Below are 72,089 nucleotides of genomic sequence, written 5' to 3'. Positions count from 1 at the left end.
CACCGCCACGTCAGGCGACGTGCAACACTCGTTGGACCGGCAAGAAACAGAAGAATACCCATAACCATGGAGGTAGGTGGGTCTGGTTCCTACCAGTATATAGAGTAATACTAACACATGGGCGTCTATCACGAGTGATCAGTATATACTCAATGGCATTAGTGAATACAAATACAGTTCATACTAGAAAAATTGCCACCAGGTCAACATTCACCCCAGAGGGTATTTTCCCCTCTCTGTTAAAGAAACAAGAGGGACAAGCTGAACCGGTGAGAAAAATTACAAAGGGTATCATGAGAAAACCTGAACCTTTGCAATTCGTATCAAATATATTCACTAAACCCAAAAAAGATGGTGGATGTCGCATCATCATTGACTTAACTTCACTAAATATGTTTGTTAAGTATATACATTTCAAAATGGAACCGGTTGTTACTGCCAAACAATTAAATTCCAAAGGATACTTCATGGCAAGCATTCATCTTAAATAAGTTTACTATTTAGTACCATTCACAAGGATAATCGCAGACACATGAAATTTACCTGCATGGGGTAGCTATAGCAGTTTAAAGCGTTACCCAATGGGTTCACATCAGCCCAAGAGTGTCACCAAGGTACTAAAACCAGCTCTGGCAATATTCGGAAGACAAAAACATATTGCCATGGCATATCTTGATGATATCCTAAATGGTATGCTTGACCATGAATTTGACTATGTTATCTGTTCAGCTACCAAACAGTTATTCGAATCCCTGGGATTTTCTTACAAACAGATACATCTAAGTTGAAGCCATCCACTATCATGGACTACTTGGGCTTCACAATTAATTCCGTCTACGTGACTGTAACATTGCCAAGAGACAACATAGTTAAATTGGCACCATCTTGCAACAATTTAATGGCCATCAAACTACCAACTTCTCGACAAGTAACAGAGTAATTGGGAAAATGGTAGTTTAATTTCCGGCTACATAATTCGGACGTTTTTACCAAAAACGACATACAGATCATTATGATCGTTTCATGAAGTTACCCACTGAAGTTATATCAGAACTACAGTGATGGGCAAAACACGTTTGACATAGTTTCAGCCTATTAACAGTACTAACCCTACGTCAGTTATCCAAACAGATGCCAGTGCTCAAGGCTGGGGAGCAACTAACTCTATATCCAGCACAAGTAGTAGATGGACTAACCCAGAAGCATCGTTACCACTTACACTGGGCATTAATTATCTAGAGATGTTGGGTCACTTTTATGGTTTAAAAGCATATGCATAAATATGCATCACTTGCATGTACGTTTATACATAAATAATACTACGGTGGTGGCCTACATTAACCATATGGGTGGCATAAAATCGGTATCATGCGACAAGTTGGTCAACACAATTTGGCAATGGTGTGTCCAAAGACATATTGGCTATCTGGCCTGCCAGGTAACCTAAATACAGTGGCAGACACCAGGTCACATAAATTTAATGACAACATCGAATGGATGTTAAAACCCCAATTTTCCCCCCGCAAAATTATCAAGCAACATGGCACGCCAGATATCGATTTATTTGCACCAAGGCTAAATCACCAGGTACCTATGTATGTCGCTTGGGAACCAAACCCTGAGGCAGCAGCGGTAGATGCGTTCGCACTGGATTGGGCAAATTATTCTTCTATGAATTTCCTCCCTTCTGCCTCATCAGTCGGGGACTACGCACGGTACAAATGGAGTCTGCTTCAGGTATTTTGATAGTACCCGACTGGCCTACACAGCCATGGTTCCCAATACTCCATGACATGGCTGTTGAAACTCCGATGGTATTCCCCAGTGATCCAGAGTTATTAACACCCAGTGTCCGGCACAAGCCACCCGTGCCATGAAAAACAATCAAACTCCTGGGTTGCAGATTCTGCACAAACCACTTCTGGGACTGGGATTATCATAACAAACCGTCGACACCATGTCAGCATCCCTCCGAACATCCACTGAAAAACAGCACTTGTCCAGCATCAACAAATGGAAGAAGTACTGCTTGGATACGGGGACCACCTACTCAACCGCTACAGTTACCAACGTACTGGAATTCCCGGCGAACCTTCACCTCGATGAAGGACTCAGCTACAGAGCCATCAACACAGCTAGGATGGCCCTGCCTGTTTATTTAAAACCAGCTCCAGGACAACATGCCATGGGGTCCCACCAGCTGGTGGTCAAACTAATGAAGGGTATTTACAACTCTAGCCCCCTAGACCAAGGTACACGCATATATGGGATGTCAGCGTGGTCCTGACATACTCAGGGGATGGCCACCAGCCAGATCCCTCAACCTGGAACCATCTATGCTCAAAACACTCATGTTGATGACACTTGTAGCTGCACAGAGGGTCCAGTCACTACACCTATTGCGACTGGACACCATGCTCACAGCTCCAGACCAGATCTCTGTCGTTATCCAGGGAATGATCAAACTGAGCAGACCAGGAACACCTAATCCAGTCGTGGAATTTCGTGCTTACCCGCCAGAAACACGGTTATGTGCCATGACCCTTTTATCCTACACAGACACAACCAAAATATTCTAAAGATATGAGAAAAGCCTTGTGGGTCAGTCATAAAAAAACGTATGTTCGGGTGACGAGCCATTTCGAAATGGCTCAAGCAGGTGCTATAAGCTGCTGGGATAAAAACTAACATGTACACATTTCATTCCTCCAGGGGAGCATCCACGTCGACGGATAAAATAATGGACGTGCCTATAAACCACATCCTAGCTACAGCAGGATGGTGGGGGGGCAAGACCGTTCAGAAATTTTATAATAAGCCGTTGGCAAAACCTGTTTTATTTGCAGGAAAGATTTTACAGACTGCAAATATTTAATTTAAGCCCAGGGGAGCAATGTAATTTTTTGTTGTTATTGTTAAAGAACACCATTGTGTTTTTCTACAAACAGATTCATTGGCTGGTTACGATAACACACTTCCTCCCTCAAAGACCTCGGCAGTTATGTAGTAATAACTGTTACACGGTTTGAAATCACAGAGCTTTGAAATCTTCACGGAATCACTCACGTGACTCCGAAGTACAATAGTAAGATTATACGAGAACTTACCAGTTTGAAGTTTGATCTGTATTTTATGAGGAGTTACGATGAGGGATTACGTGCCCTCCGCTCCCACCCTCAATAATATGGGTCAAATTCATAAACTGATGTCTCCTTATCTTTACTATGTTTACTTCAATAACTGCGTCTATCTGTGATTCCACACCGCTGCTTTGAAGTATACGCGCATGCGTGCTAAGCGGGTTCTTCACGTATTCCCTCATCGTGTATCCTCATAAAATACAGATCAAACTTCAAACTGGTAAGTTCTCGTTTAATCTTACTATCAAAGTTCAGAGTTTTGTCCGAGCCAGGTTTAATAGCCTGATGGCTGTGGGGAAGTAGCTATTCCTGAACCTGGTCGTTGCAAGCTTCAGGCTCCTGTACCTTCTACCTGGAGGTAGCAGGAAGATGAGTGTGTGGCCAGGATGGTGTGGGTCTTTGATCATACTGCCAGCCTTTTTGAGGCAGCGACTTCGATAAATCCCCTCGATGGAAAAAAGGTCAGAGCCGATGATGGACTGGGCAGTGTTTACTACTTTTTGAAGTCTCTTCCTCTCCAGGGCACTCAAGCTGCCGAACCAAGCCACCATGCAACCGGTCAGCATGCTCTCTACTGTGCACCTGTAGAAGTTAGAGATAGTCCTCCTTGACAAACCGACTCTCCGTAATCTTCTCAGGAAGTAGAGGAGCTGATGTGGTTTCTTGATAATTGCATCAGTGATCTCGGACCAGGAAATATCTTCAGAGATTTGCACGCCCAGGAATGTGAAACTCATGACCCTTTCAACCATTGACCCGTTGATATAAACGGGACTGTGGGTCCCCATCCTACTCCTTCCAAAGTCCACAATCAGTTCCTTGGTTTTGCTAGTGTTGAGGGCCAGGTTATTGTGTTGGCACCATATGGACAGTTGCTCAATCTCTCTTCTATTCTCGGACTCATCCCCATCAGTGATATGTCCCACGACAGTGGTGTCGTCCGCGAACTTGATGATAGAATTCGCACTATGACCGGCTACGCAGCATGAGTATAGAGGGAGTACAGCAGGGAGCTGAGCACGCAGCCTTGAGGTGCTCCCTTGCTGATTGTTATCCAGTCTGACACATTCCACCAATACGAACAGACTGTGGTCTGTGGATGAGGAAATCGAGGATCCAATTGCAGAGCGATGCGCAGAGACACAGTTCTGCGAGTTTGGTAACCAGCTTGGAAGGGATGATAGTATTAAATGCCGAGCTGTAATCAATGAATAACAGCCTGTCAAATGAGTTGTTGTTGTCCATGTGGTCCGGAGTGGAGGGCCAGCGAGAACGCATCCACCGTTGATCTGTTGTGGCGGTAAGCAAACTGCAGTGGGTCCAGTTTTTGTTGAGGTCGGAGTTGATTTTCGCCATGATCAACATCTCGAAGCACTTCATCACCACAGGCATTAGTGCCACGGGTTAGTAGTAATTGAGGCACGTCACCTTACTCTGCTTGGGCACTGGAATAATTGATGCCCTTTTGAAGCAGGTGGGAAACTCAGACCACAGTAGGGACACGTTGAAAATGTCCGTAAAAACTCCAGCCACTTGGTCCGCATCGATTTTTAGAGCACCACCGGGTATACCATCAGGCCCAGATGCTTTTCGGGGGTTCACTCCTCTGAAGGATTTCCTGACGTCGGCCTCTGTGACTGAGACTGATATACCATCACATCGAATGGGAGTTCGGGAAGGCACATCAGTATTCTCCCTATCAAAGCGTGCGTAAAACGCAGTGAGCTCGTCAGGGAGTGATGTTTCGCCGACATTCGATCTGCCTCCTGGTTTCGCCTAGTAGAAGATGATTGCATTCAGGCCCGCCACAGCTGCCGAACATATATATCATCCTCCAGCTTGGAGCATGAGTCCCTTTTAGCCTTTTTGATGGCCTTAGCAAGGTCGTATCTGGACTTCTTGTAGGCCACTCTATCATCTGACATGAATGCCCGGTGTCTGGTCTTCAGAAGAGTGCGGATGTGAAAGTTCATCCAAGGTTTCTGATTGGGAAACACTTCGCCCCCCTCTCCTTACTATCATACTGGCCAGAGTACAGACACTTGAAAAGAAAGTGGAGGAATAAGGGCAAGGCTGCTTTATCAAATAGATCTGAGGGAATGATCTGTGTTCTTTTTCACTGAAACTTGGCTCACCCCCAACTACCCAGCCTCAGCGGTCCAGCCTGAAGTGTTCTCCATCCACCGTATGGACCGTAGACTGGCATCTGGGAAAGGGAGAGGAGGGTGGCGTCTGCCTCATGGTCAACTCTGCCTGGTGCTCAGACGTGGCAGTCCTGTCCAACTCCTGCTCTCCACACCTCGAACATCTGGCGGTGAAGTGCCGTCCCTTCTACCTTCCAAGGGAATTCAACTCCATCATCCTGACCGCGATCTACATCCCACCCCAGGCAGATGTCCGTCTGGCACAGGAGGAGCTGCACGCCGTGGTCAACAAACACCAGACGTCTTACCCCGAGGCATTTGTCACCATTACAGGGGACTTCAATAAGGCAGACCTAAAGAAATCACTCCCCAACACCACCAACATGTCTCCTGCTGCACCAGAGGACCTAACACACTCGACCACTGTCACACCACCATCAAGAATGCCTATCGCTCTACCCTACGCCCTCATTTCGGTAAATCAGACCATACCGCGGAGCTGCTTCATCCTGTCTACAGGCAGTAATTAAAGAGCGCACCCCCAGAGGTGAGGACAGTACAGAGCGGGTCGGGGGGGGGGGGGGCAGAGGAACAACTCCAGGACTGTTTGGATTCTGTATACTGGGAAATGTTCAAGAACTCGGCAACGGGCTTGAACAAATACGCCACTGTCGTTACAGATTTCATTAAGAAATGTGTGGAGGAGTTTAGAGGTGTTAAGAGGGAACTAGAGAGGTGAGAGATGTGCAGGTGGGTTTAGAGGGTTTAAAGGCGTTCAGAGAAATTCTGAGGGGTTTCAACGGGTTTCGAGGGGTTTCGAGCGGTTTGAGGGGTTCAGATGGGTTATGATGGGTTCGGAGGGGTTTAGAGGGGTTTAGAGGGGTTCGGTGGGGTTTAGAGGGGTTTAGAGTGGTTCAGAGGTTCGGTGAGGTTTAGAGAGGTTCAGGGTGGTTTAGAGCGTTTTAGAGGGGTTGAGAGCGGTTTAGGTGGGATTGGAGCAGTTTAGATGTCTTTAGACAGGTTTCGAGGGATTTTGATTGGTTCAGGAGTGTTCAGATATTTTAGAGGTTTTTAGAGGGGGTCGGAGTGGTTTGGGCGGGTCTCTGTCTGACGGGTGGTTGGAGGGGGTTTAAAAGGTCTTAGATGCATTTACATGGGTTTACAGGAGTTTACAGGTGTGTACATGGATTTACAGGAGGTTAGAGGGTTTTAGAGGGGTTTAGAGGGGTTTAGAGGGGTTTAGATGGGTTTACAGTGGTTTAGAGAGGTTAAGAGGGGTTTAGAGGGATTTATATTTGGTTGCGGGGATTTAGATGTGTTTAGAGCGGTTTGGAGGTGTTTATATGTGTTTAGAGGTGTTTAGAGATGTGTAGAGGGGTTTTGAGGGGTTTTGAGATGTTTGGAGGGGTTTGGAGTGGTTTATTTGCGTTTCCTGGTATTTGCATGGGGTTTTCAGAGGTTTAGAAGGGTTTACAGCGGTTCACAGGGGTTTAGAGTGGTTTGGAGGAGTTTACAGGGGGTTTAGAGGTGTTCAGAGCGGTTTACATTAAATTTAGCCGGATTTGGAGGGAGATTAGAGGGGTTTAGATGGACTTACATGGGCTTACATGGGTTGACAGGTTTTTATAGGGACAGAGCGGTGTTGAGTAGTTTAGAGGGGTTTAATGGTTTCGACACATTTAGATGAGTTTAGAGGGGTTTAGAGCTGTGCACAAGCGGTTTACATCGGTGTTTAGGGGTTTAGAGCAGTGTATATGAGTTTAGAGGTGTTTGGAGCGGTTTAGCGGGGTTTGGAGGGGTTTAGAGGTGTTTGGAAGTGTTTGAATTCGGTTGTTGGGATTTCGAGGTGTTTAGAGGGGTTTACAAGCGTTTAGAGGTGTTTATAGGGGGTTTTCAGGAGTTTACAGGGGGTTTCGACGGGTTTAGAGGGGTATAGAGGTGTTTCGAGTGGTTTCGATCCGGTATCGGGGGGATTGATGGGAATAGACGGATTTCGATGGGTTACAGGGGTTGGGAGGGGTTTAGAGGCATTTGGAGGTGTTTAAAGTAGTGTATGAGGGTTCAGAGGTGTTTAGAGGGCTTTAGAGGGTTAGGGGGGGGGGTTTAGAGGTGCTTAGAAGGGTATAGATGGGTTTTACAAGGGTTGTCAGGGGTTTACAGGGGTTTGGATAGGTTTATAGATATTTAAAGTTGTTTACATATATTTAGAGGTGTTTACAGGGGTGTATATATATTTAAATGGGTTAGCAACCGGTTTACCGGGGTTTAATAGGGTTTACATGCGTTTAGAGGGGTTCACAGTGGTTCACAGGCGTTTAGAGGGGTTTAGAATGTTTTTAGTGGTTTAGAGAGGCTCAGACGTGTTTACAGGTGTTTAGAGGCTTTTGCGGGGTATGGATGGAGTTACATGGGTTTAAAGCTGGGGTATGTGCGGGGGTTTAAGGAGGTTTGGAGGGGGTTTCAGGAGTTTTCAGGTGTTTTCAGGTGTTTACATGGGTCTACAGAGTTTTACAGGTATTTACACGGGTCTACAGAGGTTTACAGGTGTTAACAATGGTTCACCGGGGGTTACAGAGGTTTAGAGGCGTTTGCGGGTTGTTTAGAGGGGTTTACAGGGGTTTAGAGGGGTTGGCGAGGTTTAGATCGGTTTGGAGTGGTTTACAGGGGTTAAAAGATGTTTGGGGGGGTTTACAGGGGGTTTATATGAGTTTTCAGTGGTCCACAGAAATGATCAGTAGTCTACAGAGGTTTACAATGGTTTACACGAGGTTTACAGGGGTTTACAGAGGTTGAAAGTTATTTAGTTGTTTAGAGGGGTTTGGAGTGGTTTCTGGGGATTTGCAATAGTTTAGAGGGGTTTACAATGGTTTTGAGTGGTTCAGTATGGATTAGAGAGGTTAAAGTAGTTTAGTGGGGTTTCTAGAGATTTAGAGGTGTTCTGAATTATTTAGAGGCGTGTAGAGGGGTTTACAGGAGTTTACATGGGCTTAGAGGGATTTACAGGTGGCTGCAGGTGATTAGAGGGGTTTAGGCGTGTTTAAATGGGTTTAAAGGGGTTTCGATTTGGTTAGAGGGTTTTGGAGGTGTATAGAGGGGGTTTGAGAGGGGTTTGAGTTGTTTAGAGGGGTTAGAGTGGTTTAGATGCGTTTATCTGGGTTTCCATGAGTTTACAAAGGTTTATAGGGGTGTAAAGGGATTTACAGGGGGTTTAGAGTGGTTTCGAATGGTTTACAGGGGATGTAGGTGTGTAGAGGGGTTTACAGCAGTCCGCATGGGTCTAGAGTGGTCTAGAAAGGTTTAGATTCAGATTCAGATTCAATTTTAATTGTCAATGTCAGTGTAGAGTACAGAGACAACGAAATGCATTTAGCATCTCCCTGGAAGAGCGACATAGCAAATGATTTGAATAAATAATAATAAGTGTCCGGGGGGGGGGGGGGGGGTGGGGGGATTGGCCGTCACCGAGGTACGGTGTTGAGTAGAGTGACAGCCGTCGGGAAGAAGATGTTCCTGGACCTGCTGGTTCGGCAACGGAGAGACCTGTAGCGCCTCCCGGATGGAGGGTAAACAGTCCATGGTTGGGGTGAGAGCAGTCCTTGGCGAAGCTGAGCGCCCTCCGCAGACAACGCTTGCTTTGGACAGACTCAATGGAGGGGAGCGAGGAACCGGTGATGCGTTGGGCAATTTTCACCACCCTCTGCAATGCCTTCCGGTCGGAGACAGAGCAGTTGCCATGCCATGCTGTGATGCAGTTGGTAAGGATGCTCTCGATGGTGCAGCGGTAGAAGTTCACCAGGATCTGAGGAGATAGATGGACCTTCTTCAGTCTCATCAGGAAGAAGAGACGCTGGTGAGCCTTCATGATCAGAGTTGAGGTATTGTGGGTCCAAGAGAGTTCATCGGAGATGTTGACTCCCAGGAACCTGAAGCTAGAAACACGTTCCACCTCGGTCCCGTTAATGTGGATGGGGGTGTGCGTGCCGCCCCTGGACGTCCTGAAGTCTACAATGTGATCCGTGGTCTTCTTGGAGTTAAGGGGCCAGGTTGTTGTCAGCGCACCATGCTGCTAAGTGCTGGACCTCCTCACTGTAGGCCGGCTCATCGTTGTTGCCGATGAGGCCAATCACCGTTGTATCATCTGCATACTTGATGATGGTGTCAGTACCATGTACAGGTGTGCAGTCATAGATGAAGATGGAGTAGAGGAGGGGGCTCAGCACACAGCCCTGTGGAACGCCGGTGTTCAGGGTGAGGGTTGAAGAGGTGTGCTTTTCTAACCTAACAGACTGGGGTCTGTTGGTTAGAAAGTCCAGTATCCAGTTGCAGAGGGAGGGGTCGATGCCCAGGTTACCGAGTTTGGTGATCAGTTTTGATGGTATAATGGTGTTGAATGCTGAGCTGTAATCGATGAACAGCATTCTTACGTAAGTGTCTCTGTTGTCGAGGTGGGAGAGGGCGGAGTGAAGTGCCGTTGAGATGGCAACCTCCGTACTCCTGATCTTAACATAGAAACATAGAAACATAGAAATTAGGTGCAGGAGTAGGCCATTCGGCCCTTCGAGCCTGCACCGCCATTCAATATGATCATGGCTGATCATCCAACTCAGTATCCCGTACCTGCCTTCTCTCCATACCCTCTGATCCCCTTAGCCACAAGGGCCACATCTAACTCCCTCTTAAATATAGCCAATGAACTGGCCTCGGCTACCCTCTGTGGCAGGGAGTTCCAGAGATTCACCACTCTCTGTGTGAAAAAAGTTCTTCTCATCTCGGTTTTAAAGGATCTCCCCCTTATCCTTAAGCTGTGACCCCTTGTCCTGGACTTCCCCAACATCGGGAGCAATCTTCCTGCATCTAGCCTGTCCAACCCCTTAAGAATTTTGTAAGTTTCTATAAGATCCCCTCTCAATCTCCTAAATTCTAGGGAGTATAAACCAAGTCTATCCAGTCTTTCTTCATAAGACAGTCCTGACATCCCAGGAATCAGTCTGGTGAACCTTCTCTGCACTCCCTCTATGGCAATAATGTCCTTCCTCAGATTTGGAGACCAAAACTGTACGCAATACTCCAGGTGTGGTCTCACCAAGACCCTGTACAACTGCAGTAGAACCTCCCTGCTCCTATACTCAAATCCTTTTGCTATGAAAGCTAACATACCATTCGCTTTCTTCACTGCCTGCTGCACCTGCATGCCCACTTTCAATGACTGGTGTACCATGACACCCAGGTCTCGCTGCATCTCCCCTTTTCCTAGTCGGCCACCATTTAGATAATAGTCTGCTTTCCTGTTTTTGCCACCAAAATGGATAACCTCACATTTATCCACATTATACTGCATCTGCCAAACATTTGCCCACTCACCCAGCCTATCCAAGTCACCTTGCAGTCTCCTAGCATCCTCCTCACAGCTAACACTGCCCCCCAGCTTAGTGTCATCCGCAAACTTGGAGATATTGCCTTCAATTCCCTCATCCAGATCATTAATATATATTGTAAATAGCTGGGGTCCCAGCACTGAGCCTTGCGGTACCCCACTAGTCACTGCCTGCCATTGTGAAAAGGACCCGTTTACTCCTACTCTTTGCTTCCTGTTTGCCAGCCAGTTCTCTATCCACATCAATACTGAACCCCCAATGCCGTGTGCTTTAAGTTTGTAAACTAATCTCTTATGTGGGACCTTGTCGAAAGCCTTCTGGAAGTCCAGATACACCACATCCACTGGTTCTCCCCTATCCACGCTACTAGTTACATCCTCGAAAAATTCTATAAGATTCGTCAGACATGATTTACCTTTTGTAAATCCATGCTGACTTTGTCCAATGATTTCACCACTTTCCAAATGTGCTGCTATCCCATCTTTAATAACTGACTCTAGCAGTTTCCCCACTACCGATGTTAGACTAACTGGTCTGTAATTCCCCGTTTTCTCTCTCCCTCCCTTCTTGAAAAGTGGGGTTACGTTTGCTACCCGCCAATCCTCAGGAACTACTCCAGAATCTAAAGAGTTTTGAAAGATTATTACTAATGCATCCACTATTTCAGGAGCTACTTCCTTAAGTATTCTGGGATGCAACCTATCTGGCCCTGGGGATTTATCGGCCTTTAATCCATTTAATTTACCCAACACCACTTCCCGGCTAACCTGGATTTCACTCAATTCCTCCAACTCCTTTGACCCGCGGTCCCCTGCTATTTCCGGCAGATTATTTATGTCTTCCTTAGTGAAGACGGAACCAAAGTAGTTATTCAATTGGTCCGCCATATCCTTGTTCCCCATGATCAACTCACCCGTTTCTGACTGCAAGGGGCCTACATTTGTTTTAACTAATCTCTTTCTTTTCACATATCTATAAAAACTTTTGCAGTCAGTTTTTATGTTCCCTGCCAGTTTTCTTTCATAATCTATTTTTCCTTTCCTAATTAAGCCCTTTGTCCTCCTCTGCTGGTCTCTGAATTTCTCCCAGTCCTCTGGTATGCTGCTTTTTCTGGCTAATTTGTACGCATCATCCTTCGCTTTGATACTATCCCTAATCTCCCTTGTTATCCACGGATGCACTACCTTCCCTGATTTATTCTTTTGCCAAACTGGGATGAACAATTTTTGTAGTTCATCCATGCAGTCTTTAAATGTCTTCCATTGCATATCCACCGTCAACCCTTTTAGAATTAATTGCCAGTCAATCTTGGCCAATTCACGTCTCATACCCTCAAAGTTACCTTTCTTTAAGTTCAGAACCATTGTTTCTGAATTAACAATGTCACTCTCCATCCTAATGAAGAACTCAACCATACTATGGTCACTCTTGCCCAAGGGGGCACGTACAACAAGACTGCTAACTAACCCTTCCTCATTACTCAATACCCAGTCTAAAATAGCCTGCTCTCTCGTTGGTTCCTCTACATGTTGATTTAGATAACTATCCCGCATACATTCCAAAAAATCCTCTTCCTCAGCACCCCTGCCAATTGGATTCACCCAATCTATATGTAGATTGAAGTCACCCATTATAACGGTTTTGCCTTTGTCGCACGCATTTCTAATTTCCTGTTTGATACCATCTCCAACTTCACTACTACTGTTAGGTGGCCTGTACACAACACCCACCAGCGTTTTCTGCCCCTTAGTGTTTCGCATCTCTACCCATACCGATTCCACATCCTGCAAACTAATGTCCTTCCTTTCCATTGCGTTAATCTCCTCTCTAATCAGCAACGCTACCCCACCTCCTTTTCCTTTCTCTCTATCCCTCCTGAATATTGAATATACCTGGATGTTCAGCTCCCAGCCTTGGTCACCCTGGAGCCATGTCTCCGTGATCCCAACTATATCATAGTCATTAATAGCTATCTGCACATTCAACTCATCCACCTTATTACGAATGCTCCTTGCATTGAGACACAAAGCCTTCAGGCTTGTTTTTACAACACTCTTACCCCTTATACAATTTTGTTGAAAAGTGGCCCTTTTTGATTTTTGCCCTAGATTTTCCGGCCTGCCACTTTTAATTTTCACCTTGCTACCTATTGCTTCTACCCTCATTTTACACCCCTCTGTCTCTACGCTCACACATTTAAGAAACCCTTTCCCTTTAACTCCATCCTCCACTAGCCCATTCGACACCCCACCCCCCTTATTCAGTTTAAAACCACCCGTGTAGCAATGGCAAACCTGCCTGCCAGAATGCTGGTCCCACACCTGTTAAGATGCAATCCGTCCCTTTTGTACAGTTCCCCCTTACCCCAAAACAGATCCCAGTGATCTAAGAATCTAATCCCTGCCCCGTGCACCAGTTCCTCAGCCACACGTTCAGGTCCCGTATCTCCCTGTTCCTGCTCTCGCCAGCACGAGGAACTGGAAGCAAACCGGAGATAACAACCCTGGAGGTCCTGCTTTTCAGCATTTTTCCGAGCTCTCTAAAGTCACGCTGCAGAATATTCATCCCCTTCTTTCCGACATCGTTTGTGCCGACATGCACTACCACTTCCGGATGTTCACCTTCGCCCTTGAGGATTTTCTGCACTCTGTCCGTGACATCCTGGATCCTGGCACCAGGAAGGCAGCACACCATCCTCGCATCCCGTCTGTTGCCGCAGACAACACTACACAACACAACAAAGACTATCTTGCGGTAGACAAACTGATAGGGATCCAGTGTGGGGGGTAGGCATATTTTGAGGTGTGCCAGGACCAGCCTCTCGAAGCACTTGGTGATGATCGGGGTAAGTGCAACTGGGCGGAAGTCGTTGAGGCTTGCCGCAGTGGAGTGTTTTAGCACTGGCACGATGGAGGTGGTTTTAAGGCACGTGGGGACAACTGCTTGGGCAAGTGACAGGTTGAAGATGTCAGTCCAGACGTCTGTCAGCTGCGCAGCACAGGCCCTGACCACGCGCCCGGGGATGCCGTCAGGGCCAGCAGCTTTACGTGCATTAGTCCTACCCAGTGCCACGTATACGTCGAAGGGGGTGAGTGTGAGGGGTTGGTGATCGGCAGGTAGCACAGCCTTGATGGCTGTCTCTAGATTGGCCCTGTCGAAGCGGCCATAGAAGTAATTAAGCTCCTCAAGGAAGGAGGCGTCGCTGGATGTGGGGGTGGTGTTGCAGTGTCTGTAGTCCGTGATGGCCGGGATGCTTTGCCACATGCGTCGGGGGTCGGAGTGGTTTACAGGGGTTTAGAGGGGTTTACGGGGGCTTAGTAAGTAAGTATGTTATATGTATATAACACTTCATGTTGAACGTTGAACTCAAAGTGCTTTACAGAGAAGAAATTAGAAAACCATTCATCCATATAAAAGATAAAAGAAAAAAGAAAAAAACATTCAATACACTATATGATTCAACATGAACGTCTGCGCTCAGCAGAATCAACACTTTCCACTGTGAGGGAAGGCACCGAAAAAGTCCAGTAAACCTCCCTGAAACCCACCTCTTTTTATTCCACGCGAGGTCGGGTCCTATTTGAGGTCTCCGGAGCCCGTCGCCGCAACGGCGGCCCGATGTTATAGGCCCTCTTGCCGGGAAGATGGGACTCCGGCGTCGGGTGAACACTCCTCGGCGTTTTGGAATGTCTGGAACGACCGCTTCCTCCCCGGAGACTGCGGGTCCCGAAGTCTTCAGGCCGCGCTGGTCGCAGCTCCGACTCTGGAGCTCTCGGATCCCAGGCTCAACGGTGTTTTAAATCCAGCGCCCCCACCGGCTGGACGCCCTTATTCACAGCTCGTCGCATGTTGGAGTCGGCGGTCACAGCACTCCGGAGATTACCGCACGGCGACCCGGGTAGGGCATCGCCCTCTCCTTGATGGTGACCCAGCGATGTTCCGCCACCGAATCTGTAGTCCCGGCCGATCCCGGAAGGAAACGCCGCTCCAGTCCCGAAGGTAGGCCGCACGGAGAGGGCGAAGATGCGATTCGGAGGGAAACCGTATCTCCGAAATGTAGGACTGAGAAAATACAATTTCCCCCTCCACCCCAACCCACATAAAAAGATTAGACCTCCAAAATAAAACGTTTCTAGACACTAACAATGGCGAAAAGCCGGACTAAAGGCGGAGCAGACATAATCATTCACATCCGCCATTTTGTTTTCATGTGTTGAGAGGGGTTTAGAGGTGTTGAGTACGGTTTACAGGGGTTGTAGATGGATTAGAGCGGTTTAGACCGGTTTACAGACGGATTGAGAGGGATTAGAGCGGTTTAGCGCAGTTTGCAGGGGTTTACAGGGGTTTAGAAGAATTGGGAGCTGTTTAGAGCGGTTTGGTGGGATTTACAGGTGTGTGTGTGGGGGGGGGTGGGTTTAGAGGTAGTTTCGAGTGGTTTACAGGAGGTTTACAAGGATGCAGTGTTTTACAGGGGTGTTGATAAGTTTAGAGGGGTTTGGAGGTGTTTAGAGGGACAGAGGGATTTAGATAGGTTTCGAGGGGTCCGGAGTGGTTTGGAGGTCTTTAGGGGTATTTAGATGAGTTTGGAGTGGTTTAGAGGGGTTTTTAGATGTTTCGATGGGGTTGGTGTGGTTTAGAGGGGTTTAGAGAGCTTCGAGGGTTTTACAGTGGGTTAGAGGGGTTTAGAGGGGTTTAGAAGGGTTTAGACAGATTTAGAGTGGTTTAGAGGGGTTTGGAGGTGTTTAGAGGAGTTTAGATGGGGTTCGATGTGTGGGTTAGAGCTTTACATGGGTTTATAGGGTTTTACAGTGGGTTTCGACGGATTTAGAGGGGTTTCGAGGTGTTTAGAGTGGTTTCGAGGGGTTATCGAGAGGATTGCTGTGTTTTAGAGGGGTTATCGAGAGGATTGTTGTGTTTTAGAGGGGTTTCGAGGAGTTAGAGGGGATTGCTTATGTGAGGGTTGGAGGGGTTCAGAGGTGGTTAGACGGGTTTATCGATGATTAGAGGGATTTCGGGGGGTTTCGATGGGTTTAGAGGTGTTTAGAAGTGTTTAGATGTGTTTAGACGGGTTCAGAGTTATACTGAGGGATTTAGCGGTGATGAAAGTGGATCTGAGGGATTTAGAGTCGTTCAGAGGGGTTTAGAGGAATTCAAACAGGTTTAGATGGGTTTAGATGGGATTTAGAGACGTTTAGAGTGGTTCAGAGGGGTTAGAGGGGTTTAGCGGGTTTTACAGGGGTTTCGACGTGTTTAGATGGGTTTCGAGTCGTTTAGGTTGGTTTCGAGGGGTTAGCGAGGCGATTGGTGGGATTCGTGGGGTTTCGAGGGATTAGAGGGGGTTAGAGTGGTTTAGACGGGTTTGATCGGGTTTAGATAGGTTTGTAGGTGTTCAGAGGGGTTCAGGACAGGAGTGGATTACGGGGGTTTCCAGTAGTTTAGAGGGGTATGTGGGTTTCAGGGAGGTTTACAGGGGGTGTATAGGTGTTTAGAGTGGTTTGGTGTGCGTTGAGAGAGGTTCAGAGAGGTTCCGAACAGTTCAGAGGGTTTCAGATGTGTTTAGAAGGGTTGAGAGTGGTTCAGGGATGTTTAGAGAGGTTTCGAGAGGTTTACTGTGGTTTACTGTGGTTCCGAGGGTTTTAGAGGGGTTTTCAGGGGGTTCAGGTGGGTTTAGAGGGGTTTAGAGGGGTTTGCACGGATCTACAGTGGGTCTGAGGGGTTCAGAATTGTTCAGATGAATTTTGTGAGGTTCAGAGGGGTTTAGCGGAATTAATTTCCGTTTAGAGGGTTTCAGAAGCGTTTGGAGGGGTTTAGATGGGGTTAGAGGGGTTTAAATGGGGTTAGAGATTGTTAGAGTGGTTCAGAGGGGTTTATATGTGTTTAGAGCCGTCCAGAGGAGTTCAGAGGATTTTAATGGGTATTGGAGGGGTGTAGTGTTCAGATGAGTTTAGGCGGATGTAGAGTGGTTAAAAGGGGCTTGGAGGGGTTTAGAGGTGATTAGAGGTGGACAGAGGGGGTTCAGAATGGTTCAGAGATGTTTAGAGGGGCGCCTGCGATAATTGCGAGACTGGAGAGAAAAGTACGAGCCTGTTACGAAAACTGCGAAAATTTAAGCGTTGCGCAAAAATGTGCGAGCCTGGTGCGAAAAGTACGAGCCTGCTGCGAAAGCTGCGAAACTCGTCAGCAAACCACGAGCCGGGCGCACAAACTGCCTGGCGCAAAAAGAGCAAGCCTCAGTAAATGGCGAATTAATGGGGAATTAGGGGAGGGCACTCATAAATGGGGGAATTAGGGAGCGCAGCATTAAATGGTGAATTTGGGGAGGAAGCACAACGGTAGAGTTGCTGCCTTACAGCGCCAGAGTCGCGGGTTCAATCCCGTCCAAGGGTGCAGTATGTATGGAGTTTGTACGTCCTCCCCCTGACCGCGTGGATTTTCTCCGACATCTTCTGTTTCCTCCCAATCATCAAAGTAGCATAGATTTGTAGATATACAGGTTGAAATGTAATTTGTACCCAGCGCGTGTAGGACATCGATAATGTGTGGGGATCGCTTGTCAGTGCGGACGCGCACTGTTCCTTTTCGATACACTTTTCTCCAGAGAAGCTGTCTGTCACGCTGGGTTACTCCAGCATTGTGTGTCTATCTTCGGTTGAAACCAGCATTTGAAGCTCCATCCTGTGCGAAGCTGTTCTTAAGTCTGGACATTTGTGAGGTGTAGAGGGGTATAGACGGGGTTATATGAGTTTTGAGGGGGTTTAGCGGGGTTTACAGGGGTGTAGGTTTAGATGGTATATAGGAGTTTAGAGGGGTTTAGAGCGGTGTCGAAGGGTTTAGAGGGGTTTCAAGGGGTTCAGAGTGTTTTAGAGAGTATAGGGGGGCTTAGTGAGGTTCAGAGCGGTTTAGATGGGATTAGATATGTTTAGAGGGTTGAGAGTGGCTCAGAGGCGCTTAGAAGGGCTTAGAATGTCTTTAGTAGGGCTTCGAATGATTTAGACGGGTTTAGAGTGGTTTCGAAGGGTTCGAAGCGTTTCGAGTGGTTTCGAGCGGGTTAGATAGGTCGAGGGGTATAGATTGGTTTCGAGGGGTTAGATGGGTTTAGAAAGGTTTGGAGGGCTTTCGAGGCGTTTAGAGGGGTTCAGAGTGGTTTCCAGTGGTTTAGATTAGTTGTGAGGGATTTAGAGGGCTTGAGGCGCTTAGAGCGATATCGAGTAGTTTAGAGGGTTTTACTGGGTTTTAGAAGGGTTTACATGTGTTTAGTGTTGTTTAGAGGCGTTTACAGGGGTTTACAGAGGTTTACATGGATTTGCAGGCAGTTTAGAGGGGTTTAGGATGGGTTAGAGGTGTTTTCAGGGGCCTAGAGCGGTTTAGCGGGTGGGCGATGGGTTTAGAAGAGGTTAGATTTATTTTGATGGATTTGAGCGGTTTATACATGTTTAGAGGGGTAGAGTGGTTTAGAGTAATTTGGAGTGGTTTAGCGGATTTTAGAGGGGTTTCGAGGGGTTTAGAGATGGTTGGCATGTTTCAGAGGGGTTTAGATGTGTTTAGAGGAGTTTAGAGGGTTTTTTAATGGCTTAGATGTTTAGAGGGGTTTACAGGTGTTTAGAGGAGTTTACAGAGGGTTAGAGGGCTTTAGAGGTGTTTAGAGAGATTAGAGGATTAGAGAGCTTTAAGTGGTTTTCAGGTGCTCAGAGTGGATTACAGGGGTTTACAGGAATCTGGATGTGTTTACAAGGTTGTAGAGGGGTGAAGATGGGTTTACAGGGGGTTACATGGGTTTGAATGGATTTACATAGGGTTTAGAGGGGTATGTGGTGGTCTACAGGCATTTAGAGGCGTTTAGAGGGTTTTACAGGAGTTTACAGGGGTTTACAGAGGTTTAGAAGCGTCAGATTCAGATTCAGTCTATATTGTCTTTGTGCAGTATACAGTACAGAGAAAACGAAATGCAGTTCGCATCTCACCCAGAAAGGCGATCATAGGAAAATAGAACAGTAAAATATATATATGTACATGCGGTAGTAGTAGTGCATTTTTTGTGGGGGCAGGAGTGTCCTGGATGGTGATGGCAATCAACAAAGTGCAGAGTTAAGTAGTGTAACAGCCGAAGGGAATAAGCTGTTCCTGAACTTGCTGGACCGGCAACGGAGAGACCTGTAGCGAGTGTAAACAAACAGTGGCTGGTGTGAGAGCAGTCATTGACTGCTCTCCGGGGGCTTTACAGGGGTTTACAGGGGGTTTAGAGAGGTTTAGAGGAGTGGCAAGGTTTAGAGGAGTTCACAGTTGATTCGAGTGGTTTTGAGGGGGTTGGTCCGGTTTAGAAATGTTTCAAGGGGGTTCGCGGCGTTTAGAGGGGTTTGGAGTGGTTCAGATTTGTTTTGAAGGGTTAGAGGGTTTGAGGCGCTTAGAGTGATTTCGAGTGGTTTAGACTTGTTTAGAGGCGTTTACAGATGGTCTATATAGTTTACAGGTATTTACAGTCAGTTAAGAGTGTTTAGAGCGGTGTCGATGGGTTTAGAGGTGTTTTCCAGGGGTTTAGAGCGGTTGAGAGGGGTTTAGCGGGGTGGTGAGTGGTTTACAGGGGAGTAGAGGGGGTGAGGGGTGTTTAGAGGGATTTAGAGTGGGTCGGAGGGGTTTAGGTGTGTTTCGAAGGGGCTAGAGGTGTTTAGATGGGTTTCGAGGGGTTCGAGGGGTTAGAGGGGTTTAGAGGGGTTTAGAGGGGTTTAGAGGGATAGAGTGGTTTAGAGTAATATAGAGTGGTTTAGTGGGGTTTCGAGCGGTTTAGAGGGGTTTAGAGGGGTTTTGAGAGGTCTGGAGGGTTTCAGAGGGGTTCAGAGGGATTTCAAGGGGTTTAGAGGGGTCTAGAGTGGTTTAGAGGGGTTTAGAGAGGATTGAAAGATGTTTAGAGGGGTTTAAGTGGTTTTCAGGGGATTAGAGCGGTTTACAGGGGGGTAGAGCGATTTAGGGTTGTTTGTAGGGGTTTAGATGTGCTTTCAGAAGTTTAAAGGGGTCAGAGTGGATTGGAGGGATTGAGATGGGTTTTGAGTGGTTTAGAGTGGATTACAGGGGTTTACAGGGACTTGGATGTGTTTCCATGGGCGTAGAGCGGTTTACAGGGGATTACAGGGGTATAACGGGGTTTAGAGGGGTGGGTAGTGGTTAACGGGCGTCTAGAGGCGTTTTGATGAGTTTAGAGGGTTTTACAGGAGTTTACAAGGGTTTACAGAGGTTTAGATGCGTTTCAGATGCATTCTTTATTGTCATTGTGCAGTTTACAATACAGAGACAACTAAATGCACTGAGCATCTCACCCAAAAGAGCGAACATAGAATAATGGTACAGTAATATATATCTATATTACTAAAACTCTGTTCTTGACCGGTTTTGGTTTTCTGTCCTGCGATTTCCGAGAAAACGCCGCCACCTACGGCCGTCATTTTTGGCCACCTCGCTCAGAGCCCCCCTCTGCCGCATGCGTACCGAGGATTTTTCCAGTCGATTAAATATGTCCGAGATATTAATGATTTTACAAAATTCCCCATTCTCTCTGCTGCCCCCGCTGGCGGCAGGGGGGAGCGACAAAAAAACCAGGAAGTGGCGTGCCTCAACTAGTCTGCAAGCTGGAGGAAGGCAGAGGGTCACGTTTCTCTGAGCTGTGAATAACACTGAACACAACTGTGAGTAAGTACCCTTAATGTGTTTTGAAAATGAAAATATGGTTAAGGTAAAACAGGCACTGCCTGCAAATGGATGTTTGGGGGTTTGGGTTGAAATAAAAAGGCACTCTCTCTCCCCCCACTCCTCTCCCCCCTACTCTCCTCTCCCCCCCTTTCCTCTCTCCCCCTCTCCTCTCCCCCCTCTCCTCTCTCCCCCCTCTCCTCTCTCCCCCCTCTCCTCTCCCCCCTCTCCTCTCCCCCCCTTCCCCCCTCCCTTCCCTCCATCTCCTCTCCCCCCTCTCCTCTCCCCCCTCTCCTCTCACCCCCTCTCCTCTTCCCCCTCTCCTCTCCCCCTCTCCTCTCCCATCCTCTCTTCTCCCCCACCCTCTACTCCCCCCCACTCTCCTCTCCCCCCCTCGCCTCTCCTCTCCCATCTTCTCTCCCCCTCCTCTCCCCACTCTCCTCTCCCCCTCTCCTCTCCCCGCCTCTCCCCGCCTCTCCTATCCCCCCTCCTCTCATCTCCACTCCCCCCTCTCTCCGCTCTTTTTCTCCCCTCCATCCCCTCCCCCACCGTCCCTCCCCTAAACCCCCTCCCCTCCACACATCCCTACCCCCTTCCCCCAACTCTCCCGGCTCCACACCTCTCCCCTCCCCTCACCTCTCCCCCTCCCCTCACCTCACCCCCCTCTCCCCCCCTCCCCGCACCTCCCATCTCTCCCCCTCACTCTCATCATCTCTCTCCTCCCCTCCACCCCCACCTTTCCCTTCTCACCCACCCTCCCTCTTCTCCTCCTCGCTACCCCCTCACCCTCTTGCTCCTCTCTCTGTGTCTCTGCTCCTTCTCTCTCTGCCCTCACTCTCTATCCCCCTCCCCCCCTCTATAGATGTGACTGCAAGTTGGGGGTTATGCGTCAGTAGATAGGGTGGTTATGGGGTAAAAGGAGCAAATTAATAATATTAATATAATAACAAGGGGGGTAATGAGCGTGAGTGCGGGGAGGGGGGATAGTTCATGTGTGTGACGCTGCATGCCGCCTCCCCCCCCCCCCGCAACCGCACGTTGGGGGAACAGACCCAACGGGTCTGCACTTGGTCTAGTATATTACTAAAACTCTATTCTTGACCGGTTTCGGCTTTCTGTGCTGCGGTTTCCGAGGGTATGCCGTCACCTACGGCCGTCATTTTTTGCCACCTCGCTCCGCACCCGTCTCCGCCACGTGTGTGCCGAGGATTTCTCCCGTCGATCAAAATTGACAGAGATATTAATGTTTTTACAACATTGCCCATTCTCTCTGCTGCCCCTGCTGGAGGGAGGGGGAGCGACTATAAACCTAGTAAGTGTGTGCCTCAATCAGTCTCTGCAAGTGGTGTGCCTCAATCAGTCTCTGCAAGTGGTGTGCCTCAATCAGTCTCTGCAAGTGGTGTGCCTCAAACAGAGCTTTGAATGACACTGACAAATGTCTACAGCACTATGAGTACCCTTAATTTGTTTTGAAAATGAAATAATGGTTTGAGGTTATCTCCCCCCCATCTCCTCGTCCCCCCTCTCCTCTTCCCCCCCTCTCCTCTCCCTATCCTCTCACCCCCTCTCCTCTTCCCCCTCTCCTCTCCCCCTTCTCCTCTCCCCCCTCCCGCTCCTCTCCCCCTCTCCTCCCCCCTCTCCTCCCCCTCCCTCCCCACCACCTCCCTCTCCTCTCATCCCACTCCCTATCCTCCTCTCCTCCTCTCATCCTCTCCTCTCCCTCCTCTCCTCTCCCCACTCTCCTCTCCTACCACCCCATCTCCTATCCACCCTATCCTCTCCCCTCTCTCTCCCCCCTCTCCCCCCACTCCCTCCCCTCTTACTCCCTCTCCCCCCCCTCTAACCGCCTCCACCCTCACCCTCCCCCTCTCTCCCCCCTCACTACACCCTCTCCCCCTCTCTCCCCCCTCTTTCCCCCATCTCTCCACCCTCTCTCCTCCCCCTCTCTCCTCCCCCTCTCTCCTCCCCCTCTCTCCTCCCCCCTCTCTCCTCCCCCCGTTCTCCTCCCCCCTTTCTCCCCCCCTCTCTCCCCCCTCTATCTTCCCCCCTCTCTCCCCCCCTATCTCCCCCCCCCACTGCCCACCCTCTCTCCGCCCTCTCCCCCCCTCCCCCTTCTCCCCCCCTCTCACCACCTCCTTTCTCCCCCCCTCTCTCCCCCCATCTCTTCCCTCCCTCCTCCCCCCTCTCACCTCCCCCTCTCTCCCCCCATCTCCCCACTCTCACCCACATCTCTTCCCTCCTCTCTCATCCCCCCTCCCCCCTCTTTCCTCCCCCTCTCTCCTCCCCCTCTCTCCACCCCCTTTCTCCCCCCCTCTCTCCCCCCATCTCTTCCCTCCCTCCTCCCCCGTCTCACCTCCCCCTCTCTCCTCTCCCTCTCTTCCCCCGCTCTCTCCTTCATCCTCCCCCCTCTCTCCCCCCACTCTCTCCCCCCCTCTCTCTTCCCCCTCTCACCCCCCCCTCTGCCCCCCTCTCTCACCCCCCACTACCACACGTTGGGGGAACAGACCCAACGGGTCTGCACTTGGACTAGTATATAAATACACACACACACACACACACACACACACACACACACACACACACACACACACACACACACACACACACACACACACACACACACACACACGCACACACACACAGCCGCAGGGAAGAAGCTGTTCCTAAACCTGCTGGTCTGTCAACTGAGAGAGCTGCAGCGCCTCCCGGATGGGAGGAGGGTAATCAGACTGTGGTTGGGGTGAGATTAGTCTTTGACTGCTCTCCGGGGAGTTTAGAGGTTTAGAGAGGTTTACGGGGGTTTACAGTGGTTTTGAGGGCTGGCAAGATTTAGAGGGGTTTACAGTGGTTTAGAGGGTTTTAGAGTGTTTCGCAGGGCTGTAGACGGGTTTATAGCGGGTTAGAACGGATTGCAGTGGATTAAAGAGCGTTGGAGGCGTTTACGTGGATTTAGATGGGTTTACGTGGGGACTACAGAGGTTTACAGGTGTTTACAGGGGGTTCACAGGGATTTACATGCAGCTAGGGGTGTTTAGAGGGGATTCGAAGCTGGTTCGAGGTGTTTACCTGGGGCTTAGAGGGGTTTAGATGGAGTTAGCAGGATGGAGAGGGATTTATAGTGGATTAGAGGGAGTAAGAGCGGTTTAGACGGGTTTACAGGGGGTTGGAGGGGTTTAGATATGTTTAGAAGGGGTTAGAGGTGTTTAGATTGTTTTTAGAGATGTTTAGAGGGTGTTAGAGGGGGTTCGAGGGGTTTGGAGGGGTTTAGAGTGGTAGAGCCGTTTAGAGTCATTCAGAGTTGTTTAGAGGGTTTTACAGGAGTTTAGAAGAGTTGACAGAGGCTTCGACGGCTTCAGATGGATGTGCAGGGGGTTAGAGAGGTTTAAATCCTTTTAGAGGGGTTTAAGTGGTTTATAGGGGATCGGAGCGATTTACAAGGGGTTAGAGTGATTTAGAGTTGTTAAAAGGGGTTTAGATGTGTTTACAGACGTTTAGTGGGGTTTATAGTGGATTGGAGGGATGGAGGTGTTTTGAGTGGACTTAGAGTGGATTACAGGGGTTTACAGGGGTTTACATAGATTTGGATGTGTTTTCAGCGGTGTAGAGGGATTGAGATGGGTTTACATAAGTTTACAGGGGTTCAAATGTGTTTACAGGATGGTTAGATTGTTCTGCAGTGGGTTACAAGGGTTTAGAGGCGGGTTGAGGTGTTTACAGTGGTTTACAGGAGTTTATAGGGGTTTACAGATGTTTAGAGGCGTTTCAGATTCAAATTCAATCATTATAGTCATTGTGCAGTGTGCAGTACAGAGACAACGACATGCAGTTAGCATCTCACCCAGAAGAGCGAACATAGAATAATGGAACAATAAAATATATATATATATATATATATATATATATATATGTGCATATACATATGTATATATATGCATATATATATGCACATACAGTAGTAGTAGTGCATTTTTCTGGGGGAAGGAGTGTCTTGGTTGGGGGGGGGGGCTGGCAACCACCATGGTGTAGAGCTACGCAGGGAAGAAGCTGTGCCTGTACCGGCTTGTCCGTCAAATGAGAGACATTTAACGCCTCCCGGATTGGAGGAGGGTAAACAGACTGCGGCTGGGGTGATAGCAGTCATTGACTTCTTTCCGAGGGGTTTCGAGGGTTTTAGGGAGGGTTAGGTTTAGGGTTAGGGTTAGTGTCAGTGTTAGGGTTGGGGTTAGGGCTAGGGTTAGGGATAGGGTTAGGATTAGGGTTAGGGTTCAGGTTCGGGTTCGGGTTAGGGTGGGGTTAGACAGGGGTGTTGAGTGGTTTAGATGGGTGGCAAGGTTTAGTGGGATTTAAAGTGGAATAGTGGGTTTTAGATTTGTTGTCAGGGTTTTGGACGGATTTAGAGCGGTTGAGTGTCGTTTGCTTCTTGAGCACTTGAACACTTAGAGTGGTTTGCAGTGGTTTAAAGGTCGTTGGAGGGGTTTACATGGTTTTAGAGGAGTTTGCAGGGGGTCTAAAGGCGTTTACAGGTATTTCCAGAGGTTTACATAAGTTTAGAGTCGTTTGCGATGGTTTACAGGTGTTTACAGGTGTTTACAGCGGTTTAAAGTTGTTTAGAGGTGTTAGCAAGGTTTAGAGGGGTTAACATTGTTTTAGAGGGGTTTAGAGTGGTTTTCAGAGGTTCACACGTTTAGAGCGCTTTAGAGTGCTTTACAGGGGTTGAAAGAAGGCTGGATATGTTTAAATGCGGTTTCATGGGTTTAAAGGGGCTTACAGGGGTCTACAGATGTTTATAAGTGTTTACAGGGGTGTAGAGGGGATTACAGGGGGTTTAGATGGGTTTACAGGGATTTAGAGGAGTTCCAGTGGTTTAGAGGGGTTTAGAGGGTTAAGCGGTGTTTAGCCTTGTTTAGAGGCGTTTTCATGGGTTTACAGGGTTTACAGTGATTTACAGGGTTTACGGTGATATACATGGTTTTGCAGGGACAGAGGCGTTTACAGGGTTTTAGCTGTATTTAGATGCGTTATAGAGTGGTTTAGATGCGTTCATTGGTATTTGCATGGGGTTTACATGGGTTTTGATTGGATTAGAGGGGTTTACATGTGGTGTAGGTTAATTAGTAGGGGTTACAGCAGTTCGCGTGGGGTTAGATTGGTCTGGAGAGGTTTAGATGAGGTTTTCATGTGTTTAGAGGTGTTTACATGGATTTAGACGGATTTAGATGGGGGTTTAGAGCGGCTTAGAGTAGTTTAGAAGGGTTTAGTTGGGTTTACATGAAGTTTACATTAGTTTGGAGGGGTTTAGAGGGGTTTAGATGGGTTTAGAGGGGTTTGGAGGAGTTTAGAGTGGTTTGGAGATGTTTAGAAGGGTTTAGAAGTGTGAGAGGGTTTAGATGGCTTTAGAGAGGTTTAGTGTGATTCAGAGGGGTTTATATGTCTTTAGAAGGGTTTAGTGGGGTTTACATGGGTTTAGAGGTGTTTCGACGGGTTTACAGGGGGTGTCGACGGGTTGTGAGGGGTTTCGAGGTGTTTACAGGGGTTTCTCGTTGTTGAGAGTGGTTTCGAGCGGATATCGGAGGGATTGGATGGGGATTAGAGGAGTTTCGATGGGTTAGAGGGGTTTAGCGGGGTCTGGAGGTGTTCAGAGGGGTTTAGAGGGGTTCGTAGGGAGTTTAGAGGGCTTTAGAGTGTTTTAGATAGGGTTATACGTGTTTATATATGATTAGAAGGGTTTAGAGGAATTTAGAAGGGTTTAAAGGGGTTTAGAAGGGGGCTTAGATGGGGTTAGAGGGGTTGATAGAAATTTAGAGGTGTTTAGGGGGATTTACAGGTGTTTAGAGGTGTGTACTGGTGTAGGGATCTTTAAATTGGTTTCCAAAGTTTTACAGGCGTTCAAACTGGTTTACATGTGTTCAGAGGTGTATACAGTGGTTTTGCAGGCGTTTAGAGGAGTTTACAGGGTGTTTAGAAGCATTTGCGGGGGTTTACTGGGGTATGGATGGGTTACATATGTTTAGACGGGTATGGATGGGTTTACAGGTGTTTAGAGATGTTAAGATGGGTTGGCAAGGTTTAGAGGGGTTTAAAGTGATTTGGAGGTTTTCAGGGCTTTAGACGGTTTAGAGCGGTTTGGAGGGGTTTATAGGGGTTTAAATATGTTTGGGGAGGTTTTCAGGTGTTTGCCGGGGTTTAGAGGGATCTACAGGGGTTTGCACATGTTTACATGTGTTTACGTGGGTTTACATGGGTTTACAGAGGATCAGGCTTTTGCGGGGGTTTACAGGCGTTTACATGGGTATAGAGGGGTTTAGAGGGGTTGGCAAGGTTTAGAGGGGGTTTCAGTGGTTTAGAGGTGTTTCGAGTTGTTTTCATGGCTTTAGAATTGTTTGGAGCGGTTTCGATGTGTTTACTAGTGTTTAAAGAGGTTTGGAGTAGTTTACATGGGTTTACAATTGTTGTCTAAAGTGGTCTCCAGAAGTTTACAGTGGTTGACAGAGGGTTATAATGGTTTAGAGGGGGTTTCGGGTGGTTTACAGGGGGTTTACAGTGGTTTAGAGGGCTTCACATGGGGTTTTGAGGGGTTCATTGTGGTTTAGCGGGGTTAGAGGTGTTTAGAGTGGTTAGATGGTTAGAGTGGTTTACAGGTGGTTCGAGTGATTTAGAGGGATTTATAGGGGTTTAGATGGGTTTACATTTTAGAGGGGTTTAGAGTGGTTTGGAGGGGTTCAGATGTGTGTTGAGGGGCATAGAGTGCATTACAGGGTTTTTTAGGGGTTTAAAGGGGGTTTAGATGTGTTTACAGGGATGTAGAGTAAGTTAGATGGGTTTAGTTGGGTTCACAGGAGTTTAAACGTATTTACATGGGTTTCACAGGGAGTGTAGTGGTTTACAGGCGTTTGGAGTCGTTTAGGCGGGTTTAGTGGGTGTTTACAGGGGTTTACAGGGGGTTAGAGGCGTTTGCGTGGGGTTAGAGAGTTTAAGGGGGTTACAGGGGTTTAGAAGGGTTGGCAAGGTTTAGAAAGGTTTACAGTGGTTTAGAACGGTTTAGAGTGGGTTTCGGGGCTTTAGAGTTTCGAGCGGGTTAGATTGGTTTACATGTGTTTTAAAGAAGGCTGCAGTGGTTTACATGTGTTTGCATGGTTTGTTGAGACGTTTACAGGGGTCTACAAAGATTTACAGGTTTTTACAGAAGTTTAGAGGCGTTTGCGGTGGTGTGGATGGGTTTACAGATGTTTACAGAGGTTTAGAGGGGTTTGTGTTGGCAAGGTTTATGGCGTGCTTTAGAGGGGTTTAGAGCGGTTTAGCGTGGTTTACACGGGTGTAAAGTGGGTTGGAGGGGTTTACATGCGGTGACAGGGGGTTAGAGGGGTTTACAGGGGTCTACAGAGGTTCACATATGTTTACAGGGGTTTACATCTGTTTAGAGGTGATTACAGTGGTTTAGAGGGGTTAGCGGGGTTTAGATGGGGTTAGTGGTGTTTGGAGGGGTTTAAATGTGTTTAGAGGTGTTTAGTGGGGACTAGAAGGGAATGGAGGGTTGTGGTATGAGTATGAGTGCAGGCAGGTGGGAATAAGGGAAGGTGTTTAGAGGGGTTTAGAGGGGATTTAGTGTTCGGATGGTTTCGAGGTGTTTTGAGGATTTTAGAGGTGGTTAGAGAGTGTTAGGTTTAGAGGGCTGGAGGAGCTTAGAGGGGCTTAGAGGAGTTTAGATGGCTTTAGAAGGTTTTAGAGGGGATACAGCGGTTTAGAGGGGCTTAGATAGTCTCCAGGGGTTTAGAGCGGTTTAGACGGCTTTAGCGGGGTTCACAGACTTTTAGAGGGATTTAGAGTTGTGTGGAGGGGGTTCGATGGGGTTAAAGGGGTTTGGATTAGTTTATAGGGGTCTAGAAGGCTTTGGAGAGGTTTAGAGGGGTAGAGGGATTTAGAGGTGTTTAGAGGTGAGGGGTTTAGAGCGGTTTAAAGGGGGTCGTGAGTGGTTTAGAGGGTTAGTAAGTGTTTGGAGGTGCTTATGAGGGCTTATGAGGGGTTTAGAGGTGTTTAGAGTGGTTTAGGCAGTTTTAGATGGGTTTCAATAGGTTTAGAGGGGTTTTAGATGGGTTTAGAGCGGTTTAGAGGGGGAAAGATGGGTTTTGGATGGTTTACAGAGGATTAGAGCGCTAGTGTTTAGAGGGCTTTAGATGGGTTTAGAGCGGTTAAAATGAGTTTAGAGGTGTAAAGAGGGGTTTCGAAGTTGGTAGAGGGGGTTGGAGGGAGTTAGAGTTGTTTAGAGAGGGGTCAGAGAGGGTTAGAGGGCTATTGAGGTGTTTAGAGCGGTTAAGAGGGGTTTAGAGGGGGTAAGCGCGGTTTAGGTTTGGAGATGTTAAGCTCCAGAGAGCTCTCTTTGATCCACAGCATCAGGGTGTTGACCCGCCAGACAGTAGGCAGCCAGAGAAGTGTGATCCTTGATGTGGGCCACCAGGGCCATATCGTCTGCATACAAAAATGGGAAATGTCACTGTTATTGTTTGTTATGTTGTTTGTGTAGATGGAAAATAAAATGGGTGATAAGACACAACCCTGGGGGACACCAGTGTTTAAAATCATGTTCTTGGATTTAAAACCATTTACCACCACATGCTGAGGCCGGTCCTGGATAAAGTATTTTATCCACAGGACAAGTGATGGATTGACTTGTAGATCCAGAAGGCGGTTGCAGAGGGTGACCGTGTTGACTGTGTTAAAAGCGGTAGAAAAGTCCATAAATAAAATCCGTGTGGGGAGTCCAGCTGTCTGCTAACTGTGTCCAGGAGAGTCAAACAAGCATCCTCCACACCACTCCTTGCCTTATAGGCAAACTGGAGTGGGTCAAGCCTGTCCACCACCATAGCAGTGAGGTGATCACTTACCACCCTCTCCATGGACTTGGAAAGAATGGATGTGAGTGCCACCCGTCTGAAGTCCTTCATCTCCCTGGCGTTAGATTTCTTCGGCACCGGTATAAGTGTGGACTCCTTCCACATCCGTGGGACACAGCTGGAGTCAAGGAGATGCTGGAATAGCTGAGTGATCACGTCACCGAGTTGAACAGAGCATTCCCTCAGCACCTTGCCCCTGAGCCTGTCCGGGCCTGAAGCTTTGTGAGGGTTGATGCGGCCCAGTATAGATGTAACCTTCCTTTTATCCACTGTGATCGATGAACTGCTGGTGAGGGTACAGTCATTCTGGGGGTGTGTCCTGTCAAACCTGCTGTAATAGATGTTGAGTTGCTCAGCAAAGGTGGCAGGGTCAGAGAATTGGATCAGGGCCGGTTTATGGGCTCTGCCCATCATGGTGTTAAGTCCCTGCCATGCCTCCCTTGCATTGTCAGTGGTGAATTTTTCCTCCACTTTGTTTTTGTAGTGGAGTTTGTCCAGCCTGGTCTTCCTTCTCAACTCACTATTATACTGTTTTGCTCTGTGTTTGTCTCCCTGTAGGAATGCCACTGTTTTGTTGTTAAGACACTGCTTCAGGTCCTTGGTAACCCAAGGCTTGTTATTAGGGTACAGCTTAACCTGTTTTGTTGGTATAACAGCGTCCACACAGAATGACAAATAGGAGGAGAGAGTCTGTCAGCAGATTTAGGTCTCCCTCACAACTTTGGAAACATATTTCCCAGTCAGTGATCTCCATGCAGTCCCTTAATGCATCGACAGAGTCATCGTTCCGGACTTGAATAGTTTGTGTTTGTATATTGTCTGTATTTTGGAAGCAGCAGAATGACATTGTGGTGGGCGGGGCTTTGAGACATAGGCTCCCGGTATGCTACCGAAGCACAGATCCAGCGTTCTGTCAAGTCTGGTAGGTGTGGTGACATACTGCTCCAAGTTTGGAAGCAGTGTGGTGACATCGCATCTGTTAAAATCCCCGATCAGGAAGACAGGCTGATCGCTGCTCTGATTGACAGCTCTGTTGAAACAGTCAGCAATGCGCTCCGCTGCAAATGCGTTATCAGGTCCAGGGACCTACGCTAGGATAACTGTGAACTGTGTGAATTCACGGGGAAGATAGTGAGGCCTGAACGACACCGTCATGATGTCGTGGTGTTTGCTGCATTCCGTCTCTCTGACAGCCCATTCTGTGTTGACAGCCCACTCTGTGTTGACAGCCATGCAGAGCCCGCCCCCTATCGACTTCCGCGTCATCATAGTGTCTCTGTCAAAACGGATGCTCTTAAATGCTTCAATATCGACATTGGTTATTTCTTCTGACAACCATGTCTCCGTGAAACAAAAGAGACTTGTTTGACGGTATTTTGAGTCAAGTTTGATGAGTGCGGTAAGATCAGTTATTTTGTTGCGTAGTGACCGCACATTGGAGAGAGTTATTGCAGGTAGTGGCAGCCTCCTTCCTCGTCTCCTCATTCTGTTCCGTATTCCTCCACTGGATCCCCCTTTCCTACGAATGCGCTTGATGTAATGTTTCCTCTGTAGCTGAGGAATCCCATTCAGGGAAGAAGGTTTCGCTTGTAGAGCCATGGGATTTTCCGGTGTAATACATTTCGCAAATACTGGTTCCAGAACGGCCGTCAGGACACACAACCTCGCTAAATACTTGACCGTGGTAGTCATACTTGCTGTCGTTAAATACCGCACTTAATGACTCAGAAAAACAATAAACAACTCAGAAAACATGCAAACACACGGGAGCAGCGCGCCGTGAGTCGCTCACAGAGTAGCGCCCCGCCCCGCCGAGGGATTTAGAGAGGTTCAGAATGTTTTAGGAGGATTTAGAGGGGATTTGAGAGGTCTAGACGGGTTCAGAGGGGTTTAGAGTGTCTGAGAGCGGTTTAGAGGAGTTTAGAGGATCTAGAGTGGTTAACAGGGAATATGTGTTTAGATTGGTTTAGAGGTGTTTAGAGGTATTTAGAGAGGATTAGAGGGGTTTAGAGGGGTTCAGGTAGGTTTGGAAGGGGTTAAAGTGGTTTAGAGGCGTTTAGAGAGGCCCAGATGAGTACAGAGGGGTTTATTGGGGTTCAGATATGTCCAGAGAGCTTCGGAGTGGTTTAGAGGCGTTTGGAGGGTTTTAGAGGTGTTCACGTGTCTATAGAGGTTTATAGAGATTTATAGAGGTTTATAGAGGTTTAGTTGTTTGGATGGGTTTAGCGAGTTTTGGAGTGTTTCAGAGGCATTTGGCGGTGTTTTGAGATCCTTAGACATGTTTGAAGGGATTTAGAGGTGTTCAGAGTTGTTCAGAGGGTTGAGGGGTGTTTAGAGGTACTTAGAGCGGTTCAGAGTTGATTAGAGGGGTCTGGGGGGATTTAGATGAGTGTAGAGGAGTTTAGAGGGGGTTAGAGGGATTTAGATGGGCTTAGAGCGGTCTAGAGGTGACCAGAGGGGTCGCGAGCTGTTCAAAGGGGTTTAGTAGGGGTTTCGAAGTGTTTAGAGGCGTTCGAGCAGGTTTCTTGGGGTGTAGAGGAGTTTACAGGGTTTTCTTTTCTATTTTATTTTATTTATTGGAAGTAGTACAATACAGTGGTACCTCAGGTGCCAAATATGTTGACATGATACATTCTATGTGCAACTTCATTTTTAATTGTTTTTAAATAATTGAAAGAGAGAAAGATAATAGGTAGTAGAAGAACGTGTAGTGTCTGTAAAACGTGAAAGAGAAAGTGAGGAAGAGAAGTAAGAAAGAAAAAAAGAGCAAGAGAGAGATTAGCAGATAGGAGATAGGAGATGAGTTTTTATATTGTTGACCATCTTTCACCCAGACCTGAAACAGTTGGTTTTTACGATTTAGAGGGTTTCCGAGGGGTTTAGATGGGTTTGGTGGAGTTTACAGCGGGTTTCAAGGGTGTCGATGTGTTTAGACGGGTGTCATTGGGTTTCGAGGGGTTTCGAGTGGTTTTGAGGGGTTTAGAGGGATTTAGAGGGGTTTAGATGGTTTCAGGTTTCAGAGGTATATAGAGTGATTTAGAGGGGCCTTGAGTGGTTCAGAGGGATTCTGTGGGGTTTAGAGAGGTTGAGAGCGATTTAGATGGGTTTAGGGGGGTTTACAGCGGTTCATAGGTGTTCAGAGTGTGTTCACAGCGTTTCAAAAGTGTTCGGAGGGGTGCAGAGTGGTTTAGACGTATATATAGTGGTTTGGAGTGGTTTTGAGGGAGTGCAGTCGTGTTTTGAGGGGTTTAGATGGCTTGTGTTTGGTTTAGAGGGGTTCAGATGTGTTCGGATGTGTTTAGGGGGGTTTAAAGGGGCTAAGATAGGCTTAGAGTGGTTCGGAGGGACCCAGAGTAGTTTGGATGTGTTTAGAGGGGTTTAGAGTGCGTTAGAGGGGTATACAGGGTTTCAGAGTTGCTCATATGGGTTTGGATGGTTTATAGTGGTTGAGAGGTGCTTAGAGGTGTTTAGAGTTGTTCAGTGGGGTTTAGAAAGGTTTAGAGGGGTTTAAAGGTGTTTAGAAGGGGTTAGATGAGTTTAGAGGGGTTCAGAGGTGTTCAGTGAGGTTTAGACGTATTCAGATAGCCTGAGATGTGTTTGGAGGGGTTTAGAAGGGTTTAGAAGGGGTTTCGAGCGGTTACGAGGTGTTTCGAGAACTTTAGGGGTATTTGGAGTAGTTTCGAGTGCGTTAGATGGGGTTTAGAGGGGTCTGGAGGGGTTTCCAGGGGATTTGAAAGGTTTCGAGGGGTTTAGAGGAGTTTAGAGGGGTTTAGAGAGTTTTTGACGGGGTTAGCTGGGCTCAGAGGGATTTCGAGCGGTTTAGGAGGGTTTAGAACGGTTTAGAGGGGTTGAGATGGTTTCAGAGGGGGATAGACGGATTTAGAGGGGGTTTGAGTGGTTCAGAGTGGTTCAGATGGGTTTAGATGTGTTGAGAGCGTTGTGGAGATGTTTAGAGGAGTTTAGAGGGGTTAAGAGTGGTGTAGAGGTGTTTAGAGTAGTTCAGGTGGTGTGTGCGGTTTTAAGGGGTTTAGATGCGTTTATAGGGGGCTAGGGGAGTTTACTGCGGTTTAGAGGGGTTCAGATGTGCTCAAAGGGGTTCGGAGGGGTGTAGAGGGGTTTGCAGGGATTTCAGATTCAGATTCAGATTCAATCTTTATTGTCATTGTGCAGTGTACTGTACAGGTACAGAGAAATGCAGTTAGCATCTCAATCATAGGAGCGAACATAGAATAATGAGCAATACATATATACACGTACATACAGTAGTAGTATTGCAATTTTTCAGGGGGAAGGAATGTCCGGCGGGGGGGGGAGGTGACTGGCAATCACCAAGGTGCAGAGATAAGTAATGTAATAGCCGCAGGGAAGAAGCTGTTCCTGGACCTGCTGGTCCGGCAACGGAGAGACATATAGCGCCTCCCGGATGAGAGGAGGGTAAACAGTCCGTGGCTGGGTTGAGAGCAGGCCTTGAGATGCTGCGCTCCCTTCGCAGACATCGCTTGCATTTGGACAGACTCAATGGATGGGAGTGAGGAACCGGTGATGCGTTGGGCAGTTTCCACCAACCTCTTCAGTGCTTTCCGGTCGGACACAGAGCGGTTACCATGCCATACTGTGAGACAATTGGTAAGGATGCTCTCGATGGTTCAGCGGTAGAAGTTCACCAAAATCTGAGGAGACAGAGGGGTACAGAGGTGTTTATAGAAGTTTAGCTCTTTGGAAGGGTTTAGATAAGTTCAGAGGCGTTTAGATGGTTCAGAGAGGGTTAGAGGAGTTTAGAGGTCCTTAGACGGGTGTCGAGGGATTTAGAGGGGTTCAGAGGCGTCCAGATGGTTTAGACGGGTTTAGAAGTGTTCAGAGTGGTTTAGAGGGGTTGAGAGGGATTTAAAGGCGTTTAGACGGGGTTTAGAGGGATATATATGGCGGGGTTCAGAGGTGTATAGAGATGTTTATATGGGTGCATACGTGTTCAGATGTGTTTTGAGCGGCTTGCTGTGATTTTGATGCATTTAGAGGGGTTCTGAGTGGTTCAGAGGTGTTCAGAGGGGTCAAAGGGGTTTACAGGTGATCAGAGCGTTTTGGAGATGTTTAGAGGGGGTTAGAATGGTTTAGAGGAGTTGAAATGTGTTTAGATTGGTTTAGAGGGGTTTAATGGGTTTAGAGGGGATTAGAGGGGTTTCGATGGGTTCAGGAGGACTAAGAGGGGTTTAACGTGGGTTAGATGCGTATAGAGGGGTCCAGAGTACTTTAGAGCGGTTTATAGGGGTTGTAGATGTGTTCAGAGGAGTTCGGAGGGGTTTAGAGGTGTTTATAGAGGTTTATCTCTTTGGCGGGGTTTAGAGAGGTTTAAAGGGGGTTCATATGCGTTTAGAGGGGTTCAGAGGGGGTAATAGTGCGTTGGAGGGGTTTAGAGGTCTTTAGGCAGGTTTCGAGCGATTCAGAGGTGTTCAGAGATGGGCAGATGGTTTAGAGGGGTGTATAGGTGTTGGGAGCGTGTTGGAGATGTTTAGAGGGATTTAGTTGTTTAGATGAGTTATAGAAATTTACAAAATGCTTAAAGGGTTGGACAGGGTAGATGCAGGAAGATTGTTCCCGATGTTGGGGGAGTCCAGAACAAGGAGTCACTGTTGATGGATAAGGGGGGCATCTTTTAAGACCGAGATGAGAACAACATTTTTCACAAAGAGAGTGGTGAATCTTTGGAGTTCTCTGCCTCAGAAGGTAGTTGAGGACACAGTTATTTGGCTATATTTAAGAGGGAGTTAGATGTGGCCATTGTGGCTAAAGGGATCAGGGGGTATGAAGAGAAGGCAGGTACAGGATACTGAGTTGGATGATAAGCCGTGATCATATTTGTAGATTGTTTATGCATGCAACCTATAATGTAGCTACCTCAATACCATTAACCACGCCCAGTCATCTCAGTATAACTGTGATATCTTCCCCTTGCTCCACCCTTGGTTCCATTACGCCTGAAGACTAGATGCAGTCAGTACTGGGACGTGTTTGATATGTGCCTTTATTAAAGACACAGTAAAGTTATAGTGTGTCAGACTTAAATCCTTTACATGGTGTCAGTAAGTTAAACGCGCGCCTCCTGTTCATCGAGTTTTATTTGCTCCTAGTTTTACTAGTGTTTAATTCCCCATTTACCATGGCATTATCGTGCCGCAAGCCCTCTCCCCTTGTCTTTGACGCTGACATTGCGGAGCGATGGGCTACTTTCGTGATGGACTATAACCACTTCATCAACATGGTGAACCGAAACGACCCTGATGCGGTCAAGACAACGTTCGCCCTGCACAGCGGCTGACTTATGCCGCTCGGGACCCGCTTGTCAAGAAGTGCTCCAACTGCAACTATGTCCACTCAATGCAGTCGCAGTGCCCAGCATTTGGGAAAGCTTGTAATTTCTGTAAGAAGATGAAGATGAACCATTTCTCAGCTGCCTGTCGCTCCCGTGGGAGCGTTCCTCCAGCTCCAGACAAGTTTTAAACAACCTTCAACAAGTTGATAACGACTTCGCCTCACAGTCTTCTGTCGACACTGCCCTCGACTCTGAGCCCAGCGTCTCCATAGGAGATGCCAGTGTTTATTCTCTCCTTCATAATCAATCTCGCCTCCCCGATCCTTCTGTGCTTGTAACTGTCAACAACAAGTCCTTCACTGCTAAGCTGGACACGGGGGCGAAAGTGAAAGTTATGTCAACATCACTGTTCAGGAAGATAAGGAATAATGAGCTGTTAACTGCTGATCGCTCCATATTGCGTGCTTATGGGGGAGAGGAGCTAAAACCTGTGGGGAGGGCCACCTTCCACTGCGTGCTGAAGAAATCTTCGCGTAACCTGTCGTTTTTCATTCATGACTGTGAGTGTGTGACTGTTGAGCAATCAGGCGTGTCAGGATCTCGGGCTGGTGTCCTTTGACCGTACTGTCCACGAAGTGCGGGTGATGCTGAATCCACTCTCCCAGTACTCTGACCTATTCGATGATGAACTGGGTAAGCTGCCCCTTGTATACAAGATCGCAACTGACCCGTCGGTTGTACCAGTAGTCCGTGCCCCACACGGGTTGTCGTTTGCCATGAAGGGCAAGGTCGAAGCCATGCTGAAGAACATGGTTGACATGGGGCTGCTTGCAGCTGTCAGCGAACCCCACGAGTGGGTCTCCACCATGGTCGCCAGCATGAAGAAGGGTAAGAGCGAGATACGGGTGTGCATCAACCCCAAAGACTTAAATCTGGCAATAAGACGTCCTCATTACCCTATGAGGACTGTAGAAGATGCTGGTGCCCAGATCGGTCAGGCCACGGTGTTCTCTGTCCTTGATGCCAGGAGCTCATTCTAGCAAATACCTGTACACAAACACTCCTCAGACTTGACCACTTTTGGCACCCCCTTCGGAAGATTCAAATTTTTGCTGATGCCGTTCGGCATCAACTCTGCCAGCGAAGTGTTTCAACGCTCCATGGAGCAACTGTTTGCTGGCCTGCCGTGTGCCATTATCGTGGATGACATCCTTGTTTATGGGAAAGATGCTGCTGAGCACGACCACAACCTCCGACGGATTCTAGACCGCGCTCGCCAGATCAACTTAAAACTTAACCCGTCAAAGTGCAAGTTCCGTGTAGCTGAAGTACCCTATGTTGGCCAACCCTTCACAGCCCACAGGCTGAAACCTGATCCGCAGAAGACCAACGCTATCACCGAGCTGCCTGCCCCGATCGACGTGACCAGCCTGCAGCGTTTCCTGGGCATGGTCAACTACTTGGGAAAGTTCATCCTCGACCTCAGCGAGTTGAGCGCAACCCTGAGGCAACTGACGAAAAAAGATATCGGCTGGTCCTGGTTTCCCCAACACCAGCAGGCTTTCGACCTTCTCAAAACAAAGCTGATTAGCACACTGAATCTCAAGTTTTTCGATCTGCAATGTCATATTGTAGTTACGTGTGATGCTCCCGCTTCGGACTCGGCGCTGCCTGCCTGCAACTCCATGATGACGGCTCGCTGCAGCCCATTTCTTATTCCTCGCGTACCATGACAGACACTGAGCTGCGCTATGCACAAATCGAGAAGGAGCTTCTTGCGATTGTATTCGCCTGCTCCAAGTTCAAAGACTTCCTTTTAGGTACCAGGTTCACCGTCAAGACAGATCATCAACCCTTGGTGACCATCTTCAATAAGCCTACCCACTTCGCTCCAGCTAGACTCCAGCGCATGATGTTACAGCTCCAGCGGTTCGATTTTCTGATCGTCTACAAGAGGGGCACCGAGATGCATGTGGACGACGCGCTGTCCCGGGCCACCCGGTCCTCCTGTGACAGACACCCCTACGAGCCCTGTGACAGACACCCCTACGGAGGATCTGCAGGTACTCAATGTCAACTTTGTTCCCTCTAAATAGCTGCAGTGCCTGGTTGAGCACACCGCCAACGACCCCGACCTGCAGCAGCTCGCAGCTGTCGTCCAGCGGGGGTGGCCCAGCAGACGCACCTCATTGCCTTTAGGGCGCCCACCCTTTCTTTCTGGTCCGCGACGAGCTTGTGCTCCGGGACGGCATCATCATCAAGGTTCACAAGGTGGTCGTCCCTGCCTCCCTATACGACTTGTACTACAACGCTGCCCACATGGGGCATCCCGGAGCCGATGCCACCGTCTCACATGCCCAGGAATAATACTATTGGCCAGGCATGGCCAAGTACATTAAAGCCCGAGTAGCCTCCTGTCCTGATTGCAACACTCATACTCCACATCAGCAGCGCCAGCCACTTCTGCAGCAGCCTGCGCCTGCCATGCCCTGGACCTCGCTGGCTGCTGACATATTGGAATGGCGTGGCAAGCACTACCTGGTGTTGGTTGATTCATACTCCAACTGGTTCGAAGTGGACCTTCTCTCTGCTATCATCTCTGAAATGGTTATCAATAAGCTGCGCAGACATTTTTGCTACCTTTGGGTCCCCGGTCCGCTTGCAGACCGACAACGGCCGTCAGTTCACCAGTGCAGAATTCCAGGCTTTCGCTGTGAAGTGGAACTTCACTCACTATACCAGCAGCCCCGAATCCCCGCAGAGCAACGGCCTGGCCGAGCGAGCTGTCCACAGTGCTAAGAATTTGCTCGAGCAGTCTCGTCTCTCCAATGGTGACTTCTACCTGGGTCTACTGATCACGCAACATCTCTCGGGACCCTACCATGCGATCCCCTGGCCAGCGTCTGATGTCCCGATTGGTTCGCCCACCGATGCCGATCGCCCAACAATCCCTGGTGACAAAGGTCCTCCAGCCTGCCGCCGTCCAGCAACGGATTGCTCACAAGCATGAGGTACAGCGCCGCTCACACGACAGGTCCTGCCGCCCGCTCTCACCACTCCTGCCTGGCCAGGTCGTCCGCATGCAGACAGCCACTGGATTCTCCCGACTCGCAACCGTTGTTGATGTGGACGATTCCCCGAGATATCACCTGGTGGACTTTGATGGAACTGTCTACCGCCGGAGCCGCCAGCACCTGCCGTTAACGAGCTTCAGCCTCCTCCTGCGGATCCCAACGCTCCTCCGTTACGTTTCGAGCCTGTCATTACTAATTACCCCACCGCTCCCTGCATGCCCCGGTCAGTTAGCATGCCGCGTTCTCCTCCCTCTACGCTTCCTGGTTCCGGGCAGATGATCTCCTCCACTGCTCGTTTGCCCGCTCCTCCTACTGCCCCAGCTCTTCCTCCTGGCTCACCTGTGCCGGTTGGGTCACCTCCCGCATTCCCGGTTGGGTCTCCGCCGACTTTCTCCTTCCCGACTGCTACTGCTCCGCCTCCTCTTCTATCTGATGGGGAGGGTGATGGTGCTATACGCACACGCTCGGACGTCAAACTACGCTCGGACGTCCGCTACGGTGATTTCGTTTAAATTTGCATGTGTTGTACAATCACACTGCCACTGTTATAACTTCAATTTTAGATTTCTAAGGGAAAGGATGTAGATGGTTTATGCATGCAACCTATAAAGTAGCTTCCTCAATAGAACTAACCACGCCCAGTCATCTCACTATAACTGCGATATCTTCCGCTGGCTCCTCCCTTGGTTCCAGTACGCATGAAGACTAGATGCAGTCAGTACTGGGACGTGTTTGACATGTGACTTTTTTAAAGACTCAGTAAAGTTACAGTGTGTCAGACTTAACTCATTTACAATATTGAATGGCTTTGCAGGCTCGAAGGGCCGAATGGCTTAGGCCTGTGCCTATTGTCTATGTTTCTATATTTCTATAAGTGTTCAGAGTGGTTTCGAGGGGTTTAGAGGAATTTACCGGAGTTTAGACGGGGGTTAGAAGGATTTACAGGGGCATATAAGGGTTTAGAAGGGTTTAGAGAGGTTTACATGGGTACGGACGTGTTCAGAGGGGTTTCGAGCGGTTTCGGGGGTTCTGAGGGAGTTAGAGGGGTTTAGAAGGGTTCAGATGGGTTCAGAGGGGTTTAGAGGGATTTAAAGAGTTGTTGAGGGGTTTAAATTGGTTCAGAGGGATTCATAGGGGTTTAGAGAGGTTGAGAGCGGTTCAGAGCTGTTTAGAGGGGATTAAATGGGTTTATAGAGGGTTTACAGCGGTTCAAGGGGTTCAGAGGGGTTTAGTGGGGTTTAGAGTGGTTTAGAAGGGTTTAGAGGATTTCAGAGCCGTATAGAGGGAGACAGGGTTTTCGAATGATTTAGAGGTGTTCCGATGGGTTACTATGGGTTTGGAGGGATTTAGAGGGGTTTAGACGGGTCTAGATGGGTTTAGAGATTCAGAAAGGTTCAGTTGGGATTAGAGGAGTTTAGAAGTGTCAAGCTATGTTTAGAGGGGTTTAGAGGGGTTTAGAGGGGATTCGTGGTTCAGAAGGGTCTAGAGGCATTTAGAGGGGATTAGAGGAAATTAGAGGGATTGAGAGGGCTTCAGACGGCTTTAGAGTGGTTTAGAAGGGTTTAGAGGGTTTCAGAGCCGATCAGAGGCAGACAGAGGGGTTTCGAATAGTTTTGAGGTGTTCCGATGGGTTCCTACGGGTTTGGAGGGATTTAGACGGGTATGGAAAGGTCTAGATGGATTTAGAGATTCAGAATGGTTCAGTTGGTTTAGAGGAATTTACAGGTGTTTAGAGATGTTTAGACGGGTTTAGAGGCATTTAGAGGGGATTAGAGGGCTTTACAGGGGGTTTAGAGAGGATCAGATTCAGAGGGGTTTGGTGGTTTCGACTGGTTTGGAGGGGTTTAGAGGTTTTCATAGGGGTTCCGAGGGGTTTACAGGGCTTCAGCGGAGTTTAGCGGCGTTTAGAGGAGTTTAAAGCGGGGTTTAGAGGGGTTTAGATGGGTTCGGTGGAGCTTCGAGAGGGTTAGCGGGTTTTCGAGGTGTTTCGATTTGTCTCGAGGAGTTTAGAAAGTTTTTTCGAGTGGTTTCTTGGGGGAGTCGATGGCTTTAGAGGGGACTAGAGTGGTTCAGAGGGGTTTAGAGTGGTTTAGAAGGGATCAGAGCGGTTCAGAGTGGTTTGGAAGGGTTTAGATGAGTTTAGTATGGCCCAGAAGGGTTTAGAGTGGTTTAGAGGGTTTCTGAGGGGTTTAGAGGTGTTTAGAGGGGCATAGAGGTCTTTCGGCCGGTTCAGATGTGTTCAGATGGGTTTCGAGGGATTTGGAGGGGTTTTGAGGGGTTAGAGGGCTATAAAGGTGTTCAGAGGCGCTCACTGGGGTTTGGATGTGTCTATATGGGCTTCGATGTGCTTAGAGGTGTTTAGAGGTGTTTCGAGTGGTTCAGATGGGTTTCGAGTGGTTTCGAGGAGTTTCTAGTGGGGTGTCGGGGGCTTGAGATGGGCCTCGATTCGTTCCGAGGGGTTTAGAGAGGATTAGAGGGGTTCAGATGGGATCAGAGAGGTTGGCAGGGGGTTTAGAGGGGCTGAGGTGGGTCCAGAAGGCTTTGGATGGGTTTGGAAGGATTATGAGGGGTTTAGAGGAGTTAAGTTGTGTTCGGAGGTCTTTAATAATAATAATGGATGGGATTTATATAGCGCCTTTCTAATACTCAAGGCGCTTTACATCGCATTATTCATTCACTCCTCAGTCACACTCGGTGGTGGTGAGCTACTTCTGTAGCCACAGCTGCCCTGGGGCAGACTGACGGAAGCGTGGCTGCCAATCTGCGCCTACGGCCCCTCCGACCACCACCAATCACTCACACACATTCACACACATTCGCACACAGGCAAAGGTGGGTGAAGTGTCTTGCCCAAGGACACAACGACAGTATGCACTCCAAGCGGGATTCGAACCGGCTACCTTCCGGTTGCCAGCCGAACACTTAGCCCATTGTGTCATCTGTCGTCCCAAAGGGGTTTAGAGGGGTTTGGAGGGGCTCAGAGGGGTTTAGATAGCTTAGAGGGGTATACAGGTGTTCTGAGATGCTCAGAGGTGTTTGGAGGGATTTATAGGAGTTTCGAGGTGAGTAGAGGTGTGTAGACGGGTTCAGATGTGCTTAGAAGGGTTGAGATGTGGTTAGAGAAATTTAGAGCGGTTTAGAGGAGTGTAAGGTGGATTATAGAGGTTTAGAAGGATTCAGAGGTGTTCAGTTGTGTTTGGAGTGGTTTAGAGAGGCTCAAGGGAGTGCAGCCGGGTTGGAGAGGTTTAGAGGGGGGTTCAGAGTGGGTTAGAGGTGCTTAGAGGCATTTAGAGAGGTTTAGATGGGTTTAGAAGGATTTTGAGTGGCTTAAGAGGGGTTAAGATGTGTCCAGAGGGGTCCAGATGGGTTCAGATTGGTTTAGAGGTGTTTGGAGGAGTTTCGACGAGTTTATAGGTGTTCCAAGCACGTTTCTAGTGGTGTAGATGTGTTTGCAGGGGGTTACAGTTGTTTAGAGGGGTTTGATGGAGTTAAGAAAGGTTTTAGATGGGTTCAGAATGGTATATAGAGGTTAAGTTGGTTGGAAGGTTTTAGAGGGGATTAGAGGGGTTATAAGGCGTTTAGAGGGTTTCAGAGGGATATAGATGGGCTTAGAGGTTTTTAGAGTTGCTTGGAGAGGTTTATATGGGTACAGAAGGGTTCAGATGGATTTGGAGTGGTTTGGTGTGATTTAGAGGGATTTAGAGAGGTTCAGATGGGTTAGGAGGGGTTCAGAGGAGTTTAGAGAGGTTGAGAGCGGCTTATAGATGTTTAGAGGTGTTTAGGGGGGGGTTAGAGGGGTTTGGAGGCTTCAGAGGTATTTAGATGGGTTTAAAGTAGATTAGAGGATGTTTCGAGCGGTTTAGAGGGGATCATAGCAGTTCAGAGGGAATTAGAGGGATTTAGATGGGGTTTTGAGCTGTTCAGAAGGTTTCAGAGGTGTTCTGGGGGGACTAGAGGTGTTCAGAGGATTGGAGGGGTACATAGGGGTTATGAGGTGATCCGAGGGGTTTAGAGTGGTTCAGAGGTGTTTAGAGATGTTTAGAGGGGATCAGAGGGGTTTAAGGGGTTTAGAGAGGTTTAGAGGAGTTCGGAGTTTTTAGAGATGTTTAGATGGATTTATAGGCGTGCACAAGGGATGAGAGGGCTTTACATGAGTTTAGAGAGATTTAGAGAGCTTTCGAGGGGTTTCGAGGGGTTTAAAGGGGGTTCAGAGGAGTTTAGAAACGTTGAGAGAGGTTTGAGGTGTCGAGAGGTGTTTAGGGAGGTTCAGAGTGGTTTCGATGAGTTAATATGTGGTGAGTTTGGTTTAGAGGGGGTTAAAGAGGTTTAACGGGGTTTAGAGGGATACAGATGGGTTTAGATGGTTTTAGAGGTGTTTAGAGAGGTTTATAGGGGTACAGACGGGTCCAGAGTGATTTGGAGCGGTTTGGTGTGATTTAGAGGGATTTCGAGGGGTTCAGATGGGTTAAGATGGGTTCAGAGGAGATTAGAGAGGTTGAGAGTGGTTTATAGATGTTTAGAGGTGTTTAGGGGGATTTCGACTGGTTTAGAGGGGTTAATATGTGTTGAGATTGGTTTAGAGGGTGTTAAAGGTGTTGAAGGGGGTTTAGAGGGGTTTAAAAATTAAACATCCACCACAGTGAGTTCACCAAGCACATCCTCACTGTGATGGAGGAAAAAGTCTCAGTCTCCGTCTCTTCCCTCCTTGTACTCCCTCTGCGCTGAGGCGATCGATCCAGGCTGGAGATGCCGCCCTCCAGTCCAGCGGACATCCGTGGTGATGTGGCCGCCGCCGAAAGCCGGAACGCCGTCTCCGCTCCGAGACGGCCAGCCACAGCATCAGTTCCGGGCAGCCGCCCCAGCTCCCGGTCCCGCAGTCTCCGCTCCAGGCCGCCGCCCCAGCTCCGGACCGCCGCCCCAGCTCCGGATCCTGCAGTCTCCGCTCCGGGACGCCGCCCCAGCTCCGGGTCTTGCAGTCTCCGCTCCGGGCCGCTGCCCCAGCTCCGGGTCCTACAGTCTCCGCTCCGGGCCGCTGCCCCAGCTCCGGGTCCTGCATTCTCCGCTCCGGGCAGCCGCCCCAGCTCCGGGTCCCGCAGTCTCCGCTCCAGGCCGCCGCCCCAGCTCCGGACCGCCGCCCCAGCTTCGGATACTGCAGTCTCCGCCCCGGGCCGCTTCCCCAGCTCCGGGTCCTGCAGTCTCCGCTGCGGCCGCCGCCCCAGCTCCGGGCAGGTGCCCCAGCTCCGGGCAGCAGCCCCAGCTCCGGGTCCTGTAGTCTACGCTCCGGGGCGCTGCCCCAACTCCGGGCAGCTGCCCCAGCTCCGGGTCCCGCCATCTCCGCTCCGAGCCCCGCTACATCAGCTCCAGGCCGCCGCCGAAAGCCAGACCGCCGCACCAGCCAGTCGGGCCACCGCTGCCTCAGCCCCGAAGGCGGCCAGCCTCTCGTTGGTGAGTCCTGGCTGGCTCTGCCTCCGGAGCCTCGGGGTCAGTCGCAGACTGGAGTCCGCCAGCTCCGCCATTAGGTCTCAGCGCAGACGGAGGCAGAGAAGGGGGATAGGACAGACAAAAGTCGCATTCCCCCGAAGGAAGAGACAGAGAACATGTTTCAACTCCCCCCCTCTCTTACGCAACCCAACAAACTAAAACTTAAACAAAACAAGACAACAAAAACAACAGAAAAAAGTAAAAACAGACGGACTGCAGGCTAGCCGCAGCTGTTAACAGCGCCGCCACTTTGCACATTTAGGGGGATGTAGAGGGGTTTAGAGGGGATTAGAATAGAATAGAATATAGAATAGAATAGAATAGCCTTTTATTGTCATCCAGACCGAAGTCTGAACGAAATTTAAGCAGTCATACATATAATATAATACAATACAATAAAAAACAACAATAAACACATATTAACATCCACCACAGTGAGTCCACCCAACATCTCCTCACTGTGATGGAGGCAAAAGTCTTAGGGCTGCAGTCTCTTCCCTCCTCTTCTCCTTCTGCGCTGAGGCGATACCCCCCGGGCGATGTTAAAACCTGTCCTCGCGGCTCAAACACCGCGGCCCGGGGTAGTCGAAGCTGCCGCTCACCAGACCTGCTGACGCAGCCGCTGGCCCGCGGCCGAACCCCCGGTCTCAGGCCACCGCCACCAGAACTGCCGTCCCAGCCCCCGGAGCATCGTTCCAGCCCCGAGCCGGATCGCCAGATCGGTTTAAAGCGGTTTAGAGAGGTTCATAGCAGTTACAATGGAATTAGAGCGGTTTAGAGGGTGTTTACAGCGGTGCAGAGGGGTTCAGAGATGTTCAGAGGGGTTTAGAGGTGTTTAGGGGTCTGGAAGTGTTTAGATTGTTTTAGTGGTGTTCAGAGGGGGTTAGAGGTGTTCAGAGGGGTTTAGAGTTGTTTAGAAGGGCGTTCAGGGGTTCAGAGGTGCTCAGATGGGTTGAGAGGGATTTAGAGCGGTTTAGAGGGGTTTGGAGGAGTTTAGAGAGTTTTAGACGGGGTTAGAGGGGTACATAGGGGTTCCGAGCGGTTTAGAGGAGTTTAGAGCGGTTAAAGTGTTTCAGAAGTTTTCAGGGGTGTTTAGTGGGGTTTAGAGCGGTTTAGAGAGGTTCATAGGTGTTTAGAGGGATGCAGAAGTGTCCAGGAGGTTTAGAGTGTTGTAGATGGGTTCAGATGGGCTCAGAGAGGTTTAGAGAGGTTTAGAGCAGCGTAGAGGGGTTTAGATAGGTCCAGAGGGGTTGTGAGGTGTTTAGAAGGGTTTAGAGGGGTTTGGATAGCTATAGAGGGGTCAGTGGTTCGGAGGAGTCCATACATGTTTAGTGTGGTTTCGAGGGATTCTGAGGGGATTAGAGGGGTTCAGATGTGTTCGGAGAGGGTTAGATGGTGTTTCGAGGTGCTTAGAGATGTTTAGGGGTGTTCAGAGGGGTTTGTAGGGATTTAGAGTGGTTTAGAGGGGGATACGAGGGATATACAGTGGTGCAAATGTGCTCAGATGGGTTCGGAGGGTTTTCTAGGGGTTTCGAGTTGTTTCGAGGTGGGTAGACGGTTTCATAAGATTGTGAGGGTGGTCTATAGAGGTTTAGAGGAGTTTGAGGGGTTGAGAAGCGTTTAGGCGTATAGAGGGGTTTAGAGAGGTTTAGAGAATTCCTGACCGGTGTAGAGGGGTTCAGAGGGGTTCCGATCGGCGTAGAGGGGTTTGGAGGTGTTTAGAGGGGTTCAGAAGTGTTCAGGCGTGTTTAGATGTGTTTAGAGGGGGTCAGAGAGGTTCAGAGTGGGTTGGAGGGGGTTAGAAGGGGTTTCAAGGGATTAAGAGGCATTCAGAGTGGTTCAGATGGATTTGTAAGCGGTTAGCGAGGTTTGGAGGGGTTTAGATAGGTTCTGAGGGGTCTTGAGGGGATTAGAGTGGTTCAGAGTGGTTTAGAGGGGTGTAGAGGAGTGTAGAGGTGTTCAGGTGAGTCCAGAGTAGTTTAGAGGGGTGTAGAGGAGTTTAGAGGTGTTCAGGTGAGTCCAGAGTAGTTTAGAGATGTTTAGATGGGTTTAGAGGAGTTTGAAGTGCATTAGTGCTATTCAGATGGGTTCGGGGGGGCTTAGAGGTGTTTCGAAATGTTGAGAGGTGTTCAGATGTGTATTGTGGGGTTTAGAGGGGTTTGCAGGGTATTCGAGCAGTTTAGAGGGGTTTCGGGGTGTATAGATGGGTTTCGAGGTGTATAGATGGGTTTCGATGGGTGGGGTTTGGAGAGGTTTAGAGGGATTAAGATGGGTTTAGAGGGGTTCAGAGAGGTTCAATGCAGTTTGGAGGGGTTTAGAGGTGTTTCGAAGGGTTCGGATATTTTCAGAGGTGTTTCGAGGGGTTTTGATGGCTTTCGATGGCTTTAGAGTGGTTTAAAGGGGTTTGGGTGTTTAGAGGACGTTTAGATGGGTCTCGATGGGTTGCGAGTGATTTAGGGATGTTTAGAGGGGTTTAGAGCGGTTCAGAGACGTTTGGATGGGTTTAGAGAGGTTCAGATGTGTTCGGAGGGTTTAGAGGGTTTTAAACGGGCTTAGATAGGCTGAGATGGGTTCAGAGTAGTTTGAGGTGTTTAGAGGGGTTAAGATTGTGTTAGAGAGGTATACAGGGGTATCAGAGGGGCTATGAGGGGTTTGGATGGTTTATAGGTGTGGAGAGGTGTTTAAAGGAGTTTAGGTGTGTTCAGGGGGGTTTAGAAGGGTTTACATGGGGTTACAGGGGTTTAACGGAGTTCACCAGCGTCTCTTCTTCCTGAGGCGACTAAAGCAGGTCCATCTCTCTCCTCAGATTCTGGTGAACTTCTACCGCTGCACCATCGAGAACATCCGAATGCGTGCGACAAAGGCAAAACCGTTATAATGGGTGACTTCAAACTACATATAGATTGGGTGAATGAAATTGGCAGGGGTGCTGAGGAAGAGGATTTCTTGGAATGTATGCGGGATAGTTATCTAAATCAACATGTAGAGGAACCAACGAGAGAGCAGGCTATTTTGGACTGGGTATTGAGTAATGAGGAAGGGTTAGTTAGCAGTCTTGTTGTACGTGCCCCCTTGGGCAAGAGTGACCATAATATGGTTGAGTTCTTCATTAGGATGGAGAGTGACATTGTTAATTCAGAAACAATGGTTCTGAACTTAAAGAAAGGTAACGTTGAGGGTATGAGACGTGAATTGGCCAAGATTGACTGGCAATTAATTCTAAAAGGGTTGACGGTGGATATGCAATGGAAGACATTTAAAGACTACATGGATGAAGTACAAAAATTGTTCATCCCAGTTTGGCAAAAGAATAAATCAGGGAAGGTAGTACATCCGTGGATAACAAGGGAAATCAGGGATAGTATCAACGCGAAGGATGATGCGTACAAATTAGCCAGAAAAAGGAGGACTGGGAGAAATTCAGAGACCAGCAGAGGAGGACAAATGGCTTAATTAGGAAAGGAAACATAGATTATGAATGAAAACTGGCAGGGAAAATAAAAACTGACTGCAAAATTTTTATAGATATGTGAAAAGAAAGAGATTAGTTAAAACAAACGTAGGTCCCTTGCAATCAGAAACAGGTGAGTTGATCATGGGGAACAAGGATATGGCGGACCAATTGAATAACTACTTTGGTTCCGTCTTCACTAAGGAAGACATAAATAATCTGCCGGAAATAGCAGGGGACCGCGGATCAAAGGAGTTGGAGGAATTGAGTGAAATCCAGGTTAGCCGGGAAGTGGTGTTGGTTAATTGAATGGATTAAATGCCGATAAATCCCCAGGGCCAGATAGGCTGTATTCCAGAGTACTTAAGGAAGTAGCTCCAGAAATAGTGGATGTATTAGTAATAATCTTTCAAAACTCTTTAGATTCTAGAGTAGTTCCTGAGGATTGGAGGGTAGAAAACGTAATTTGATATAATTGATATTATTTAATTGCCACACAACCAAGGTCGGTGGTATTTGGGTTGCCAGCAGCGGTACAATAATAAAGAACACAACCACAATAAACATTTTACACAGACATCCACCACAGCATTCATCACTGTGGTGGAAGGCACAGAGCTTGGCCAGTCCTCCTCCATGTTCCCCCGTGGTCGGGACCACCACCCTCCACAGCCGTTGCTGCGGGCGTCCAGATGGTAAGGGACAAAGTCAAAGTCAAGGTGAGTCCAGGATCGGCTTTGCCCAACCAGAGACCGCGGCTTCAGGCTGGTGAAGGCCGCAGGCCGTCGGTCAAAGTTTTAAAGTAACTGCCGTACCGCAGCCGGAAGCACCGCAGTCTGCAGGGCCGGCGGTCGAAGCTCCCCTCCAGGGGAGATGGTAAGTCCATGCCGCACCCGCGGTAGAAGACGGCCGCGGGCCGGCGGTGGAGGCTTCTTCTTCCCCCCGGGTCCTCCACGAGGGATCCCGGGCTGTAGACGCCGCACCAGCTGGAGTTCTGCAGACCGCGGCTTCAGGCTGCCGGCTGCCGCGGGCCATCGTAACGGAGTGCTCCCCTCCAGCGAGGTCTCACCCGCTCCGCGCCGAGAGTCCACGCTGCGCCCGCCGCTGAAGCTCCGAGCGCGTCTCCGGGAAAGTCCGCGCCGATCCTTGCTGTTAGGCCACGGGGGTGGCGACCTGAAAAAATCGCCTCTCCATGGAAGAGGCGGCCGAAACGGTTTCCCCCTTACCCCCCCCCCCCACACCACCCCCCACACATAACACACAAATAAACATTAAAAACAGACTTTTAAACATACTAAAAAACGGTAACGCTGCCGACAGGCTGCTGCCAGTGCAGCGCCCCCTTGGGCAGCTCACTTTTTAAGAAGGGAGGGAGAGAGAAAACGGGGAATTACAGACCAGATAGTCTAACATCGGTAGTGGGGAAACTGCTAGAGTCAGTTATTAAAGATGGGATAGCAGCACATTTGGAAAGTGGTGAAATCATTGGACAAAGTCAGCATGGATTTACAAAAGGTAAATCATGTCTGACGAATCTTATAGAATTTTTCGAGGATGTAACTAGTAGCGTGGATAGGGGAGAACCAGTGGATGTGGTGTATCTGGACTTTCAGAAGGCTTTCGACAAGGTCCCACATAAGAGATTAGTATACAAACTTAAAGCACACGGCATTGGGGGTTCAGTATTGATGTGGATAGAGAACTGGCTGGCAAACAGGAAGCAAAGAGTAGGAGAAAACGGGTCCTTTTCACAATGGCATGCAGTGACTAGTGGGGTACCGCGAGGCTCAGTGCTGGGACCCCAGCTATTTACAAAATATATTAATGATCTGGATGAGGGAATTGAAGGCAATATCTCCAAGTATGCGGATGACACTAAACTGGGGGTCAGTGTTAGCTGTGAGGAGGATGCTAGAAGACTGCAAGGTGACTTGGATAGGCTGGGTGAGTGGGCAAATGTATGGCAGATGCAGTATAATGTGGGTAAATGTGAGGTTATCCATTTTGGTGGCAAAAACAGGAAAGCAGACTATTATCTAAATGGTGGCCGACTATGAAAAGGGGAGATGCAGCGAGACCTGGGTGTCATGGTACACCAGTCATTGAAAGTAGGCACACAGGTGCAGCAGGCAGTGAAGAAAGCGAATGGTATGTTAGCTTTCATAGCAAAAGGATTTGAGTATAGGAGCAGGGAGGTTCCACTGCAGTTGTACAGGGTCTTGGTGAGACCACACCTGGAGTATTGCGTACAGTTTTGGTCTCCAAATCTGAGGAAGGACATTATTGCCATAGAGCGAGTGCAGAGAAGGTTCACCAGACTGACTCCTGGGATGTCAGGACTGTCTTATGAAGAAGAACTGGATATACTTGGTTTATACTCTCTAGAATTTAGGAGATTGAGAGGGGATCTTATAGAAACTTACAAAATTCTTAAGGGGTTGGACAGTCTAGATACTGGAAGATTGCTCCCGATGTTGGGGAAGTCCAGGACAAGGGGTCACAGCTTAAGGATCAGGGGGAAATCCTTTAAAATCGAGATGAGAAGAACTTTTTTCACACAGAGAGTGGTGAATCTCTGGAACTCTCTGCCACAGAGGGTAGTCGAGGCCAGTTCATTGGCTATATTTAAGAGGGAGTTAGATGTGGCCCTTGTGGCTAAGGGGATCAGAGGGTATGGAGAGAAGGCAGGTACGGGATACTGAGTTGGATGATCAGCCATGATCATATTGAATGGCGGTGCAGGCTCGAAGGGCCGAATGGCCTACTCCTGCACCTAATTTCTATGTTTCTATGTTTCTATGTTTCTATTGCTCATATTCTATGTTCGCTCTTCTGGAGAGATGCTATCTGCATTTCGTTGTCTCTGCACTGTAAACTGCACAATGACAATAACGTTGAATTTGAATCTGAATCTGAATCAGAGGGGTTTAAAGGTGTTTTGAAGGGGTTAGATGAGTTTATATGCGTTGAGAGGTGTTCAGAGTTGTTTAAATGGGTTTAGAGGGGTTTGGAGGTGTTTATAGAGTTTTAGACAGGGTTAGAGGGCTTGAAGGGGCTTAGACGTGTTCGGATGGGCTGAGAGGTGTTTAGAGAGGCTCAGAAGGGTTTCGAATGGGTTTCGAGTGGCTTAGATGAGTTCCGAGGCGTTTAGGGGTGTTTGTAGGGTGTTTCGAGGGGTATAGATGGGGTTTGGAGGGGATGTGGAGGGGCTTAGAGGGGTTGAGACGGGTCCCGAATGGGTCAGAGGGGTTTAGAGACCTGTTGAGGGGTGTAGATGGGTTCAGATGTTTTCAAAAGAGCTTTAGAGGGGTCCAGAGGTGTTTAGAGGGTATCTGAGATGTTATGGGGTGTTTAGAGGGGTATATAACGGTTTAGTGGGGTTCAGAGGTGTTTAGAGTGATTTAGAAGTTTCAGGGGTGTTTTGAGGGGTTCATATGGGTTCAGATGGGTTTAGAGGGGTTTAGAGGTGTTTAGATGGGTCCAGGGGGGTTTTGATGTCTTTAGAGGGGTTTAGAGGGTTCTGAGGTGTTTGGAGTGGTTCATAGTAGTTCAGATGTGTTTGAAGGGGTTTAAAGAGATTCAGAGGGGACCAGACGTGTTTATAGCGGTTTGGGGGGATTTTGAGGGGTGTATAGGGGGTCAGAGGGCTTCAAAAGGGTTTGTAGGAATTTAGAGGGGGTTAGTGGGGGGTTAGAGGGATATACAGTGGTGTTAGGTGTTCAGAGTGGTTTGGAGGTATTGATTGATTGATATAATGTATTGCCACACAACCAGGATCGGTGGGATTTTAGGTTGTCAGCAGCGGTACAATAATAAAGAACACACAACCACAATAAAAATATAACACAAACATCCACCACAGCATTCGTCACTGTGGTGGAAGGCACAGTACTTGGCCAGACCTCGTCCATTTCCCCCCGTGGCCGGGACCTCCGCCCTCCGCAGCCGTTGCTGCGGGCGTCCATATGGTAAAAGGGACAAAGTCAAAGGCAAGGTAAGTCCACGATCGGATCTTCCCCAGAGAGGTATACACGGGTTCAGAGGGGCTCAGAAGGGTTTGGCGAGTATATAGCGGTTGAGAGATGCTAAGAGGTGTTTAGAAGTGTTCATGGGGGGGTTAGGTGGGGTTTAGGTGGTTTCAGAGGAGTTTAGAGTTTTTTTTGACGGGGCTAGATAGGTTCAAAGGATCTCCGAGCGGTTCAGACGGAGTTAGAGCGGTTTAGAGTTGTCCAGAGGAGTTTAGAGGGGTTCAGATGTGTTCAGGGGTGTTTAGATGGGTGTAACGGCGTCTAGAAGAGTACATAGGATTTTGGAGGGGTTTAGAGGGGTTTATAGGGGGTTTAGAGTGGTTTAGAAGGGTGTAGAGGAGCATAGAGGAGTTCAGATGAATCCAGAGGGGTTTAAAGGGGATTAGAGTGAGTTCAAGGGGGTTTAGACGTGTTCAGATGGGGTGGAAGGTGTTTAGAGGAGCTTCGGGGCGGTTTCGAGGGGGTTTAGATGGGTTTGGGGGAGGGGGTTTCGAGGTATCTGGATGCGTTTAGAGGTGTTTAGTGTGATTTAGAAGGAATTCGAGAGATGCACAGTGGTTCAGAGGGGTTTGGAGGCGTTCGGATTGGTTTAGAGGTATTTAGAGGTCTCTATAGGGTATAGCAGGGTTTAGAGGGTATTGAGAGGTTCAGAGGGATTCGGAGGGAATGACATGTGTTTAGAGGGGTACAGAGGGGTTTGGAGATCTTTAGACAGGTTTAGCGGGATTTATAGGGCTTCAGAGGTGGTCAGGTGGCTTAGAGAGGTTTAGAGGGATTTAGAGGCGTTCCGAGTATTTTAGAAGGATTTAGATGAATTTAGAGTGGTTTGGTAGGATTTCGAGGGTTTAATACAATACAATACAATACAATTCAATTTATTGTCATTTGGACCCCTTGAGGTACACACGAAATGCTGTTTCTGCAGCCATACATTACAAACAAATAGACCCAAGACACAACATAATTTACATAAACATCCATCACATTGCTGTGATGGAAGGCCAAAAAAACTTTTCTCTCCACTGCACTCCCCCCCCCCCCCCGATGTCAAAGTCAAAGTCAAAGCCCCCGGCGGCCGATGGCGAATTGTCCCGTGGCCATTAAAGCCACGCCGGGTGATGCAAGGTCGCGCACCGGGTTCTTGATGGTAGAGCCCCCGGCGCGCGCTCGCAATCCCGCGACCATTCCAAGCCGCGCGGGGCGATGGTGTAAGGCCCCGCTCCAGGAGCTCTTCAACCCCGAACTCGGGCGGGAGAAGTCGCCGTTGCGGGAGCCCGGAAAAGCGGTCTCCCTCCAGGGGCCCGCGGGCTCCCGGTGTCACTGTCCGCCAAACCCGCAGTTGCAGCCACCGAATCTCCGGGGGTCGGGTCGCAGCAGCGTCCACCACAGCTCCACCCGCTCTGGACTCGGCCAGCTCCGCGACGGTGAGGTGAGTAGTCGGCACCACAGCGCCCGGGATTCCTGTTGGAGGCCGCTCCTCGTTGCAGTCCCAACGACAACGGAGACCCGACAAAGGAAAGGTCGGGTCTCCCGTGCAGGGAGAGATTTAAAAGTTACCCCCTCCCCCCCACACCACCCCCACCCCCCCACACACATACCCCAACAAAAAATAACAAAAACTACATAAAAACATAGATATAAAATAATAAAAACGCAGACGGACTGCAGAGGCCGCTGCTGACGAGAGTCGCGCCGCCTACCGGTTCTCCTGGTGCATATATAAGAGGGGTTTAGAGGTGTCCAGAATGGTCCAGCGGAGACTAGAGGGGTTTCGAGCGGTTTCGTGGTGTTTAGAGTGGTTTCAAGTGGTTTCGAGGGGTTTCGAGTTGTTTTGCGGGGTTCCGAGGGGTTATGATGGGTTTAGAGGCCCCTCTAAACACATCTAAACAGCCCTGAACACTTCTGAACCCCTCTAAACACCTCCGAACCCCTCAACACCGATCGGAACCCCTCTGAACCCCTCTACACCCGTCTAAACATCTCTAAACCTCTCTTACCCCCTCTAAACGCCTCTCAACCCCTCAAACTGCTCTTAACCTCTATAAAACCCCTAAAAACCCTCTAAATCCCTCTACCTTTGCCCCCTGCGAAAGTATCGCGAACCAACCACCAAGCTGGACACACTGCAGCAGAGCACTGTCGTGCCGCTGCCGATCGGAACGCCTGTTGATATTGAGTAGATGGTAGAGTGTTTAATTTGTTCATGATATATGTATTTGTATTTCTATTTATCTTTTAATGCACACTGAATGGACACTGGTTGAGCAACGTTTTTTTGTTTCCTCTGGGTATGTGAGTACTCTCGAAAATGACTATAAAGATATGCTACTAATACTACTAATACTAATACTACTACCGACCTCGAAACAACTCGAAACCCCTATAAACCCCTCCGAACCCATCTGAGCACCTTTGCACCACTATATATCCCTCTTATCCCCCTCTAAACCACTCTGAATACCTACACACCCCACTGAACCCCCCTAAACATCTCTAAGCACCGATAAACACCCTATAACCCCCTCCGAACACATCTGAACCCGTCTAATCCCATCAGAATCCCTCTAAACCACTGTAAGCACGTATGGACTCCTCCGAACCACTGATCCCCTCTAAAGCTATCCAAACCCCTTTAAACCCCTCCGAACACCTCAAAACTACTATGGACCCATCTAAACCCCTCTACACTCCACTAAACCCCTCTAAACACCTCTGAGCCCATCTGAACCCCTCTACAACCATCTAAAACCCCTGGAAACTTCTGAACCCCTCTAAACACCTATAAACCCCTCTAAACACCCCTGAAAACGTCTGAACCACTTTCAACCGCTCTAAACTCCTCTAAACTGCATATGAACCCCTCTAACCCCGTCAAAAGCACTCAAAACCCCTCTGAACCCCTCTAAACCCCTCTAAATCCCTCTCAACCCATCTGAGCACCTCTGAACCCCTGCACACCCTTCTAAACCACACTAACCCCCTCTAAACACCTCTAACCCCGTCTGAACACCACTGAAACCATCTAAACCCTTCCAGACCCCTAAACACCTCTAAACCCCTCTGAACATCTCTGAACCCTCTTGAACCGCTGTAAACACCATATGAATCGCACAAATTCCCTCTGAACAGCTCTGAACCCCTCTAAACCTCTTTAAACCGATCTAATCCCCTCTAAACCCCTCTGCACCCCCCCCCTAAACACCTCTAAACATCTCTAAACCGCTCTCAACCTCTCTAAACCCGTCTGAACCCATCTGAACCCCTCTGAACCTCACAAAACCCAATCGCAATCCCTCTAAACCCCTCTTAACCCTTCTGAAACCTTCTAGCCCCTCTAAATCTATTCAAATCACCCAATCCGCACGAAACCCCTCTGAACCAGTCTGAACCCATAAAGAACAATCTACTCGCCTATAAAACCCTCGAAGCCCCTTTAAATCCCTCTAAACCCCTCCAAACTCATCTGACCCCTCTAATCCTCTCAACACCCCTGTAAACGAATCTAAACTCCTCTAAACCCCTCTGAAACCCTCAAACCACTCAAACCACTAAAAACCCCTCTTCACCTCTCTAAACCACTCTAAACCCCTCTAACCCCTTCAAACCCTCCATAACCCCGCAAAACCAATCTAAAGCCGTCTAACTCCATTGAAACCCGTCTTAACACCTCGAGATCCATCTAAACACCACTGAGCACTATTGGACCGCTGTAAACTCCTCCTAACCCCTCAGAACCCCTCTACCCCTTCTAAAATCATCTAAACCGCTCTAAACACCTCTATTCCCCTCAAAATACCTCTGAACACCTCTGAATCCCTTTAAACTACTCTAAACCTCTATAATCCACACCTTGTACACATCTCTCACCCTATTTAATTACCTCTAAGAACCTCAACGCCCCTCTAAACACGTCTAAACACCTCGAAACTCTTATAAACACCTGTAACCCTCCCTGAGCACCTCTGAACACTTGCATTCCCTTATATCCCCCTCTAAACCCCTCTACATCCCTCCAAACCACTATGAACCCCTCTGAACCCCCATAACACTATATGAGCCCCGCTAATCCACTCTACCCCCCCCCCCCCAACACATCTGAACCCTCTAAACACCACAAAACGCTCTAAACCCCTCTACGCACTTCTGGGCCCATCTGAACCCCTCAAATTCCATCCACATCCCTCTAACACCATCTGAACCCTTCTTAACCTCTGTAAATACTCGGAACCACTCGAGTCCCCTCTAAAGCCCACGAAACACCTAGAAACCCCTCGACACCACTCGAAACGCCTTTAACCCCCTCGAAACACCTCGACAGCCCTCTAAACCGCTCTAAACACACCTGAACACCTCTAAAACCATCTAAACCCCTCTAAACTTAAACTACCCTGAACCCCTCTGTACCCCTCTAAACTCCTCTTTAATCCCCATCTATACGCATCTAAACCCCTCTGAACATCTCCGAACGCCTCTAAACGCCTCTGATGCCCTGTAAACCCCTCTAAACCTCTCTGAACCCCTCTGAAAACCTTAAACCCCTGTAAACCACTCCAAACCACCAAACCCCTCTAAACCCCTCTGATGCCCTGTAAACCCCTGTAAACCTCTCTGCACCCCTCTGAACACCCTAAACCCCTGTAAACCACTCCAAACCACCAAACCACTCTAAACCCCACCAAACCCCTCTAACTCCCTCCAAACCCCTGTAAAGTCATCTAATCCCACGCAAAAGCCTCTAAACCCATGTAAACCTCTCTGAACACATCTAAACCTCTCTAATCTCATCTGAACCCTTCTGAACCTAAACCCAAGTCAACACCTCTAAATCCCTCCAAAACCCATCGGAACCGCTCGGAACACCTCTAAACCCCTCTAAACCAATCTTAACCCAATCTTAACGCATGCGCCGAACTGAGAGGCATCAAGTCCTTGTAGCTCCGAGTTTTGTTTTAATGTTTTAGCGATTTAGTGTGTTTTGTTTAGTGTTTTATTTAGTTTTGTTTAGTTTTTGTGAAGGACAAGGACAAGGACTTGGATACAAGTCCTTGTAGCTCAGAGTTTTGTTTAGTGCTTTAGTGTGTATTGTGCGTTGGCTGCTGCCGCTGCTTTCAAGATCCAATTATGGCCGCGCCTCATCTGTTCCCGGCTGCTCGCCGTCTCTGCTCACTGCCAATTGTGTTTGTTCTGTCTCTGTCCCTGTTCGTGTCGCTGTGTGTGCATAGTGCACATTCATTTATTTCCTACGACCGTCGGACACTGCTGGATATTGGTGGAAGAAGCCAGGCGCCACTGGACATTGTTGCCTCGGTGGCGTGCTCTCGAGGCACCGGGGCGAGGACTTTCCATCGTGCCGTGCTTCGGAGATTTCCTGAGGGAGCCGTGAATGCGTGCTGCAGCTGTCCCCGCAGGCGCAGGCGAACCAGGAGACGGAGGAAACGGGGAAAACGGGCAGGTGTCTCGGTGAGGACGAGAAGCCTCGCCCGCTCTCACTCCTGCTCGATCTCGGCATGCACTTCTCCTGCACCATGACTGTTAGCGCTTCCTGGTCCCGCTGCGAGGCCATCGTGCCTCCGGTTTGTTTGCCCAGACCCTTCGCCTCCACTCTGGCTGCCGGCTACTCCCGGTGCAGGACTGTCATTCCTTCGGCTGGCTCCCCGGGGCACCTCACATCCACTCTTCCCAGACCTGTCGCGTCAGCTGGCCGTCTCTGACCGAGTTTGCCCGGCGTTCCAGCTGCACTGTACCCGAGAGAGGAGGAACAGGGACGCTGGAGTATGTGTGGACAATCTGCGGTCGGTGGACTACACACCTCTACCAACTCTACCAACTGTTGCAAATCATGATTTTAATACAAGTATGGCATTATTGGACATTAGATCACCAGTAGGCAAGTCATTTTTAATCAATGATTTTATTATAAAGCACAAAATACATCTCTGACCTACTTGTTGTATATGAGGCGCCTACACACCTCAGGTCTTCAGTGACAGGTTTACTCTGTGTTCCCAGGGTCAGAACTAAAAAGGCTGAAGCAGCATTCGGTTTTTATGCCCCACACCTGTGGAAAAAGCTCCCTGAACACCTGCGGTGTGCACAGACTGTAAGCGCATTTAAATCAGGCCTAAAAACACTGTTGTTTACTATAGCTTTCCCATAACCCGACATGCAGGTAATCTTAACCGTCTAATTTTAACCCTTTATGTGCTTTTTAAAATCGTTTTATTGTTTCATTGACGTTGTTTTATTATTCATACATTTGTCGTATTGCTTATTTTGCAATTTTTAATTAATGACTATTTTATTTTTTCTTTCCTGTAAAGCACCTTGAATTGCTGTTTGCACGAATAAATTTGCAATTTGCCTTGCCTGAACCCCTCTAAACCCCGGTAAATCCGTCGAACCTCCTTTAAACGCCTCTAAACACATCTGAAACGGTTTGAATGCCTCTAAACCACTCTAAACCCCAACTGATAATCTCGGAACCCTAAATTACTGCAAGCCACTCTAAACTCCCTCTGAATCCCTCTCAACACCTCTGAATCCCTCTGAACACCTACAAAACGCACTAACCCCCTCTAAACTCATCTCAACGCATCTGAGCACATCTGAGCCCCTCCAAAACCCCTCTAAAACACCTGTATCCTTCTCTGAACGTCACGGAACGCTTCTAAACCATTCCACACCACTAAACACTTCTAAACCCATCAGAACACCTCTAAAACCTTTTGAACGGCTCTAAACCCCCTCTAAACCCCTATAATTCCCACTGAACTGCTCTGAACCCTTCTAAACCGCTCCAAACCGCTCTAATATCCTCTAAACACCTCTAAACCCCTCTACACCTTTAAACCCATCTAAACCCCCTTAGAACCCTTTAAAATAATCTAAACTCATATTAACCCCTCTAAACCACTCTAAACGCCTCTAAACACCTCTAAACATCTCTAAACCGCACGCAGCCTCTATAAACCCCTTTGAACCCCTCTGGACCCCTCAAAACACATCCGAATCCCTCTAAACCCCTTTAAATCCATCTGAAACCCTCTCAACACCTCGAAATCCCTCTAAATCACACCAAACGGCTCCAAACTTCTCTGAACCCGTCTGTACCCATATAAACCTCTCGAAATACCTGTAAAACCATCTAAGCCCATCTAAATCCCTCTAAACCCCTCTAAACCCCTCTAAACTCCTCCAAACCACTAAGCATCTATTATCCCTTATGAACCCCTCTGAATCGGAGTAAGCCCATCTAAGCCCCTCTAATCACCCTAAACCCATCTAAAGGATCAAAGGTTCAAAGGTTGATTTATTGTCACATACACCTAGATGTAGTGAAATTCCTTTTGCCAATGCAGCACATAAGAAAGAATACAAACATAACAATAATAAATAGCTTTAACATAAAATCATCCCCCCACAATGGTTCCCATTATGGGGGAAGGCACAAAGTCCAGTCCCCAACCCCAGTTCACCCATAGTCGGGCCTATTGAGGCCTCCACAGTTGCCTCCACGGAGGCCCGATGTTCCAGGCCGTCCTCGCCGGGTATTGATGTTCCGGCGTCGGGAGAGTCCTCTCAGCGGCATGGGAACCCTGGAACGGCCGCCTCCCTACTCGAGACCGTGGCTTCCGGAGCCGACAGGGCCGCGCCGAATGAAGCTCAACTGGCGATCTCGTCGCGAGATCCCAGGCTCCCGATGTAAAGTTTCAGCGCCGCCGCCCGCAGCTCCGCGATGTTTTTAACGCCGGTCCCAGCTCACCGGAGTTCCAGCGCGGTGACCCGGGCAAGGCACCGCCCGCCCCGCAATGGCACTCCAGCGCTGCACCGCCGTCCTCAGACCCGCAGCACCGCCGCCGCCGATGCCGCCGCTGCCGATGCCGATGCCGAGGCTCCGGGCGGCCCCCTCAGGAAATGCCGCTCCAGGCCCGCTGGTAGGCCGCGAGGACGGGTCGAAAGTGCAGCCCGGAGAAAAGCTGCATCTCCGACCAGGTAGGGACCCTGAAAATTAGTTTCCCCCTCCCCAAACAAAACACTAAACTAACTAAAAATAAGAAAAAAGAAATGAAAAACAGAGAGCTGCAGGCTAGGCAGCCATACCCCCTACAGGTCGGCCCCTTAGAACACATCGGAACCCCTCTAAACCCCTAATAATCCTGTCTGAACCCCTCCAAGCCCAATCGAAACCCCTCGAAATCCCTCTAACCCCCTCTCAACCCATCTGAACACGTCTAAACCCCTGTAAACAACTCTAAACACGTCTGAAACACTGTAAACGAATCTAACCCCTTCAAAATACCTTTAAACCCCTCTAAACTCCTTTAAACCCCCTGTAACCATATCTATACCATTCTAACCCCCCCTAAATACATCTAAACACCTCTAAACACCGCTCAACCCATATAAAATCTCCAAACCCCTTTGAGTCCCTCTGAAGCCCTATATACCTCTCTAACACAATGTAAACCCCTCTCTACACCTCCAAACTACTGTGATCCCCTCTAAGCCTATCTAAGCCCCCTTAAACCCCGCTAAACACAACAAAAGCCATCTAAACCCCTCGAAACACCTCTGGACACGTCTGAAGCCCTCTAACCCCCTCCAAAGGTTTTTGAACACTTTTGAACACCGCTAAACTCCACCTAACCCCTCTTCACCGATCGGAAACACCTCTGAACCTCTATACACCCGTCCACAATTAACTAAACCTCATAAACCCCTCTGAACACCTCTCAACCCCTCTAAACTCCTCTACACCTCTATAAACCCCCTCAAACCCTTCTAACCCCCTCTAAACCTCTCTAACCCCATTTAAACCCCTCTAAGCACATCTGAACCCCTCTAAGCACATCTGAACCCCTCTAAACACATCTGAGCACCTCTGCACCACCGTTTATCCCTCTAACCGCCCTCCATACTCCCTGTTAATCGCTATAAACCCTTCTGAAACAGTTTGAACACCCCTACACCTCTCTAAGCTTCTCTAAACACCCGCTACCCTCCGAACACATCTGAACCCCTATAAGCACCTCAAAAGCCCTTTAAATCACTCTAAACACTTCCGGACCCATCTGAATCTCTTCAACCACCTTCAAACACATGTGAACTCCTCTGAACAACTCATAACACCACGAACCCCTCCAAACCCCTCTAAGCTCATCCGAACCACTCTGAACCTATCTAAAGCCATCCAAATCCCTCTAACCCACTATAAACACCCCAACACCCCTCAGAACCCATCTAAAGACCTCTAAAATCCTCTAAACCCATCGGAACCCCTCTAAACGCCCCTGAACACGTCTGAACCCCTCTATACACCCCTGAACCTCTCTAAACACTCCAGACAACTTCGGAACCCATCTAAACTCCTCTAAACCCATTTAAACCACTCTAAACCCCTCTAAACCCCTTCAAACCCCTCAGAATACATCTGAACCCCGCAAAAGCCATCGAAATCCATCTAAACACCCCTGAACACTTCTGAACCTCTAAACTCCTCCTAAAATTATCTAAACCGCTACAAACCACTCTAATTCCCTCTAAATACCTCTGAACATCTCTGATCATCGAAACACCTCTAAACCTCTATAATCCCCAGTAAACCCCTCTAATCCTCAATAATTCCATCTAAACCCCTGGAAGCATCTCTGAACCTCTCTAAACAACTCTAAACCTCTCTGAACCCCTATAAACCCATGCAAACCCCTCTGAGCACCTCTGCACACCTGTATACACTTCAAACCCCCTCTAAACCCCTTTAAATCTCCAAACCCCTCTGAACCGCTCTGAAACCCCCTAAACCTCTCTAAGCCCCTCTAACACCCTCGAAACCCCTCCGAACACATCTGAACACATCTAACCCCCTCAAAAGCACTCTAAACCCCTCTAAACCCTCATGGATCCCTCTGAACCCCTCTAAATCCTTCCATACAGCTCTGAACCCATGGGAACCCATCTAAACCTATTTAAACCCCTTGGAACCACTCGAGTCCCTTCTAAAGCCCACGCAAACCCTAGAAACACCTCGGCACCATTAGAAACTACTTTAAACCCACCGAAAGCCCTCTAAACCCCTCTAAACACCTCTGAAGTTCCCTAAACCCGTCTAAACCCCTCAAAATTCCACTGAACCTCTCTAAAACCCTCTGTAATCACCATCTATACGCCTCTAAACACATCTGAACATCTCCGAACGCCTCTAAACCTCTCTGATGCCATGTAATTCCCTCTAAAACCCTCTGAACACATCTGAACACTTCTAAACCCATGCAATCCACTCCAAACCCCTCGACACCACCCCTTAAACTCCCTCTAAACCCCTATAAAGCCCTCTAAACCACTCTAAACACATCTGAAGAACGCTGAAACCATCTAAACCCCCTCTAACCCCCTCTGAACATCTCTAAACTCATGAAAAGCCCTCCAATCCCCTGTAAAAGCATCTAAACACCTCTAAACCCCTCTAAACACCTCTAAACATCTCTAAACACATCTAAAACCCTCTAAACCCCTCTAAACCCCTCTGAACGCACTTAACCCCTGTAAACCACTAAGAGCCACCAAACCCTTCTAAACCCCGCTAAACCCCCCTGACCCTATTTAAACCCCTCTAATCCCATCTGACAGAAGTTTAGATGTAACATGACGGGGAAACGCTTTACTCAAAGAGTGGTAGCGGTGAGGAATAAGCTTCCAGTGGAAGTGGTGGAGGCAGGTTCGTTGGTATAATTTAAAAATAAATTGGATAGGCATATGGATGAGAAGGGAATGGAGCGCTATGGCATGAGTGCAGGCAGGTGGGACTAAGGGAAACAAGTTGTTAGGCACGGACTTGTAGGGTCGAGATGGCCTGTTTCCGTGCTGTAATTGTTATATGGTTATATGGTTATATGGAAACCCCTCGAAAGCCCTCTAAACCTCCCTAAACTCATGTAAACCCCTCTAATCCCTTGTAAACGCCTATAAACCCTTCTAAACATCTCTACAAACTCCGATCTTCTCTAAATCTCTCTAAACCACTCTAAACCCCTTAAACCCCTCTGATCCCCTCTGAACATCTCTAAACACCTCTGAACAACTCTAAACCCCTCTGATCCCATCTGAACCCCTCTGATCCCCTCTGAACCCCTATGAACACCTCCAAACATTTGAACACCTCTAATTCCATCAGAACACATCTGAAGCCTTCTGAACCGCTCTAAACCCCCTCTAAATCCCTCTAATTCCCTCTGACCTGCTATGAGCCATTTTAAACCGCTCGAATCCCCCTCTAATCCCCTTTAAACCCCTCTAAATACCTCTAAACCCCTCTAAAGTCCTCTAAAGCCCATCGAACCCCCTCTAAGCCCCTCTGAGAATATTAACCCCTCTAAACCAGTCGAAACCCCCTAAACATCTCTAAACATTTATAAACAACTAAACCTCTATATACCATTCAGAACCCATCTAAAACCTTTCTTTACCCCACCAAACCCCTCTAAAAAGCTCTAACCCCTGCAAACGTCTCTACACCACTGGAAACTGGCTTGAAACACCTCTAAACTTCGAAACTCCTCCAAACACCTCTAAACGAATCGGAACCCCTGTGGACCACTCTGGACACATGTAAACCCCTCTGAAGCCTCTGAAACCCCCTCTAAACCCCTCCAAACCTCACCAAGTTCCTCTAAGCACCTCTAACCCACTCTGAACCCCCTCTATACCCCTCCAAACCGTCTGAACTCCTCTGAGCCTCTCTAAACCACTCCGAACACACCTGCACACCTCTGAATTCTTCTAAACCTCTATAATCTACCTTACACTCATCTAAATCCCTCAAAACATCTCTAACCACATCTAAACCTTTCTACGCACCTCTGAAACCATCTAAACACCTCTAATCACCTCGAAACACCTATAAATCCCTCCAAACCCCTCTGATACATCAGAACACCTGTATACCCCTCTAAACTATCTAAACCCCTCTGAGCCCCTCCAATCCCCTCCAAAGCCTTCTGGACCCATCGGAGCCACTCTAAACACCCTCCCAACCTCTCTGATCCCTTCGGAACCCCTCTAAACCTCTCTAAATCCCTCGGAACGACTCGAGTCCCCTCTCAAGCCCCGAAGCACCCCGAGAAACCCATCTAAACCCCTCGAAACTCATCTAAACCCTGGAAACCCCTCTAAACACCTCTAAGCACCTCGAAGCCCCTATATACACTTCCAAACCCCTGTGAGCACCTCTGAACACCTGTATACCACTCTAACCCCTCAAAACACCTCCAAATCCCTCGAAACCCCTCTGAACACATCTGAACCGGCCTAAACACATCGACGCCCCTCTAAACCCCTCTAACCCCCCTCAGAAGGTATCGAACCACTCTAAACCTTCTGGACCACACTAAACCCCTCTAAACCCCTCCGAACCTCTCCGAAACCCTCTGAACCCTTCTAAACCTCTCTAAACCCCTCTGAACCACTTGAAATCATTGGACAAAGTCAGCATGGATTTATGAAGGGTAAATCATGTCTGACGAATATTATACAATTTTTCGAGGATGTAACTAGTAGAGTGGATAAGGGAGAACCAGTGGATGTGTTATATCTGGACTTTCAGAAGGCTTTCGACAAGGTCCCACATAAGAGATTAGTATACCAACTTAAAGCACACGGTATTCGGTGTTCAGTATTGATGTGGATAGAGAACTGGCTGGCAGACAGGATGCAAAGAGTAGGAGTAAACGGGTCCTTTTCACAATGGCAGGCAATGACTAGTGGGGTACCCCAGCTATTTACGATATATATTAATGATTTGGACGAGAGAATTGAATGCAACATCTCCAAGTTTGCGGATGACACGAAGCTGGGGGGCAGTGTTAGCTGTGAGGAGGATGCTAGGAGGCTGCAAGGTGACTTGGATAGGCTGGGTGAGTGGGCAAATGCATGGCAGATGCAGTATAATGTGTATAAATGTGAGGTTATCCACTTTGGTGGCAAAAACAGGAAAGTAGAGTATTATCTGAATGGTGGCCGATTAGGAAAGGGTGAGATGCAACGAGACCTGGGTGTCATGGTACACCAGTCATTAAAAGTAGGCATGCAGGTGCAGCAGGCAGTGAAGAAGGCGAATGATATGTTAGCATTCATAGGAAAAGCATTTGAATATAGGAGCAGGGAGGTTCTACTGCAGTTGTACAGGGTCTTGGTGAGACCACACCTGGAGTATTGCGTACAGTTTTGGTCTCCTAATCTGAGGAAAGACATTCTTGCCATGGAGGGAGTACAGAGAATGTTCACCAGACTGATTCCTGGGATGTCAGGACTTTCATATGAAGAAAGACTGGATAGACTCGGTTTGCACTCGCTAGAATTTAGAAGATTGAGGGGGGATTTTATAGAAACGTACAAAATTCATAAGGGGTTGGACAGGGTAGATGCAGGAAGATTGTTCCCGATGTTGGGGAAGTCCAGAACAAGGGGTCACAGTTTAAGGAAAAATGGGAAATCTTTTAGGACCGAGATGAGGAAAACTTTTTTTTCACACAGAGAGTGGTGAATCTGTGGAATTCTCTCCCGCAGAAGGTAGTTGAGGCCAGTTCATTGGCTATATTTAAGAGGGAGTTAGATGTGGCCCTTGTGGCTAAAGCAGGTGGCAGGATTGAAGGCAGGTACAGGATACTGAGTTGAATGATCAGCCATGATCATATTGAATGGCGGTGCAGGCTCGAAGGGCCGAATGGCCTACTCCTGCACCTATTTTCTATGTTACTATGTTTCTATGAGTCCCCTCTAAAGCCATCGAAACCCCTAGAAACCACTCGAAACAACTCGAAAACCCTCTAAAACCCGCTAACCCTCTCGAAGCTCCTCCGAAACACTCCAAAACCCTCTAAATCCCGCTTAAATCTCCTCTAAACGCCTCTAAACTCCCCTGAAGCCATTTAAACCATCTGAACCCCTATGAATACCTCTAAACCCCTCTAAACCAGTCCAAACCACCAAACCCCTCTAAATCGGAACCTCTCTAAACACCTGTAAATTCTTCCAAACCCAACTGAAACATTCTGAATCACTAAACCCACCTAGACCCGTCAATACCTCTCTGAATCCCTCCAAACCCATAAAAACCCATCGGAACACCTCTAAACCATTGGAAACCCTCTGTCTGTCTATCTTTGAACGGCTCTGAAACCCTCTAAACCCTTCTACACCACTCCAAACCCCTCTGAAGCCCGCTCAACCCCTCTAATCCCTTCCAATCCCCTCTAAACGCCTCTAGACACACTGGACCACTCTAATCCCCTCTAAACCCCTCTAAACCCCTCTAAACCTATCTAAACACCTGTAAACTCCTCTAAACCCAACTGAACCTTTCTGAATCAATAAACCCATCTAAACCCATCTAAACCCCTCTACATCCCTCCAAACCAATAGGAACCCCTCGGAGCACCTCTAAACCATTCGCCAACCCTCCGCCTGCCTCTATACGGCTCTGGAATCCTCTATACCGTTCTATACCACTCTAAACCCATCTGAAGCCCTCTGAATCACCTCTAAACCGCTCAAAACCCCTCTAATCCACCTGAATTCTAAACCTCTCTAAAGCCCTCTCATTCCCTCTAAACCCCTCTAACCCCCTCTAAATCCATCTCAAAACAGATAAGCACTTCGGAACCCCTGCAAACACCTCTAAACCACCCTATACCCCTCTAAACACCTTCTGAACACCACTGAACCCCTCTAAGCACTTTCAAACCACTCTAAACACCTCTAAACCCCTCTGAACCCATTGAACCGCTGTAAACCCTCTCTAAAACCATGTAAACCCCTCTAAACAACTCTGAACAGCTCTCAACCTCTCTAGACCCCTATGAATCCATCTGAACCAATCTAAACCCCTCAATATCTCTTTAAATCCCTCAAACCCCTCTGAACCCTTCTAAACCCCTCTAAACCCCTCTAGCTCCCTCAAAATCCCCCGAAACCGCTCGAAACCTCTCTGAACACGTCCATACCCATGTAAACCTCTCTAAACCCTACTAAATCCTTCTAAGCCCCTGTAAATCCCTCTAACCCCCGTCTAAACTCCGATAAATTCCTCAAAACCCCTCGAAACCACTCTGAACACGTATAGAAATATAGAAACATAGAAATTAGGTGCAGTCGTAGGCCATTCGGCCCTTCGAGCCTGCACCGCCGTTCAATATGATCATGGCTGATAATCCAACTCAGTATCCTGTACCTGCCTTCTATCCATACCCCATGATCCCTTTAGCTACAAGGGCCAAATTTAACTCCCTTTTAAACATAGCCAAATAACTGTGTCCTCAACTACCTTCTGTGGCAGAGAAGTCCACAGATTCACCACTCTCTTTGTGAAAAATATTTTTCTCGTCTCAGTCTTAAAAGATGCCCCCCTTATCCATCAACTGTGACTCCTTGTTCTGGTCTTCCCCAACATCGGGAACAATCTTCCTGCATCTACCCTGTCCAACCCTTTAAGCATTTTGTAAATTTCTATAACTCCTCTAAAGCATTCTTATCATCTCCAACACGCTCTCAACACCTATACACCCCTCTAAACTATCTGAACACCTCTGAATCGTTCGAAACCTGTCTAAAGACCTCTAAACCCCTCCAACGCCCGATAACCCCCTCTGAACCTCTCTAAACGCATATGGACCCATTTAAACCCCTCTATACCCCTCCGCAGTGCTAAACCTCTATAAACACCTCTAAACCCTTCTTAACCCCTCCGAACTCCTCTGAACACATCTAAAACACATCTAAACCGCTCTAAACTCCTCTGGACCCCTCTATACGCATCTAACCCACGTTAAACCCCTCTTAGCGCACCTGAACCCCTCGAAAGCCCTTAATATACACTTACGACTGTATACCAACACACAGTACAAACAGGATCATCAAGTTTGCGGCCGACACGACTGTGGTGGGACTGATTAACAACGATGACGAGTCTGCCTACAGGGATGAAGTCCAAAATCTGACCGTCTGGTGTACCAAAAACAACCTGGCACTGAACCCATCAAAGACAATATAACTTGCCGTTGACTTCAGGAGGAAGAGGAGAGAGGAACCTGATCCTTTATACATCAAAGGAGATATGGTGGAGAGAGTCAACGACTTTAGGTTCCTGGGAATAAACATCTCCCAGGACCTCAAATGGCAAATGAACACCGTCACTCTATTGAAGAAGTCTCATCAGCGGCTGTATTTCCTGAGGTCTCTACGGAGAGCTAACGTCTCACAGCAGCTGCTGCTGTCCTTCTATCGATGCGCCGTGGAAAGTATCCTCACCTATGGAATCCTGGTGTGGTTTGCCAGCTGTACTGTGGCTGAGAGGAGGGCGCTGCAGGGAATTATAAAAACTGCGCAGCGCATTACAAACGTTAACCTGCCCTCCTTGGATGACATATACAAGGCCCGATGCTTGCGCAGAGCCATAATTATCAAGAAGGACACATCCCACCCTGCCAACCACCTTTTTACTCTGCTACCCCCGGGGAGGCGACTCAGGTCTCTGCAAGCTCGCACCACTAGACTAAAAAATAGTTTCTACCCATGTGCGGTAAAGAGCTTAACTCAAATAGTGAACACTGGGAAGCAAGAAGTAACTCTTTTAAACTCTTTTAAAAATGTATCTATTATTTTACTATTAACTGTACATATGTGTATTGGTTGTTGTGTTGTATTTCTTTTAACGGAGGAGAAGCAAATGGAATGTCGTTGCTCAGTTTTGTGCAATGACAATAAACATATTATATTCTATTCTATTCGATTCTATTCTAATCCCCTCTAAACCCATTAAACCCCTCTAAACTACTCTAAACCAATCTAAACACATCTCAACTCCTCTAAACCATTCTAAACCCCTCTAAACATCTCCAAAACGCTCTGAACACCTCTAACCCCCTCTGAACACCTCTGAGCCACTCAGAAGCCCTCTAAATCCCTCTAAATCACACCAAGCCGCTCGAAACACCTCTGACCACGTCTGTACCCATATAAACATCTCTATTCACCTATAAACCACTCTAAGCCCATATACGTCCCTTTAAACCCCACCTAAATGCCCTTAAATCCCTCGCAACCCCTCTAAACAATTCTGAACTCTTCTAAACACCTCTAAACCATCTGGACACCTCTGAACCCCTATAAATCCCTCGAACCCCGTCTAAAGACCTCAAAACACCTCTGAACCCCTCTAAATGCTTCTGAACCGCTCTAAACCCCTCCAAAGAGCTAAACGTCTTTAAACACCTCAGAACCTCTCCTATCCTCAGATTATGGTGAACTTCTACCGATGCACCATCGAGAGCATCCTTACCAAATGTCTCACAGTATGGCATGGTAACCGCTCTGTCTCCGACCGGAAAGCACTGCAGAGGGTGGTGAAAACTGCCCAACGCATCACCGGTTCCTCACTCCCCTCCATTGAGTCTGTCCAAAGCAAGCGATGTCTGCGAAGGGAGCGCAGCAACGTCAAGGCCTGCTCTCAACCCAGCCACGGACTGTTTACCGTCTTCCCATCCGGAGGCGCTACATGTCTCTCCGTTGCCGGACCAGCAGATCCAGGAACTGCTTCCTCCCTGCGGCTATTACATTAATTATCTCTGCACCTTTGTGATTGCCAGTAACCCCCCCCCCCCCCCGCCGGACATTCCTCCCCCCAGAAAAAATGCACAACTACTACTGTATGTACGTGTATATATGTATTGCTCATTATTCTATGTTCGCTCTTACAGTTGAGATGCTAACTGCATTTCGTTGTCCTTGTACTGTACACTGCACAATGACAATAAAGATTGAATCTGAAATCCAGGCAAACCCCTCTAAACCCCTCCAAACCCATGTGAGCACATCTGAACCCCTCTAAACTCCCCTAGAGCCTTATAGACGCATCGAAACCCCTTTAATCCCCACTTAGCCCACCTGAACCACTCTAAACATCTCTAAACCACTCTTAACCCCGCTAAACACCTCTGAACATCTCCACACCGCTCTCAACACCTCTAAACCCATCTGAACCCCTCTGAACCACTCAAACCCACTCTAAACCCAATTGAAAAATAGGAGCCAAGCACAGGCAGACTTTACTCAGAACTGCTGTAGTTTTGTGAGCAACAGCAGCAGGAGTTAGCAAGAGATACGACTGATTGGCTCTAGCCCGAGAGGGAGGAGAGAAGCGAGTCAGAGGGGTGAATACAGTTGAAAAGTAGTAGCCAAGCACAGGCAGATTTTACTCAGAACTGCTGTAGATTTGGGAGCAACAGCAGCAGGAGCTGAGCAGGAGATACGACTGATTGGGTCTAGTCAGAGTGGGAGGAGAGAAGCGAGTCAGAGAGGTGAAAACAGTTGAAAAGTAGTAGCCAAGCACAGGCAGACTTTACTCAGAACTGCTGTAGTTTTGGGAGCAACACCAGCAGGAGTTTAGCAAGAGATACGACTGATTGGCTCTAGCCCGAGTGGGAGGAGAGAAGTGAGTCAGTGCCGGGAAACCAGTTGAAAACTGAGGAATTTGTAAACTGAGGTTTGTAAATTGGTAAATCAGGCAATTTATCAGTCAATTTAAGCAAGACGGCTCTTAGCGAGCGGCAGTGAGTGAGCGAAGTGCCCTGTGAGAAAAGTGTGAGTCTTTGGCTCGAGAGTCTTAGGAGAGGTGACCACGCAATACGCTTGAGAGGTAGAGACGAAAGAAGGAGATGTCAGGCAAGCTGATTCAGTGCGATGCTTGCAGTATGTGGGAGGTCAAGGACACCGCTGGTGCCTCTGGCTGCTACAAATGCGAGAATTGCATCCAGGTAGAGCTCCTGAAGGGCCGTGTTGGGGAAATGGAGAAGCAAGTGGATGACCTCCGGTTCGTCCGAGAAACGGAGTCGTTCCTTCACAAGTCCTACAGTACGATTGTTACACCTAAGGTACTGGAAGAGAGAAGGTGGGAGACAGTGAGAACGGGAGGGAAGCATGGAATGCCAACGTCCCCGGGTGTTGTACCTCTTGTGAACAGGTTCACCCACTTGGAAGCTGTCGGGACAGAAGACGTGTTTACACTGAGCGGCGGACTGGTTTGCGATGCGAATAGGGCTGTTGAGCCAGAACCAAAAAGGCCCAAGGCAGGCAACGCCATTGTAGTGGGAGACTCCATTGTGAGAGGTACGGACAGGGGTTTCTGCGGCAACAGACGGGATGCGAGGATGGTGTGCTGCCTTCCTGGTGCCAGGATCCAGGATGTCACGGACAGAGTACAGAAATCCTCAAGGGCGAAGGTGAACATCCGGAAGTGGTAGTGCATCTCGGCACAAACGATGTCGGAAAGAAGGGGAAGAATATTCTGCAGCGTGACTTTAGAGAGCTCGGAAAAATGCTGAAAAACAGGACCTCCAGGGTTGTTATCTCCGGTTTGCTTCCAGTTCCTCGTGCTGGCGAAAGCAGGAACAGGGAGATACGGGACCTGAACGTGTGGCTGAGGAACTGGTGCACGGGGCAGGGATTTACATTCTTAGATCACTGGGATCTGTTTTGTGGTGAGGGGGAACTGTACTATAGGGACGGATTGCATCTTAACAGGTGTGGGACCAGCATTCTGGCAGGCAGGTTTGCCACTGCTACACAGGTGGTTTTAAACTGAATAAGGGGGGTAGGGTGTCGAATTGGAAAGTGGAGGATGGAGTTAAAGTGAAAGGGTTTCTTAAATGTGTGAGCGTAGAGACAGAGGGGTGTAAAATGAGGGTAGAAGCAATAGGTAGGAAGGTGAAAAGTAAAAGTGGCAGGCCGGCAAATCCAGGGCAAAAATCAAAAAGGGCCACTTTTCAGCATAATAGTATTAGGGGGTAAGAGTGTTGTAAAAACAAGCCTGAAGGCTTTGTGTCTCAATGCAAGGAGCATTCGTAATAAGGTGAATGAGTTGAATGTGCAGATAGCTATTAACGACTATGATATAGTTGGGATCACGGAGACATGGCTCCAGGGTGACTAAGGCTGGGAGCTGAACATCCAGGGATATTCAATATTCAGGAGGGATAGACAAAAAGGGAAAGTAGGTGGGGTAGCGTTGCTGGTTAGAGAGAGATTAGCGCAATAGAAAGGTAGGACATTAGCTTTGAGGGTGCGGAATCGATATGGGTAGAGCAGCGAAACACTAAGGGGCAGAAAACGCTAGTGGGAGTTGTGTACAGGCCACCTAACAGTAGTAGTGGAGTTGGGGATGGCATCAAACTGGAAATTAGAAATGCGTGCAACAAAGGTAAAACTGTTATAATGGGTGACTTCAATCTACATATAGATTGGGTGAATCAAATTGGCAAGGGTGCTGAGGAAGAGGATTCCTTGGAATGTATGCGGGATAGTTTTCTAAACCAACATGTAGAGGAACCAACGAGAGAGCAGGCTATTCTAGACTGGGTATTGAGTAATGAGGAAGTGTTAGTTAGCAGTCTTGTTGTGCGTGGCCCCTTGGGCAAGAGTGACCATAATATGGTTGAGTTCTTCATTAGGATGGAGAGTGACATCGTTAATTCGGAAACA

Source organism: Amblyraja radiata, chromosome 43, assembly GCF_010909765.2.
Source record: "Amblyraja radiata isolate CabotCenter1 chromosome 43, sAmbRad1.1.pri, whole genome shotgun sequence".
Taxonomy (NCBI): Eukaryota; Metazoa; Chordata; class Chondrichthyes; order Rajiformes; family Rajidae; genus Amblyraja; species Amblyraja radiata.
This window is presented reverse-complemented; position numbering follows the sequence as displayed.